At 35.6% G+C, this 72089-nt stretch overlaps 4 protein-coding genes across 5 annotated transcripts; 1 reads left to right on the forward strand and 3 right to left on the reverse strand.

The window, feature by feature from the left end:
• Nucleotides 1-10337: 10337 nt before the first annotated feature.
• Nucleotides 10338-24528, reverse strand: LOC109152166 (RNA cytidine acetyltransferase 1-like). Of its 2 annotated transcripts, XM_019299736.1 has the most exons (27): nt 24400-24528; nt 24032-24163; nt 23861-23952; nt 23537-23708; nt 23290-23412; nt 22098-22271; nt 21802-21912; nt 21523-21656; nt 19460-19553; nt 18050-18148; nt 17046-17182; nt 16762-16859; nt 16408-16531; nt 16240-16327; nt 16008-16107; nt 15852-15904; nt 14890-15066; nt 14747-14784; nt 13052-13145; nt 12571-12753; nt 12328-12436; nt 12166-12235; nt 11950-12085; nt 11470-11598; nt 11136-11261; nt 10794-10859; nt 10338-10694 (listed from the first exon to the last, which is right to left on the reverse strand). In XM_019299736.1, the coding sequence occupies exons 2-27, from the start codon at nt 24134-24136 to the stop codon at nt 10455-10457; spliced, it is 3072 nt and encodes a 1023-aa protein (XP_019155281.1). In that variant the 5' UTR covers nt 24137-24163; nt 24400-24528; the 3' UTR covers nt 10338-10454. The 2 variants fall into 2 exon arrangements, with proteins under 2 accessions (XP_019155281.1, XP_019155280.1); XM_019299735.1 differs by lacking the exons at nt 24032-24163; nt 24400-24528 and having other exon boundaries at nt 12571-12757; nt 13056-13145; nt 23861-23976.
• A 7879-nt stretch (nt 24529-32407) lies between these two features.
• On the forward strand, nt 32408-36664 carry LOC109152142. The gene is made up of 8 exons (XM_019299716.1): nt 32408-32589; nt 32690-33312; nt 33430-33615; nt 33701-33909; nt 34090-34304; nt 34409-34593; nt 35004-35436; nt 35755-36664. The coding sequence occupies exons 1-8, from the start codon at nt 32408-32410 to the stop codon at nt 36662-36664; spliced, it is 2943 nt and encodes a 980-aa protein (XP_019155261.1).
• A 3770-nt stretch (nt 36665-40434) lies between these two features.
• Nucleotides 40435-47911, reverse strand: LOC109152143. The gene is made up of 2 exons (XM_019299717.1): nt 47460-47911; nt 40435-40584 (listed from the first exon to the last, which is right to left on the reverse strand). The coding sequence occupies exons 1-2, from the start codon at nt 47886-47888 to the stop codon at nt 40435-40437; spliced, it is 579 nt and encodes a 192-aa protein (XP_019155262.1). The 5' UTR covers nt 47889-47911.
• A 14006-nt stretch (nt 47912-61917) lies between these two features.
• Nucleotides 61918-63270, reverse strand: LOC109152144. The gene is made up of 2 exons (XM_019299718.1): nt 62468-63270; nt 61918-62347 (listed from the first exon to the last, which is right to left on the reverse strand). Exons 1-2 carry the CDS (start codon nt 63268-63270, stop codon nt 61918-61920), a joined length of 1233 nt encoding a protein of 410 aa, XP_019155263.1.
• Nucleotides 63271-72089: the final 8819 nt, after the last annotated feature.

Below are 72089 nucleotides of genomic sequence, written 5' to 3' on the forward strand. Positions count from 1 at the left end.
CTCTAGGAATTCAAGTTGTAGCCTTGAGAAGAGGAGAAGTTTTTAGCATTTATTTATTATTATGCCCTTTCAAAAGTTAGCTTTCTCTATGCCTATATATATATGGAGAACCAAAAACTTGAAAAATCAAATAAAATATCATTTCATTTCTACCTGATAAAATGACTACCACCATCACTATAATCCCGACCGAGATCATCAGCCGCTCAAACCTACCTATCAAATTTACTGTAGAACAGACCACAATTATGCCATAACCATCCGTGACAACAAGGTGATTCTCGCCCCGTCGAATCCCTCCGACCCTTGTCAGCACTGGTACAAGGAACACAAGTTCGGAGCCCATGTTAAGGATGCAATAGGTTTACCCAGCTTTGCTCTGGTGAACAAAGCTACCGGGGAAGCCATCCAACACGGCGTCTTTGCCAGGGCTTATCAACTGGTACAGCTAGTGAAGTATGAACCTAATAATAATGATGGTGTTGATCATTCGATATTGTGGAGTGAAGCTTGTATCAAGGATGATAATGGTGAGTATAAAGCAATTAGGGTGGTGAACAACATTGGCGTGAACTTGGATGCATTTCGCGCTATGAAAGAACATGGGGGAGTCCAAGATGGTACTGTTATTGGTCTGTGGGAATGGAACCGAGGAGACAACCAACGTTGGAAGATCATACCCTATTGATCATTTAAATGGGCCTAGCTAGCTTGTTTTGTGATTTCTTTTTGGTGTTCTGTCTTACCATCATGACTTGCTACCCTAGTATTAAATAAAATATTCACTTTTCAAACAAAGAACAATGAGATAAAATGCCTACTTGAAGATCAATAATATTGTGTTTTTTTTTTTTTTTACCTTTGAAAAAATTCATGTCTCATTTTTTCTCTCTTTCCTATATATCTAATTATGTATGTATGTAGTTAGATTGACCATTTCGATGACTATTGGTACTAATTATATTCTGTGCAGTAATAATAAGAAAGTGAGAAGCAACTAAAATTAAAAAACTAATGCTGAGAGATCAGAGCAGATCCTTTTTAACTATTTGTGGTGTTTCTTATTCCATGTTTAAGGATTCAGAAAGAGTTCTTGCATGTTTCTTATTGATTGTTTTTCTGCTCCGGTCATTTGTTCATTTGTTGAGAAATAACTTGAGAAATGGCAAAGTTAGTAAAATGATAAGGGACTGTGATAATACTTTGACGTGGTAATTTGGAAGATGAGAGATTGGACGACCTAACTGACTTTATTGAGACCTTGGTCATTTGTTCTAGTGATATTATCCATCCCTTCCTGCCTTAGGGATAAGAATATAATACATTATTATTTCCAACCGGCCAATGGAGTTTATTATAGTGAGGACTAATGGTGTGTCGTCCTCGTTTGAAGAAACTAACAAGCATGAGAAATCATGGTCTTCTTCCGTTTTAATCCTTAAATTTTACTCTATCTTTTCATAATACAAAGTATTATTTTATTTAGTTTTCGTAAAATTCTTTTATTTCGTTTTGGTTTTTAATCTTCGGCAAGACACAAGGAAAAAATAAAGATCAAAGTCCCTTTTTCTTCATTTCATCTCTAGGGTACATACGCTACTATTTGCACTTCGGACGGATATATACCAATGTTTAATGGTTTTTTTACTAATTTATTTTTAATAATAATTATTACTGTACGTGATGATGAGTTATACGAATTAATATTCAATTTAGTCTTTGACTGTAGTGGTTTTTTCTGATTTAGCCGTTAAATTTTAACAAATTCTGTATTTTTGTGTTTTCAGAAATAAATGAAACTGAATAAGTTGTCTCGTATATATTGTATTTATATTATCAAATGAAACTGTAATTGAATTGAAATTATAATTTAGTTGTATTAAAATAAAATTGCAGTATATATAAAATTAAATTGAATAACATGTCTCACATATTGAGTGTATATTATCAAATGAAATTGTAGTATATTTGAGTGTACATTGAATAAATTTAGTTGTGTGGACCATGGTCCACAGTTAAATTTGTTGTAAATATAACCTTAGTTATCTTATATAACTTGAACCAAACACCTTCTAGTGGCGTATGGTTCACGGAATATTATATTACATTAGGAAATGTTGATTACTTCAGTATTCCGCAATCGAAATATATACAATTATAAAATATTTAATTTGCTACTAATTATAATTATTATCAAATTATAGGGATGTGATAATAAAAGCTTGATCTGACAATTAAAAATGTTTTATAAGATCAGAGATCTAAGCAGTATTTGATTGGGAGAATGGAAGAAGATCTAAACATTGGATTGGAAATGATTGCACATTAATATTAACGAAATGTTTTTATTTAATTAAATAAAAACAAAAACACAAATCAAAACATTACAAACAAACAACCAAATACAACAACAAATTATTGAAGTTTCATAGGATTGGGAAATCATCATATATATGACATAGGAAACAAGCACACACAATATATACTAGTATATTCTTCATCATCATCACCATGCAATGCATGCATGGATAGAAATGGTAGCTTAACCGTTGAAGTTGGGGGATATGAGGGATCAATAATATAGTCACCGCGGTAGGGAAAAGAAGAGGAAGTGGACCGGGAGAAAACTCCGGCATCGGAAAACCCTGCACCGTGTAGCTGTTAAACGGTACGTGGTGGGTGGCCGCGGGGCCGTACTCCTGTTGCTCACGGTAGCCGATTATGAAGTCGGTGAGCACCTTGGCATAGTTTCTCAGGCCGAGGGCGCACATCGCCTAGAGGAGATCGTCGGCGGTGACCGTCTTGCGCTTCTCTTGCCGGGAACGCTCGTTGGCCTTGGCGATGACGTAGTGGATGAACTCCGTCACGCATTTCTGGACTGTCTCCTTGGCTTCGTCGGCGATCCGCGGGTTTCCTGGGATAGCGCTGCGCATGATTTTGAGGATGTTCGACAAAGGGATGTCGTTTTGGGGCACGCGCCTCCGTTGCTGAGTGGGCACCGCCGTGTTGGCATTAGTTTCACCTGTGGGCATTATATTCAATAACGTTAGTTAAATTTAACAAAAACAAAATTTTGAACTATATATGTTAAATAATTATATTGCATGACGAAATGAAAATACTACTAGAGTTGCTCATTCTAGCTTGTGAAGTATAGATGTGTGCTAATTAGTAAGGAATTGAAACTAGTGGCATCTATATATATATATATATATATATATATATATATATATATATATATATATATATATATATGGAGGAGGAACACGTAGCTTGCACGGACTTAACTCAATGATTTAATAGGCAGTATTTAAAATAAGAGAGGAAGATCGCATTTTCCTTTACGCTCAATCACATGGAAATGGTTTGCTTACACATGGGTTCGTTGTGTATATACTTGACATTATATTATTCAGATTCAAGGGGTTGAAAAATAAATATGTGATGATAGGAAAGGTGTAAAGAAATGTATGAACTATCTAATATTCTATGTCTTTCATTACAGAAGATGTACACCCCTATATATACAAACTATAAGGTATAGAGAAAGGAAATAGAATCAATAAGAATAATAATAATGAAACCAAGATTACAAGAGAAAATATTTGCTAAAAAAAATATGTGATTTATGTGATTTCTTGTGATTTCTGTGATTTCTTTCCTTAACACCCCCCCCCCCCCCCCCCCCCCCTCAAGTTGGAGCATGTAACAGAGAGATGCCCAACTTGGGAATAAGAGACTCCATGCGTGTCTTGCCCAACGCCTTTGTATGAATATCAGTCAATTGTTGTGTCGTAGACACATGCTCTGTTTGTATCACACCTTGTAATAGCTCATCACGAACAAAGTGACAATCAACCTCGATGTGCTTTGTTCGTTCATGGAAGACTGGATTCGCTGCAATGTGAAGAGCAGCGGTACTGTCACAACGAATCTGCATAGGAGTCGTATGGTGTATCCCAAGAGAACGAAGAAGACCTTTTAACCACTTCAATTCACATGTCACTGCGGCCAAAGCTCGGTATTCAGCTTCGGCTGAGGAGCGTGCAACTGTGGTTTGTTTCTTTGTTTTCCAAGAGATGGGAGAGTCGCCTAGCTGAATGAACCATCCGGTCAACGATCGTCGAGTCAAAGGGCAAGCTGCCTAATCTGAATCGCACCAGCCAGTTAATTGCAGAGTATTTTTAGCGGATAAAAAAAATACCTTGACCGGGACTTCCTTTTAGATAGCGCACTACTCCATGCGCTGCTTTCCAATGATCATCATGGGGATCCTTCATGAATTGAGCCAGAGTATGGACAGCATAGGCTAACTCTGGCCGGGTGATTGACAAATAAACTAGACGCCCCACTAGGCGACGGTATGGTTCGGGATCATCGAGAAGCGGGGCTTCAGATAAAGCAAGACGATGATTGGGTTCCATAGGAGTACCCAGTGGTCGAGCACCTAGTATACCTGTCTCAGAAATGATATCAAGAGCGTATTTTCTTTGACACAAGAAAATACCAGAAGAATTCCGAGCTACCTCTATACCAAGAAAATATTTTAAAGTACCAAGATCCTTCATATGAGAACAAGAGCCCAAGTAGGATTTAAACTTGGCAATCATAACTGTGTTATCTCCCGAAATAACAAGATCATCAACATACACCAAAACATGTACCACACCATGATCACTGCACAACGAGAACAACGAATAATCAGATGTGGACTGTGTGAAACCATACCTTTTCAGAGCACCTGACAACTTTGCAAACCAGCACCGTGGGGCTTGTCTTAGCCCATAAAGAGACTTCTTGAGTTTGCACACCACGTTGGACTGTGACGGTGCAAACCCCGGTGGAAGCCTCATGTAAACTTCCTCATCTAAGTCGCCATGAAGGAACACATTATGCACGTCCATTTGATGTAGCTCCCATGAACGCGTTGCAGCCACAGCTAAAAGAGTGCGAACAGTTGTTAACTTTACTACCGGGGCAAAGGTCTCATTGTAGTCAAGACCCTCAACCTGATGATTGCCGAATATCACCAGTCGTGCCTTGTAGCACTCAATGCTCCCATCAGATTTTCTTTTTATTTTGTAGACTCACTTACTCCCAAGTGGCTTCTTGTGTCTGGGAGCAGGTACAAGTGTCCATGTGTCATTCTTCTCCAAAGCATCAATTTCCGCACGCATAGCCTTCCTCCATGGTTCACACTGAATTGCTTGACGAAAATTTCTGGGCTCTACTTCGGTATCAAGAGAAGCAAGATAACATTTATGAGTCAAGGAAAACTTGTCATACCCAATATAGGTAGTGATGGGATACTTGCACAACGTGCCAGGCGCTCCAATGACTGTGTATGTTACATAATCTGCAAGGCGAACACTAGGAGTGCGCGTTCGCCGTCCTCGACCCTGTGCATCGGGGTCAGCAACTTGATCAAGGCTCGAATCAACTAGGACAGGGAGTGGAACCTCCGAGACTGCCACCTCATCTCTGCCGGTAGTAGTACCGCCCACGGGCAGGTCGTTGGTCTGGGTGGCTGGTTCGGCGGGTGTCCTGGCACCGGGGACAGGCCGAACACTATCCACGCACTCCTCCTCCTCTTCGGGGATGAGGTTGTCCTGGCTAGGAGGTGGCGACTCCGAGTCTGCTTTTGTTTCCTGCGAAAAGGGGAACACATTCTCCGAGAAAATAACATCTCGTGAAACAATAATTTTCCCTGTGTCTGGACAATAAACACGCCACCCTTTCTGGCTAGGAGGATAGCCAAGAAATATTCCAGGAATACTCCGTTCAGCAAATTTGTCTCCATGTCGTTTCTGATTATGCACAAAACATCTACAACCAAAAACACGAATGTGAGATAAAGGTGGAGCTCGTCCATAAATTTTATCAAACGGAGCAACCCCCCCTAGCAAAGAAGGAGTCCAGTTGATGAGATATGCCGCAGTTTGAACACACTCGCCCCAGAACTTTATAGGTAGAGAAGCCTGAAATCGGAGTGCCCGCGCCACATTGAGGATGTGACGATGTTTTCGTTCAACCCTTCCATTTTGTTGAGGCGTGGAAACACAAGATGTTTCATATATGATGCCGTGCGTACGGAAGTATTCTTTCAACCCTTCAAATTCTGTCCCTTCAAACTCTGTCCCATTATCACTCCGAACACACTTGACATATTTCCAAATTGACGGGTCACCATAGCACAAAATTGTTGGAAAATGGGGACCACATCGCGTTTTGACTGCAACAAATATACCCAAACTCCGCGAGAATGATCATCGACGATTGTCAAAAAAAATGTAGACCCATTCAGACTTGGTGTTTTATACGGCCCCCATAAATCACAATGTACCATGTCAAAAATGTCACTAGAATTATGAATGCTAATAGGAAAGCTAGCACGTGATTGTTTAGCGCGTACACAAATCTCACAAAAATTATTAGCTAAACAACTGTTCTTAATAGAGCCTGCTAAAGGGACAAAAGACAAAACACGAGATGAGGGGTGTCCAAGACGTTTATGCCATAAATCAAAACTATGCTCCTTAACTGCATTAAACGCTTTTTCTTTTCCATCTTGTTTGAAGTAGTAAAGCCCTTCTCTATATTCACCCACACCAATCGTTGTCTTTAGGCCCTGTAATACACAGGATTTGTCTGTAAAACGTGCTTCACATTTTGAGTCCTTCGTCAGTTGGGAAACAGATATCAAATTGCAACTTAAAACAGGAACAAATAAAACATTCATCAAAATCAAATTGTCCGTCAAATAGACTGTTCCTGATTTCACTGATATAACCCGGCTTCCATCTGGCAAACCAATGGTACAAGGGTCTGTTGCTGAATATTACTCAATAAATCAATATTCCCTGTCATGTGATTTGATGCCCCTGTATCAATAATCCAGCGAGGTAAAGGAATACCTGACAACGATTCGTTCAAAGTTGACCCTGTTGGAGACAAAGACAAGGCATGACGAACTCCGTCCCTCTTGTCAGCGTCGACGACCTCCGTGTCTGTCATGGCGGCAGCGGCACACGGCAGGAACAATGCAAGGAGAGAGCGTCGGTCAAGAACCTGGGAATGATACCATGTAAAGAAATGTATGAACTATCTAATATTCTCTGTCTTTCATTACAAAAGATGTACACCCCTATATATACAAACTATAAGGTACAGAGAAAGGAAATAGAATCAATAAGAATAATAATAATGAAACCAAGATTACAAGAGAAAATATTTGCTAGAAGAAATATGTGATTTATGTGATTTCTTGTGATTTCTGTGATTTCTTTCCTTAACAAAAGGTATTAATAACGGGATAAATCCTTTATTTTTGTGAAAATTTGGATAAAGAAAAACAAAGAATATGTATATATTTACTTGTACAACGTCATATGAGATGCTCTGACACTAAAGTGGCTCGTACAAGTATTTGCAATTATACAACCTAACTTAAGACTGACATCACTTGACCACAATATATGACAAAAAACACCAATGGGGTCCAAAAAAGGCCTAGACAAAATGTTACTTGCAAAAGTGTTTTAAAAATTTATAAAAAAAAAAAAAAAAAAAAAAAAAAAAAAAAAAAAAAAAAACGAAGACAGTAAGAAAGGTGTTCATGCATATAGTTAATTAGCACCAACCAACTCATTCAAGTATTTGTTCTTCTACAACGTAAAGTTAAGGATGTCATTCAATCATTGTTAATTTTAATACAATCTTGGATCGTATGCACACTAGTTAATATAGTAAGCAAATTGAGACAATCTTGTATGAAGTGAAAATAAAATTTAATGCATATACTCCATTGACTTAAATTTCAAATTTCATCCAAACTATACTGGTGTGTTTGAATATAGTAAAAAATTTGATTAATTATTACATGTATAAATAAATGACTAATCATATATAGTGTGCCATGAATTATCATCTTAGTGTTTCGTGACATGTATCATGCGATTGTAAATTTAAACTGAAAAGTTGACATGAACCCATGTTATGTGGAGCTGAAATGCCAAATTTCCAACTAAGAGTGAGACATTTTTGGTGTTAGAGGTTACGAAGAAGTAGTTTTATCCTCGTTTGAATGAAACTAACAAGCATGAGAAATCATGATCTTCTTCCATTTTAGCCCTTAAATTATGCCCTACCTTTTTATTATAGTATTCCTTTATTTAGTTTTCGTAAGATTATATTCTACGTATTTGTATTTCGTTTTGGTTGATAATTTTCGGCAAGACACAAGGGAAAAAGAAAGATCAAAGTCCATTTTTCTTCATTTCATCTCTAGGGTACATACGGTACTATTTGCACTTCGGACAGATATATACCAATGTTTAAGGGTTTTTTTTCCCCTAATTTATTTTTAATAATGATTATTACTATTTGCACTTCGGACAGATATATGGAGGCAGTATAGATGAACAGATACTACAATGTAATAGAGTCAGTAGTTTTCAAAAAAAAATAATAATGATTATTACTATAATTGATGATGAGTTTTACAAATTAATATTCAATTTAGTCTTTTAGTAGTTTTTCTCGATTTAGTCTTAAACGTTCTTTTGTGCTTAATTAGGTCATGGACTCATGGGCTTTGATAGTTTTACCTAATTGAGTCATCGACTGTTAGAATCAATAACTAAATCGAGTAAAACCACTATAGTAATAGATCTCTAAATTAGGTTAAAACCAATATAGTCGATGACTAAATTAGGTAAAATCACTATAGTCGATGACTAAATTGGATAAAATAAAATACTATAGTCAATGAGTAAATTTGGTATCAATAGAGGGAAATTACTAAACTATCTTAATAGAGAATTTAATTAAGCAAAATCAGCAAAATTCATGATCCAATTAAACACAAAATGATGTTTACAACTAAATCGAGAAACACAAGTCATGGCTAAATTGGATATTAAGTATAAGTTATACATACTTTGTTGATCAGGAAACATGTGCCATTAAGTTAATTAGGTAGGTATAGATCGATTATTAAGGTAGAATGTCCCGTATGATAGAGAAGAAGAGTGTGGATATCTAAATGAATAATTAATTATTTATTTATTTTCTTTTTCTAGAGAAATAAATAATAAAAGAAAATGAATATAGATATTGTGTTTACTTGTACATTGAAAGTAAATACAATCAATAATTGATCAAAAGTCTCATGGGAAAAGCCTTAAGTTAACAACTACATACTGATATCACGAATAACTGTAATTTGTAAGATAATTCTACGCGAGTTGCTTCTATGGCACACTTGTAAAGAAGCGTTAACACTACTTCAACATGACTCGAATTCTGAGGGAGATAGTGGACTTTCAAATAACACCCTTTCTTGTTGGAGATATTATAACGACTTTCTAAATGAACTAGTATGAATCATTGAAAATTAACATGATGAGGTAGGTACGAGTGGGATTGAGTGCAATTATTGGCGTTTGATCCACAAAATATTATATTTCTGTGAATGTTAGATTACGTGTTAGATTTATGCTTTGGTTAAAATTAGGGTATGAAATAAAATACCAAACAAAAAAAAAAAAAACTCTATTATAATATTTAGAAGTTGATAATTTAACACTGAATATTTATATTATTATATCTTGTAACAATTATATCCAAATATTTAAAATTTTAAAATTTAATATCAAATCTTTGACAATTATGTTAAATTAAATTATAATGTTTGAATAAGAAAAAACATTGTTTCTTAATATTTAAAAATAGCTCAACTATATCTCAATCAATCAAATTTGAGACTATTTTTTAATGTAAAATTCTTAACAATAATGTATTAAAATATCCATTTCATTTTCATACATCTAAACATTCTTTCTAAATTAAACTCTCAAACAAAAGTTTTAATATTTTGAACGTTACAAGTTCCATTCAAATTGTTGTTATTATGACAAAAATTTTAACTCCGTAGATCGAATAGATCAGGTTTAACACAAATAAATATTGGTCCAAAGTTAATAAACACAATATAGGCTTTTTATGTTACCAACCAATGAACAAAATTGAAGCTGTGAAACAAGTGGGTGGTGTCAATGGCAACAAAGCTTGAAATCACTAGAAATAAAGTGAGGCAAGAATGGCATGTCTTTCAAATATATTGAGTTTAGCATAAGAAATAGTTGATTCACACTGATTTCACAATTCAATCATGAGAAGGCAAGCAAACTTGCAATGATTCGAAAATAATGTCTGTTTCCAATAAAGATTATCTTTGACAAGTAAACATCAGAAGGAGAAAGCATCTAACATTTTAGCCTTACAAGTTACAACATGATAATCATTATGGGAATAATCTACCAAGGGCACAAGGTTTATGCTTCAAAATGCTTTGTCACATACTCAAAATTGATAACCCGACTCATGATAAGGTTGGTCGGGTTGTTGTCACATTTCCATCAAATATATATATTGAAATTGTTCAACGTAACAGCTCAAGTCTTCCTTTTCTTGCTTGATTTCGATAGATAATTCTTGCTTCTCTTCTTCTCACCCTTCTGGCCTTTATCAACCTTGATTCTGTTGTTGGATTTCACGCTGATTACTCCACCGGGAAGTACCTTTCCTCCTCCATTTTGCAGGGCATTCTCAAAATCAGCTTCTCTATCCACGATGGCATATCCTTGAAGTAGATCTGGGTCTAATAGACCATCCATTTTGGCATTCATCTCCTCCTGGATAGATAGATAGATAGTGGATATCATCCAAAATAATTATATATCTCTTTCTAAACACACACACACGTGAAGTTCAGAGCATTATATTGTGCAAACCTGGACTTGTTTTGCCGCATTGTTAAGATCATCGTCCAATGATATAGCAAGAGGCTCCATCTTTATCTGTAAAGAATGCCACAATTTATTCCAAGTTGAATAACAAATGATAGAAGATAACGAAAAAAGAAGATATTTTGCTAAAATAAGATGCAGGCAGACAATTGCTTTTGCAACTTTTACATTATATAGGGTATCAACATTGCTTGCACATTAAACTGCTCAAATTAACTAACAAATAGTGAATTCAATCTGAAATGGTTTCATGGAACAAAACCAGTAGTAACTGGCAGGACTCAATGAAAAGAACGCCACAGACATGTGTCTTGTTTGTCCACTTACTTCTTCTAGTCGAGATACAGTTGAATCAATCTCTTTGGAGGCAAGGCCATACAAGTACTTGTACAACTTCTTCATTGTCTTTATAAATAAAGACAAAATCTGCTGTCTTTCCAGACGCATTTCTTTCTGAAAAGTAGTGAAAGGGAAATATTACCAAGAATGAGTAAAATGTGATTGATCTATCTCCATAAAAAATGAAGGCTTTTACATATTTGACAAACATCCACGTTTCACTATACAATACTAGAAAACTGACATTGGGGATACCAAATAACATCCATTAAACTAGCAGAAAAATAAATGAGAGAATATTGGTGATTATTTCACAGCAAACCTCAATCTGAGAAACATCTTTATCCTGCAAACCAATGCAAAGCAGAATAGAAGCCTGAGTAGCTAAAAGTGAAACTGGGAGCTTCTCTGAGAAATATAAGTGTGCAAGTATTGAGACACAATCCATAATCTGCAGAATGCATGACATTAGTGTATTTAATTTTTTTTGTTACAAAAGAAAACAAACCAGAAATGCTTCAATACATAAGTAAAAATATTTACACTGAACAAGTAAAAGTGAGAGAAACCATTCAATTGGGAGAAAAAAAAAAATGAAACCATTCCATGTTCTAGACCTTTAAAGTCATTCACTTATGACTTACAACTGCCCCTCCCCATCTGTCTTTTTTCAATACTGACAACTAACCTATGCTCCAAGTTCTTCACCCTCAGCAACTTCATGTATTCAAAAGCATTTCTATACTCCTTTTTAGTACATTAAATGTAACGAGATGGTTTAAAAACCAGTAAGATATCATACCGACTGAAAATCCACAAGATTGTTTGTGTACGCTTCAAGCCTCTTCATATCATGTGGAGAAAATATTCCATCAATGGATTCCAAAAATCCATCCGAAGAGTCAACCTCTTTAAAATTGATCTTCGGATCCAATACACTGCAAGAGAAGGGGCAGCCATAAGCATATACTTAAAGCAATGTCTACAAACTGTAAAGGCAAAAAATACATTTACAGACCTCATAGCAAGCTTGTACTCCATAGAACGGAAGCTTTTATCCAGTAGCCTTGCAAATCTCTTCCGAAAATCTGACAATGTTACCGAAAAATCACTTGGCATCAAAGAAAATAAAACTCAATCAAAATATAAAGTTTAGAAGCAAAATTTAAAATTCGACCACCTTGGTAAAAAGGACCAAAAAAGCCCAACTCATTGGATCCATTAACTTCAATATCCTCACTGTTCAAGGGCTTCAAGACCATGCATGTGTGCTCCCCAGTCACACTATTCTGATTCATGAATCATGATATAGTGTGTTAAACAGCTATCCTACCAGTAGATTTTAAAATGGCAACTAGATAGAAGTATAGAACATAAAATAAAATCTCAGAATCTAACATAAATCAGTAGTAAAAATCCTAACTGGGCTATGGCCAATGAAGAATGGGCGAAATTTATGTTTTCTTTCCCAGAAGCGGAAGAGGTCCAAGGTAAGTCCAAAGGAGACTCCAATGTAGTGGAGCTTCTCAGGCTTCCGTTCACGAAGTGGTACAAGTAAAGGTGGAAGGTCTGTCCTTGGTTTTATGTTTTCCTCCAGTAAAGAGACCTGTAATGGTGGCATCTTTTAGTTAATCAATAGCAAACAAACTAGAGTGAAAAAAATATTTAGACTGCACTGAAACAACATATTTCTAAAGTGCTTGTTTGGTCCAGCTGATTGCATCTTCAAAAAGCCTTTTTAATATTTTTAAACATTTGGCCCAGTTTCGACATATTTGGAACAGATAAACTGCAAAATAAGCCGGGCCAAACAATCACTAAAGGATTTCCCATACAGATAATTAGCACAGTGCAATAATGGAAAAAAAAAAAAAAAAAAAAAAAAAAAAAAAAAAAAAAAAAACCTTCTCTGCAGCATCAGTTACTTTGGCTGGTTGATCCTGCAATTCATCTTGAACATCTAGTTCAGACATCTGAGTCAATTGGCCCTCATAGTATCTGCAAGTAGTAGATTGGAAACACTAAATATTGAGAACCCATATAGCCTACTATATAGAATCTACGTGTCACAAGATAATGCTCATGGAAATTTTCCACACACCAACCAACCACATTCATTCACTGGAACCATTTATGCTTGAAATGGTACCAAGGAGGCAATGTAATGAAAATGTAATTGATTCAGATCTCTAGCATGCTGGGGAATTATAGCATGCTTGAACTTTCAATTCCAAAATTGTATTCCATTGTTGATGTTTGGTAAAATGTTAAGTAGGTGACTTGGTTTGGGAAAGCAATGTCAAGTGTTTAAAAGACACCAAACATTGTATTTGAGACTACATCTGAAGATCGCAGAGCGTGAGGGGAATGGGAGGTGCTAGAGCTTAAAAGGAAGATGGTGGTATTTAAAGATGAGAATAATACTGATACAAGGGAATGTATAACGACAAATCAATTTTGTGTATGTAGAACTTGAAGTGTACAAATAGCAAATGTAATCCACCGTTGAGAAGATAGGGAGTGGGGGATCAAATAATGAAATGTGGGGAAGAAAATAGAGAGATAGTAGAGTATGATGGCAGTATGTTGAGGATGAAGGAGAAAGGGAAGGCCATAAGTGGAGAGGGGATCAAGTGGAGTGACTGTAGACCTAAATGGAGAGGAGGTTGTTTGATCGAGAGACGATGGCGGATGGCAAAAGTTTCTTCCCAGGGGTGGGGGGTGGGTGTTAAGTGTTGCTTTGTGGCTTTTGATGAGGTCATTTTCCCTTTTTCATATTTAAATGGTGACTGATTTTTAGACTTTAAAGTTGGGGTAGTTGGGCTTTGTTACACATCATTCTCCAAATATCATATAGGAGACTATTAGTATGAGGACCAATTACCCCAACTGTAAAGTCTAAAAATAAGGCTCATTGAATTGCAAGAGCGATCTACCTTATAGAAGCATGTTGGAATATATATATATATATATATATATATATAGGGGTGGGTTCAAATGAGAACAACTCCCTCCTATAAAAAGGGAGGACTAATCACAACCACCCATCAGGGTTCATCAATGGTTAAGAGTTTTGGTCAAAAAAACACAGGATCAATTTTACAATTATTGTAAACTCCCAAGTCTCAAGTTTGCAAAATTTATAAAACTAACCCCACCCTTTTTACCCTTATTTTTTAGCAAACCTAAATCGTTTTCCTACCTGAATGGATGAATCAGATCAAATCCTCACTTTTTACCGGGGAGTATGTTCTCACCTAAACCCTCCCCTAAATATAAAAAAGATGCTAGCCCTACCAAACAAATACTTAGTGACTTTCTAAAGTCTAAACATATCCTTGGCACACCTTTACACACACACGAGCAAAATAGTTTTTTTTTACCAATTTGTGAGAAGCTTTTGATGCTCTTTCATTGTATTTAATTGATTCTAGACAAAAAAAAAAACTAACAGGAAAGCAATAGACAAATGATGCAAAAGAAACACAACAGCCATTTTCAAAAACAGCTACAAAATATGGCACTTTAAACAAATTGGAAGGAAAACAGAAGTAAAAGAAGTCAGCAAACCATCAAGAAAAAGTAATAATATGAATTACCTAGTTAAAAGTTTAACAGCTGCAGAACCATATCCAAGCTGCACAAGACCATATAAAACATGAAAGTCAAACAAGAGAAAACAGTATTTCAAAAAAAAAAAAAAAAAAAGTAACATTGATTAAAAATATAGCCCAACAGTTACCCCCATTGCAGTTGGATGCGCGGCAATGCGCACAATGCGGGCACCTGAAAGACTTGGGAAAACAGAATCATTAAACTGCTGACAAAATTTCCATGGTATCTGATCCCCAAATGGTTGGCGTCCAGCACTTAAACTTTTCATAGCAGATTCATGTGAAATCTGACCCTCAAGGGAAACCTAGAGATCAAGGAATATGCTATATTTCAGACCACTAGTTTTAAAACAGATTAACAGTAGAATGTACTTTCAACAGTTCAGACTAAACTGAAACAGTTGATGATTTGATATGATGAAGAATTAACCATTACAGTGAGGCTATTACAAGCACAAAATAGAAAGTTGTAAAAGATTCAAAACATATCACCCTTTTGCATGATAAGTAAATATAAAGTTGTATTATGGTCAGCAGGGTGATGCCACTGGTAATCTTCAAAGAACAAATCCTGACCCACAAGATGATCTAAATATCACTCGCTGCCTTCAAAAAGATGCATTATCCATTCAATTACCCGTGCAACATCCACAGAGATGGAACAAATTGTCAAGGAGGTGTGGCAAGATCCTTGACAAGATTTTGGTTTGGTCTTCCCCAGAGTGATGAAAACCATTGAACTCTTCGTGCCTCATTTTTTTAGATGGATGTAGCATATAGGGAAATATTCTTATGTAATCTATCTATCATTTTAAACAGACATTTGTATTTGAAATCATCTCAAATTTTAACTCAATAGGATTTAGCATTTTAGCCTACTCTGAATTAATTCAGCAGATGTTAGTCAGAGAGCTTCAATGTTGATTCTGTTAAGGAACACAAACACTGGATGAATTAGAGCAAATGAATGACTAATAGGATTTCTAAAATTATGAAAGCAAAGGTAATATCACCCATTGAGAACTATAGTAAATTTCTTTAGATATAAGAGTAGCTTTGGAGTTATTTGATCACACAACAAAGAACAAACCTGGATAACACACAGAATATCAGGGAGATGGTTTTTTGATTCATCGACAGGTCCTGTAAAAATTTTGATTTAGTTTCAGAACTAGCAGAATGTGATCAACAAGTACAACTGTATACAAACAAAACTTAATAGCATATCAAGGGTCTTCAGATAAACCTAGTAGCACAAACAAGTGGTGGGCTGGAGCATCAGCCATCAATTGCAAATCATTGGGAGAATTTTTGTAGTGAGAAGCAACGTAGAGAGCCATCATTCGCTGCACAAAGATTCATAAAGTACCAGTACACATTAACCAAAGCCATGTTTGATTGTTGGAGAATTTGATTTAAAAAGATACAATTAAGCTGAGAAGAATCTCATTTCCATTTGAGATGATGCATATGATTACCTGCAAAAATAACTCACTCTCCTTATGATAGGAGAAGAGTGTATCCCGATTTACATAGTACAAATCACATTCACCAGGAGGTGGTAGCCTGATAAAATACAAGACAAAAGATGAAGTAGAGAATAATGTAATTCCCATAAAGTTTGTAGTAGGTATAGAGTTAGTTACCTGCTAATACTTGGGGTGAAATTAGTGATATCCAGACAAAGCAAAGAATTAAGCCAGGATTCAATGGGATCGCCAGGAGCATATCTGATGGATTCATTCAATTCTATCTTCTTGAAAAGCCTACCTATATTTGGAACATTACACAAAATTGAACACATCTTTGAAATGACAGTACAGAGAAGCTTACACTATCCTTCCAAATCCAATTATTATTAGTATAGAGGCAAAAATGTAAAACAGAAATAACTTATGTACAAAATGAAGGAGAAAGCCCGAAATACAAAATATAAAATATCTAATTCGCAAAGACTCTACAGTTCATTAAGTTCTGAAAGAGAAGTGAAGTTGAAAGACCTGAAACGGAACTTTCTGCATTTTGTGACGGCATGCGATTTTGCTCCTCAAGTTGCTGCAGCAATTTCAGTGACAATGATCGTCCAGTTCCTTCATATCTTTTAGAGGAGAAAATAGAAAAAGAAGAAAAATGAGTAACCTTAGTGCACTAAAAACTAAAATCCATGCGGCAATCAGAACACCATAAACAACAAATATGAGCAGAATAAACAGGACTCTTGGGAAAATACACAGTTTCTGGGGAACATGGAACAATTGGATATTAGCCGAACAACTTCTCTTACCCGTTGACAGTTGAGGAAAGGAAGACAAGATAAGGACCAAGCAAAGACTTCACAACTGGCAATGGAATCGCTGCTGCTTCATCAACTACCAGCAATTCAACTTGTGAGAGTTTGGCATGTTCATGTGGCTGTATATACTGCAATTCCAAACAATGGTGGAGTAAATGAGTAAATGACGTGAGAAATGTACACAGTGAATCTTGAATATAGAAGGCAACTTGCGACTAAACGGAATTGTAAAACAGGTGAAACGATAGATGTGAAGAGAGACCCATATAGCAATGCAGAACAATAAGCGGTCCACACTGCCACCTGCAATATGTGGGCTTCACAGGCCAGCCATTCACAAGTTGCAGGGTAATATGAGGTACCAAACTAGAAAATCAAATTAAAATATTTAAAATGATGACATTTTTTTCAAAATTTTGAATCATCATTAAACCTATGCTAGTTTTTTGTTTAACGGATTATTTTAGTTCAGATGATGAAAACAATGAGCATGCATCCTGCAGTACTCTTCAAATATCAAGTGAAGCACAATGCAGCAGCATGCATGTCTTTAGAGCTATCACTACATCTCTACCAATCCTTGCCTCCAACAGAAGAAGTATCACAAGTTGCCAGATTTCTTTCACGTTAAGCCACCAGCTGCCAGAGCATTCGATCCCATACATAACCTCTAAATTCAACTTATGGAGAACAAATAATCCTAACTATCAATCTCAATGTGCAACAAGTAGCAGCAGCAATGGCAGTAGCAATAGTAGTACTGTAGTAGTAGAAGTAGTAATAATTAAAGCCACTCAAAATTCTACGAGAGATGTGAAGGTCAAGGTTGTAATCAAACCTTGAACTTAACCTCAGAAGGGGATGATAGAAAATGGGAGTACAAGACTACAAGTTCAAGAAAGAAAATGAAATGCCGAATTAATAGAGTTAGATAGGGCAGGAGGAGCAATTGCAGATCTACACAAGTCCTTGTAAAGCATAGCCATTTTGCTTACCTGAATCGTCTGTCTGTGGTGTTTGTAGATATTGATCCGTACAGTTGCTTTTTTGAATTCTGGATTTGTGCTTTTCACAACATCATAATCCAAGTGCTCCTGCAATGAAATTTGCAGTGACATATCCACTATTTTCTTTTTCTTCTATTAAAAGTAACAGACCCACAACATCATATCTGTTTAGTGAAGTTGTGCACATCACAATTTTAAGGAATTTAACACGAGCCCGACCTGGTGAGGTGGAGGCAAGTCAGGCAACAATTTTACAACTCACACAAAGTCTCAATACTTCTAGCCAAAATCTCTTGGTTAAATCCACATTGGCCTCTACTTTTGTTGCCTTCAAATCTTTTTAACAGCAGTTACAGACTTACAGCAGCTAGTTTAAGTATTCATATTTCCCAAAACCCCATCGATTTCCTAGGTTGATTACTGATTAAATTAGATGATAAGAAAGTATAATAGAAGTCAGAATGTCAGAAAGAATAGTGAAAGAAAGGGCAAGAGTAGAATATAGAAGCCAGAAAGGCATTCTTGCTAATTACTTTTAATTTAAAAGTTTAAATGATAATTATAATATTCATATGGGCAATACACAAACACATTAATAGACACACACATTTCATTTCTTTGCTTTTTTTTCCCTTGACTTGTTAAAAGGCAATTACAAATTTTGGTGTCTTTCAATTCTGTAATACTTTATTTAGATGGGTAAAAAAATTAGTAAAAATGTGGTACAGATTCTCTTTTATTTTCTTTTCTTTTAATGTGATTTTTATTGATATGAAGAAAAGGGACAAGGGCATAAAAATCTACTTTTGGAATGTTATCAGCTTTTCTACTACTTTCCCTTGTGATTGACATTGTTATCAACTTCTGTCTTTTTTCATCTTGTAGTTGACAGTGTTCATGGCTTTCATGTTGATCTTAGTTCTGTGTAGCAGGCCATATAGATTCAACATCATTATAATCCCAACAAAGAAGTGTAAAATCCCGTTGATCTTTCTATTAAGACTTCATACTACTAATATGCACCTTAATGTCATAAATTCATAATTATGTGTTAACTGTTAAGCTTTTCTCTTCTTAATGGTTCAATCTACTTTAGTTTTGTCCCAATTATGCTTTAAGTTGTTGAGCCTCAATTCTACAATGCCTCCAACTACAGTACTACACTCAATGTAATTAAGTGAATAAAAGATTTGCCAAAAAGTATAGCACTCAATGAAAACTAAAGGCTTTTTTCTTAGAAAACTCCAGCAAGATTTCTGATGTTTCAAATGCATAAAGTTACAGTTGAAATACACATGAAACAATCACAAACATCATAGTAAGAGGCATCTACTACATGAACCTCTGTAAATTCACAATAAGTGCATTACATTCACCAAAAGTATAAAGTATTCATACCTTGTATTCAAGCATGTCAAATCCCTTGCAAATAAACTCAAATAGAGTTTTCAAATTCTCCGGGCTTGGTGCAGTTACAAAAATATTAGAATACCTGAAAAATAATGTCCGTCATAAGGTCAAATGAGGATACATAAAGTGAAGAGAGGAACAGGAGAATTTGTGAGAAGACATGAAATCATATTTATATATGTTGAATAATAGGAAAGTTGTCTTAGTTTCCTATTCTTATTAGTAGTTTCCTATTCCTATTAGGACTAATTTAGTATCTAGTTTAGTATATATAGAGGTCCATAGAAGTATAGAATAGACATTAAGAGAGACAATCTATTGTAATCTTTCATTATAATATATTCTCTTTATTCTCTTGTTCTTTGGTTCTCACATATTTTGCTTCCGCCTAACTGGCGGGTGGTGGTTATTCTCCACCCGCCAGACCTATCAATCCCTCAATTTCAACATGGTATCAGAGCCTACTTTCCTAGGTTGTTTTTCTTCAAATATTAAAACCCTAATATAAACCCTAGCTTTCCGCCGCCGCTGCCGCCACCGGAGGGTAACCACTGCCGCCACTGTTTTCTCTCGTTCCGACGCACTTCTAGTTGTTGTTCAAAGCAACTAACACCACAGCCTTACTCGGAACCTTGTCGCGAGCCGTCGCTTGAAATCCGGTCGCCATTCACCGTCGCACGCGCCCACACGCGCCACCACCGTCGTCGGGAGTGCTTTCGCTTTTCCGGCCAGATCTCCTCTTCTCCAGTGATTTTGTGATCTCACCTCCTACACCAATGGATTCCTCTCCCTCTTGCGACCTTATCTGGAAAATTTCATCGCTTTCCTCCACCGCCGTCGTCCTCACGCGCCACCGCCGCCGTCACGCGCCGGCGACCTTCCTCACGCGCCGGCGCATGAGCCTGCCTCCGGCGAGATTTTCCAGCGAGATTTTTCAGATGGTTGTTTTGCCCTTCTTTCAACTTTTTGGTGAAATTTGAAGGCTTCTTTGGGTTTGTTGCCGAACATTTTCCCATGGTGTTTGTGTTTTGGTATAACCGTGTTTGTTTCTTTATCTCCGGTATGCCTTATCCCATGGATGGTCAGTTTCAGCACTACTATAAAGGCCTTTGATTATTTCCCATGTTTCAAGTAAGGGGGAGTGTGACTATCTACAATTGGTGTGCTATGATTTACTATTATTTGCTATTTTATCTACTATGGGCTCCCTTTGCTATTCTTTGCTCCCTTTCTGCCTCTACCGCTCTCTTGTGTTATCGGGAGGTTGTTCATGTTTAACTCTATCCTTGGTGTGTTCATCTTCATTCCCGAGGTTCATGTTCAATTCTGTCCTCGGTGTGTTCATTCCCAAGATCGTGTTTAGCTTCGTCCTTGGTGTCTTCGTCTTTATTCCCAAGGGTCCTTGGTGTCTTCGTCTTTATTCCCAAGGATTGTGTTCAGCTCCGTTCTTGGTGCCTTCGTCTTCATTCCCAAGGAAGGGTCAAACATAGTGCAATCTCTTTTGAAGTCATCCATCCTAGAGTGCTTATGTTGCTGTGATGGTGTTCGTGTTTTCCCTTGGTGCCTCCATTCCCAAGGATGTTCGTGACAAGCTTTGCCCCTGGTGCTTTCATTCCCAAGGGTTGTGTATTGCATTGTCCCTCCGAAGCCATCTCGCATTGTTATCCTCTAGTTGCATTTAATTTTCACTTGTAATTTTGAGTGAGGTAGAGTGTTTGTTTTAATCCAAGCTTGGAACTTCAGATGTTCCAGCTTGAGGGGGAGTGTTGAATAATAGGAAAGTTGTCTTAGTTTCCTATTCTTATTAGTAGCTTCCTATTCCTATTAGGACTAATTTAGTATCTAGTTTAGTATATATAGAGGTCCATAGAAGTATAGAATAGACATTAAGAGAGACAATCTATTGTAATCTTTCACTATAATATATTCTCTTTATTCTCTTGTTCTTTGGTTCTCACATATTTTGCTTCCGCCTAACTGGCGGGTGGTGGTTATTCTCCACCCGCCAGACCTATCAATCTCTCAATTTCAACAATATAAAATTAACTTACCCAGCAGCAATAGCTCCTGCAACTGCCAATCCAAGTGCAGCTGACTTACCACGGCCACGAGCAGCAAGCAAAGCAACTGTACTACGGAGTGTCTTATCCAAAATAGAATCGAGAAAATTTATGACAGCTTTTCCCTATTAGATTCTCAAAAGATAATGCCTTTTATCAGATATTTGTTAACTACAAGATCAACGAGGTTAAACTCCTTATTCAAAAAAAAAAAAAAAAAAAAAAAAAAAAAAAAAAAACGAGGTTAAACTCATAGAGCAAAAATATGACCTGGTCCAAAGTAACACACTTCCGGATCAGAGGACCAGCAGGGAAGTCATCATTCAATTGTTCTTTCAATTTTTTCAAATCACGCTCTGCTTCTGAAAGGCCCTCAGAGTCCTTTCATAACACAAAGGAAAGAATTTAATATGGAAACATCTAATTATGCAGTATACTGAGCTACAAAGTTTTTCTTTATTTACTCAAATGATGCCAATCATAGTTCCAAATGGTGGAAACACACATTAGAACAAATTTACTTGTACTATTTCAAGATTAGTAATAGTTCATGGGAAGAAGCTTACCTCTTGAACTGGGACTGGTTTAATTGACTTCATATGTGACGAGATTGGTAGAATGTTTAATTCATCATCCATGACGATACATGCTTTACACGATGCAAGTGAAAGTAAGAAGCGTTCATTGAAGCGCCCAGAAGTTTGAGAATGAGATTCTGTTCGAAATCTTTCATGAACATCCTACAAATCAACATCCATGAATTCCAAGAGCAATCACTTAAATATTGAAAGCAGCATGCACATAAACCAGCTATCAGAATGTCAGTGGTACTTTGATTAAATTTAGCAATGAAGCCTCAAGTAACTCCATAAACATTGGCTACCACATAAAGTTGCATCAAAACTTTTATTTACTTTGCTCTTTTTGATCTTCAGGTACTGTTCTCTCTAACAGCTTTCTCACTATTTTTTATAAGACTGCTGAAGATATTACTACAGATGCAATAGTTATGTTAATCATGTATAAACAGGCTTAAAACTTTCCTACTTGAAGTTCTGGTGGGAGAAACTACCAATGTTGCAAAAATCGCCCAAGGCACCCCTAGGCCGAGGGGGTTTCAGACAAGTGGCAGTGTATGTGGAGATAAGAGATTGAATTAAAATTATTAAATCAATTAATTATGATTTAATGGTTTATGAATTATTGAAGAATAATGCATTTGACCACTACTTTCACTGTTTTTATTTTAATTCCTAGGCGGCACCTAGTGCCTTCTACAACATTGGAAACCACAAGGGAATATGTTCTAATCTGGAAGAGCCAGTCATTCTAAGATAGACACATTAACGAAATATGTGCTAGGATAAAGGAATGTTTTAAAATGAAGTCATTCATAAAGATGCCAAGATAGAGCATATTATTGAAATTATGCTTCAGATTGTTAAGGGAATACAAAGTCACAACAAATCCAATTAGATAGTATACAATTGTAGAGGAATATAAGAAGCGCATAGTGGTCGTATAAGAGGTAAAAGAAGATATGATATAAAAGAAATTTAAAGATTTGATAATAGCCACTTGCCACCTATTAAAGGACATGTCAAAATGGAGGGCATTCAACATAAAAATTTAATTGGGTTGAAAAGCCAAAGAAAATAAACCAAGCTATCAAGATTCAACATAAGAAAACCATCAAGGAAAAAACATACGCCACATCCACTAAAGTAAATAAACTTGCAATTGATGGCCAATGCATACCATAACCATGGTGTACAGACTTGTCAATGAGGACAAGGATCGGAGCAGTAAAACAATCAAACCACCACCTTCAACTGTTTCTATAGTTCTTGCCAAAAGATTGGGTGTCAAAGCCTCAAAATCCTAGAGTAAGCCAACATGAAAGGTGAATATAGCAAAGGGGTTAAACACAGGATATTTCAAAATTTACAAAAGATGGAAAGATGTTTTGCATCACACAAATTTATGTAGCGGGCACAGAAAACACCTGTAATATGCACATGCCAAAAGTGTTTCCAAGAACTCTTTCCGAATCCTTATACAGGCAATAAGAGACACCACCAGTTTCAACAAATAGTTCAAAAGGATCTGCTCTCTCAGGATCAAGCAGCCCTCTCTGCATTAATTTTTTTAATTGCTTCTTCCTTTTCTTCTTATGGCTGCACAGAAAACAATTAGTACCAATAGTCATTAAATAGAAATGTTCAACAAATAGTTTAGGTCGAATTCAAGTTTATCCTTCCGTTCACAAAGTGGTAAATTTTAGAAGAAAAAAGTCAAGCAATTTCCGAAGTTGAGTTGAGTAAAGAACCTGCTAAGTTCAAGCTTGTCCTTGTAGCACCAAAGGACAGTGGGGCGCGACTTCACTACAGCTTTGCTTACCATGTAGTGCAGGTTCACAATCTGGTTTAAGAAAAAGAAATTATTATTTGAAAACTTTGTATTTGCATAAAGAATATAAGTGAAAGGAGAATGGGAGTGCCTGATCGCGAGACTTATCACCGATGATGACGAACATGGATCGATGACGGTTTTTGACGCCATTCTCGATGAGGGTTCTGATGCGCTCGTCCACCTTCTTCCTCATTGTCTCAGGGTTTTGCTTGTCTGGGGACTGGGATATATTAAGTGGTGATCAAACAGTAAACCGAAAAACCTATTAACATATTTTACCGTCATAACTCATAACTGACAGAAGCATATGCTATAACCGACTTATATCCAAAAATTTACATAAAATATTTCAAACGCAATGTACAAAAATTTATGTTGCTAGAAGTAAAGCAAGCTCTACAAGTGTTTACAAGTTATAAGTGCAGTTTTCGCAATTTAAAGCCCTGAACAACAAACCTGTCGTGGGAAGAGAGAGCGTGAGGCGGTGAGGGGCAGAGTCGCAGAGAGACCGGAGAACCGTCGTGCGTTACTTACTGCGCCGTCCGTGGGTTGTGGCTGTGGAATGTTCGAATGCAGAAGCCGAGGGAAATTCAGGGAACGAATGTATTTGGGGGACGTTTGGTTCACGGAATCTTGGATTACAAGGTAATAGGATTATACCTTTAATGTGAGGTTTTAGGAATGTAAGATTACGCTATGTGTTTGGTTTGGATTGTGTTACCTTATTTGTTAAGAGTTATATTTTAAGTTATATGGATTACTTTATTATAAGGTCCTCAATAATATACATACATACATATATATATATATATACTAGTTTTTTCGCGCATTGCGCGATTGGGATAATGCCCAATGTTTTTTTTTTAAATAAGTACTTTAAAGTATATTAAGGCAAGATTATATTGAAATTGTTCATGCATAGATAATTGAAGGTTGAATTTGCGTATTTAAATAGGTAATTCTTCTCCCAAAGGTTGAGTCCCCTACCCCAAGGGTCCCCTACACTCTGACCCGACAGAGCATTGTAGGAAGTTGTAAATCACGGTGACTCAATGGTTCAGCAAACAGGACCAAATGTCGGTGCGAACAAGGAATCTGCCAACTTTGGACATAATTCCCGCACTGCCGCCGCCGAGGTTCAAACCTTGGTCTCTTCTCCCAAATACTGCCCACTAAACCATTGAGCTAAGCCCGTGCGGGTTAAATAGGTAATTCTAAGTTTACAAATGCAAGATAATATAGTTAAGATTGATTATAATTGTCAATAAAATAATTGTATAGGTATGGTTGAAACCAAATACGGGACATAAGGGAGAACAAATAAAAATTAGGGCATAAAATATTAAATATACACTAATATTGTTTGAGGAGATTTCGACATTAGGATTTGTGGTTAAGTTCTATTAAGACTTTAATATTAGAATTAGATTAATGGTGTAATTATAATTCTATATTAGACGTTAATATTATAATTAGACTAACGGTGAATTAACGGTATTTAACGAAAAAGTTAAATGGATAATCATATAATTAAGGATAAATTAGAAAAATTTAAAAAAAAAAATTAAAACCTGAACAATTTGAACCATTCATTTGATTTAATAATTTGGCGGTCATTTTTTCTACCCAATGTTAATAATTAAATAAATTCGTTGGTCAAATCCGCTAATATAATCCGCGCGCTAACTGCTGATTGTCAAACAAGGACATTGCAAGGTAGTTCTCACTTCAATTTGTTGTGTGATTTGAATACTCTTTTTGTCACAAAATCTCTCAAGTAGTTAATATGGTTGGCTTTATTAATTATATATTTTTTTAATTTTTTCATGGTATTAATAAAATACTTGGTAAATAAATATATAGCATTATTTTGTAATATAACTTTGATATTTAATTAGAAAAATAGTGCAAAAAAAAGATAATAGACAATGTAGTGAATATAATCAATTGATGAATTTGAATGTAAAAATTTTTACATTTGAGAAAAATAAAGACAATATAACTAATGAAAATATTTCTCTTAATTAATTTATTGATAATGAATAATTTTTTTTCACTGAATTATGACATTGTAAGGACAATGTAGCGAATACAATCAATTAATAAATTTGAATATAAAGAATTTTTATATTGTAGAAAAATAAAGACAATATAACTAATACAATTATTTCTCTTATTTAATTTATTGATAATGAATAATTTTTTTTTTGAATAAAGGCATTGTGGACACATAATTCTAAATTAAAGAAATGCATATCTATAATTTTTTGTTGTAGCTACTAAATTATTATTTATATATAATTTAATAAGAGTAAAATAGAGTACTAATTATGCCAACTTTAATTTGATTGGGATGAGGTTCGATCCTAAGACCTTTTTTTTTTTTTTTTTTTTATTGAAATCAATGAGTAAGTTAACGGTGAACTAACGGCAATTCTTAAAATTTTAACGGAATTAGTAACGGTGTGTGGGTATTTTAGGAAATTTTAGTGTAAAATTTAAATCTTATCAATCTTTTAATCAATCTGAGTCATTCATTTGATTAAAATCTGTGACCGCCATTTTTTCTACCCATTATAGGCCTAACTCTCTTGGGCTCTTATTAGTATAGTATAGTAAGTATATATATATATATATATATATATATATATATATATATATATATATATATATATATATATATATATATATATATATATATATATATATATATATATATATATATATATATATATATATATATATATATATATATATATATAGGGTCCGGATCAGGTGAGGACCTAATCTTTGGTGAGGACCATCCATGTCATCTCAAAAACTCAAATCTGGATCATCCAAATAAAAAAACAAACGCACAAGATTAGTCCTCACGTCCTCACTTAATATTAGGTCCTCACCTGATCCGGATTCTATATATATATATATATATATATATATATATATATATATATATATATATATATATATATATATATATATATATAGAATCAAAAGACACTATTATCCCACTTTAACAAAAAAAGATCAATCCATGTCATCTCAAAAACTCAAATCTGGATCATCCAAATAAAAAAACAAACGCACAAGATTAGTCCTCACGTCCTCACTTAATATTAGGTCCTCACCTGATCCGGATTCTATATATATATATATATATATATATATATATATATATATATATATATATATATATATATATATATATATATATAGAATCCGGATCAGGTGAGGACCTAATATTAAGTGAGGACGTGAGGACTAATCTTGTGCGTTTGTTTTTTTATTTGGATGATCCAGATTTGAGTTTTTGAGATGACATGGATTGATCTTTTTTTGTTAAAGTGGGATAATAGTGTCTTTTTCTAATTTTTTTTAAGTGTGAACGCATGTATAATCCTTGGCCAAATTGGTTTCCTATTTTCTTGGATCATCACCGTTGTAATTTGGAGCCGCGATTTCTTCATCATTGATTTAGTGTTCGCCCATGCAAACTAATCAGTATTTTTTATTTTTTTTTCACTTGTTCTTTTGAGTATAATATTGTCTATTTTTGGATTGTCGTGTATATGTGTAAATGCCTGGGTAGTACGATTGTGCATTCGTGTGTGCTGATTGTGCAACCTAGTGTTGTAAGTTGTGCACTATAGGCTAGGGAGTTGTGCATTATAGCACATAGCTCAATGCATCGTAGAACATTGGATGTTCACTGTATGATTTTTTGGCGGGGTTTGAATGCACAACAATGAAGTTATTGATGCACAACACTCAGTATAGGAATACACAACACTCAGTATAGGAATGCACAACATTTTGTATAGGAATGCACATCTTTTAATAAGACTGATTTACCCTAAATTTATATTTTTTAATATTTTAAAGGGATTTGTTTTCTTAATCCGTGTGATTTGTTTCTTTTAATCTCAGTCATACATCATTCTGATTTAATGGTCTAGATTAGTCCTCACGTCCTCACCAAAGATTAGGTCCTCACCTGATCCCGACCCTATATATATATATATATATATATATATATATATATATATATATATATATATATATATATATATATATATATATATATATATATATATATATATATATATATATATATATATATATATATATTTATATTTATATTTATTTATTTATTTATTTATTTATTTATTTATTTATATGTGTGTATTTATTTATTTATATGTATGAATGTATATCAATACTTAAATATTAAAAAAAAATTAAATATGTAAATATACACACATGTATATTTGATTATATAAATATATATTTATTATTATTATTATTATATAAGGATAAGGATTAGTTAACAAGGACAAAGTTGAAATAATTCAAGGTAATCTAAGATTACCTAAAAAATGGGGGTAATCACATTACTTTGAAACATTACCACCAGATCAGCTTTTAGGTAATATAACATTACCAGGTAATCTCATCACTTGAACCAAACAAAGAATAAAACATGGATTAATATTTGATGCACCGCTAGTGTATAGATGCTATACACCGACGATAAAGGAGAAGATGCCACATCATTACAAATCAAAGTCAATATTAATCAGGTCCTTTTTTACAAAATATCTAAGACTTTATTTTATTAGGAAACTCTTTTATTTTTATTTAACAAAATATATCTACTTAATTTCTTAAATATATTTATTACTTAATTACTAGTATTTGCGCCCGTGCGTTGCACGGAATGAATTTGTTATAAAATTTTAAAAATATTTATATCAATATACAATTGTATAAATTATAAAATCGAATATTATATAATATAATTGAAGAATTGAGTTGCACCGATTATGTTTTCTGATGTTATCAATGCTTGAATTCGAATAAATAATTGCCCAATTAATAGCTAACGTGTAGATATACGCATTCGGTGTTGCAACTTTAGAGATTTTATATATCAGTGTTTATAATTTGTATTAATTGGGCTAATTAGCTCGTTGTCTAGCAACTCAGTTATATAAATTATTTATACGGAATATATATTTTCTATGTAGATCAGCTATATAGCAATTTTGTCATTTTTGTATATAAAAAAAACATAATATCAATGGCTTAAATTATACATTATTGAAAATCTCTTTATAGCTAGACGACATTGGTAGTAGTAACGGAATTTTATCCATCATCGTCTAAAGTTAAAACTATCAGACTATCAGGATGGGTGACTCGGAAAAAAGTAACATACAATTAACCGTGATTAAAGACTGATTTTTTCAGTAATAACTCAAATATTATATAGTGCAATTAAAGATATGGTTTCGCCCGTGAATTTGTTGTAATATATTAAGAATATCTGGATTGATATATAATTATTTAAATTAGAACATTAAATATTATATAGTGCAATTGAAGATATAGTTTGGATCGTTTATATGTTTTGATGTTATCGTTGCTTGAATTTAAACAAATAATTGCTCAAATTAATAGCTAATGTGTAGATATACGCATGCAGTGTTGTAACTTTGAAGCTTTTATTTATCATTGTTTAGTATTTTTATAAATTAGGCAAACGTGCCCATTCTTTAGCAACTCAGTTATAGGAATGAATTGCTATCCTAATTCATTTGTATGAAAAATATTTTTTTTTTGTCTAAATTGCTTTAAAATTTTTTTATTTTTTTTGTGTGTAGATATATAGCAATTTTGTCATTAATAAAAAACATAATATCACCAATTGTATTTACACATTATTAAAACCTCATATTGTAGAAGACATTGGTAGTAGCAACATAATTTTGTCCGTCATCGTCTATAGCTAACATCTTCAGTCCATTAGAATGGGTGACTCGGGTGAAAATATATCATCGTAAAATATCAGTCAATTAGTAATATCATATTCATTTTCAACCAATTATTCTTTTTATTTTCCGTCAATTAATCAATTAGAATATCATATGCAATGGTATTTTTACCTAATTTCAGTTATATTTTTAATTGGTGATGTAGAATATTATTATTGAAATATTTCCGTTCCATTTTTTTTTTTGAAAGGATTTCCGTTCCATTTTTAATTTACCTTTACTATTGTTTAAAATATGCCTTTACTATTGATGATGTAGAATATTATTATTAAAATATTATCTTTTCATTTTTAATTTACTTTTACTTGATGATGTAGAATATTATTATTGAAATATTTTCGTTCTATTTTTAATTTCCGTTCTTTTGTTTTAAATTTTGAAAGATTTATTATGATATAATTGGTTCACATATTTCAATTATTTATTTTTTCTTTAATTATTATAAACAGAAATGATATTGTACTAATTAATTTATGATATTTATCCAATTGTATTTTTTAAAAATATAAGATTTACACATGTTATGAGGGGTTAAAAAAATATTTTAAAATGATTTTTTATTAGTATGAATTTTTATTTTAAAATATTTTATAGCAATCCAAACACTCCATTAGCCTCTCATAAAAAACTGATAAAAGAAAAGACATTTCATTAAGGAAATTAAAATTAATTAAAGTAAATCAAATCATGCTATATTTATTTGTAACTGTATATTAATTTCATTTTTGAAATCATTGGTTCACATATATGAATTTTTTTTAATTATTATAATTTATAAACAGAAATGATATTCTACTAATTAATTTATAATATTTATCAAATTGTAATTTTAAAAAATATAAGATTTACACATGTTATTGGGGGGGGGGGGGGGGGGAGGGGATAAAAAATATTTTAATTTTTTTATTAGTAAGTATTCAAAAAATAATAATAATTTCCAGCAACTCAAATACTCCCTTAGTCTCCCACAAAAAACTGATAAAGAAAAGTCGTATCATTAAGGGAATTAAAACTAATTAAAGTAAATCTAATTATGCTATATTTATTTGTAACTGTATATTAGTTTCATTTTGAAATCATTGGTTCATATATTTGAAATTATTTTTTTTTCTTTAATGGTTATAATTATAAATGATATTGTACTAATTAATTTATGATATTTATGAAATTGTATTTTTTTTTTAAATGTAGTGTTTTACCCGTGTGTTGCACGGAATTTTTTTTTTTTTTTTGTTTTTATGAATTTAAAATTAAAATAAAAAATAAAAAAAATGTTAAAATGTACAATATAATAATATAGTTGGACTTTTATATATTTGGTCAAGTATCTATTTTCATAACATACAAAATTTAAATTTAAATTTTGTATGGTTAATATAATCTCTAATCATGTACATATTTAGATAAATTTATAGAAAAAATTAATATAATTAAGTTGATTTATTCGAAATTGTATTATATATATATATATTATTAATTCTAAAAATATGAATAATAATAACTAAGAGAATTGTACTTAGAAATCAATAAAAATGTAAATTCTAAATTTTGTATGAACAAATATAAACTCTAATCGGACACATATCCTTATATGATTGTATAATACATTGTATATACACATAATATTTATTAATATGTATATAGGAAAATTATAATATAATTTCATTAATTTTAATTTATATTGATAGATTTATACTTAAAAAATTATATTTAGAAATTTAAAAAGTGTATGTATGTATATTTAAAAAAATTATAAATATTCATGTTTTGTTAATTTTATAATTTCATTTCTTTAATTATATTTCATATTTTATTAATTATAATTTAATGAAATTGTCACAAATATTTCTACGGAAGAAATCTTATATTTCTCAAATTTCTTAATTATATTTATAATTATCAAATATTGTGGCAATTACAATAATAATTTCATTAATTATATTAATTATAACATTTTTTCTCTTCCAATATTTAAATACATTACCATAATAATTACACAAAAGAAGGAAAGAAAAATTATGAGAATAATTACCTTTAATAAATTAGGAAATTATATTAAAAATAATCTATATATATTAAGGTAAGTATATTTATTTTGTGCCCAATAATATTATACATTAAGTATACAAATATATATGTATATAAATTACCATAATAATTACCCCGAAAAAGATGACAACACATAATTATTAGGCAATAATATTAATAATTAATTATTAAGGCAAATATAATTGATTTTGTACTAATAATATTATACATCTATACACTTTTAATTCTATATTGATAAGCATAATCTGTGTATATACTTTAAGAAAATATTCATTATTAAAAAGAAAATATAATTTAAAAAGTAAATTATTAATTAGATTACCTAATATAATTGTCCTACTAATTAATTCCATGCTACTATGTATAATAATGCAATCTTTTGGGGAATCGAACGGTCAGCTGCATCAAGGCCAAACGCTGCCCCAAAGTACTCCAGTTGCTGTGTGAATGGAAAAATAAAGTTACCATTGATGAACAAGCCACCTAATAAGTTACATGATTTGTTTTTTGTACCAAGCGAGAAAAATAAATGTTTTCTACAAAATATACGGTCCTATAATAACATGTTTTGTTTCACATCTATGGGTGGTAAAGTTGATAGATCAATTAATAATGGTACTTCACCACCAATATTCCGTATAAATGGTCAAAACTTCCATCGCATTGGAAGTCTTTTACCTACAGATGGAGTTCAACCGAAGTTTGCGCAACTTTATATTCATGACACAGCAAATGAAATAGAAAATCGTATGCAATGTGTTAGGTATATACTTATTTCAAGTAATAGATCTTGATTCACAACCCAAACTATTTAAGATTTCTCTAACAATAGTTTTTATTGTTGAACGTTATAATGTTTGTAGAGGCGATAGCAACCAAGTGGGTCTACATGAAGAAGTTGTTCATGACATTAAAGAGGTGTTAGATAACAATAATGTGTTCGTGAAATCATTCCGTATGGCCAAGAAGTTTCTTGATTGTAATCCCTCAGCTGAGATTAAAATGAGACTAATAGGTAGGAGGGCTACAGATGCACGAACTTATACATTACCAACTGCATCTGAGGTTGCCGCTCTGATCGTAGGAGATTTAGAGCCAACGATGGGTGAGCGGGACATTTTAGTAGAATGTAAGACTGGAGGTTTGAAAAGAATTAGTGAATTAAACCCAGCATATTTGCCATTGCAATACCCAATTTTATTCCCTTATGGTGAGGATGGATTTAAGGAGGACATTCGATTTTCAACAACACTGACTAAACAAAATTGGTCAAGAAAAAGTGTGTCTCAAAGGGAGTATTTTGCATTCCGTGTTCATGAAAGGTTAACTGAGATATCAACTTTACTATACGCTAGGAGGTTATTTCAACAATTCTTAGTGGATGCGTATACAATAGTTGAATCTGCTAGGTTGTGTTATATAAGGGCAAATCAAAAAGGTTTGAGATGTGACGCATACAAAGGTCTCTCAGATGCCTTGACTAGAGGTGAGGTTCAACCCAGCAGTCAAGGCAAAAGAATAATATTACCATCAAGTTTTACCGGCGGTGCAAGGTACATGATACAAAACTATCAAGATGCTATGGTTATTTGTCGGTTTATAGGTTATCCAAACCTATTCATTACATTTACATGCAATCCTAAATGGCCTGAGATTCAACGATTTTTGGAGAAAAGGAACTTGAAGGCAGAAGATAGGCCAGACATAGTTTGTCGTGTGTTCAAGATGAAATTGGATGCAATGATCAAAGACATTAAAAAAGGAAAATTATTTGGCCGTGTCAAAGCTGGTATTAATTCTTTAACATTTTTATATTTTTTTTGGAGATATAATACAATTTAAAAAAACATTTTAATCATTCTTTTTGTTTGCAGTTATTTACACAATAGAATTTCAAAAGAGGGGTTTACCACATGCGCACATATTGTTATTCTTGGAAAAGCATGATGATTTCTCTAGCCCAACATTCATGGATTCGATTATTTCTGCTGAGATTCCGGATAAGCGTACTTCCTATTTTATACGGCAGTTGAGGAATTCATGGTTCATGGACCTTGCGGTCATGCTAAAAGGAATTCACCATGTATGGTAAATGACAAGTGTTCAAAACATTTCCCTAAGAGATTCATTGATGCATCCCAATTTGATCAAGATGGTTACCCATTGTACCGTAGACGAAATGACAGCAGGGTGGTAAAAAAGAGCGGTATAGAGCTGGATAACAGTTAATATTGTACCTCATAATCGATACTTACTATTGAAGTACAAGGCTCACATTAATGTTGAATGGTGCAACCAATCACAGTCAATCAAGTATTTGTTCAAGTACGTTAACAAAGGTAATGACCGTGTCACTGCTGAGTTTTATAAGACCACGACTGATGATATTGGTAATGAAGTTGTAGATGAAATCAACATGTACTACGATTGCCGATACATTTCTGCGTGTGAAGCAATGTGGCGCTTATTTAGTTCGAGGTGCAATATAGAACCCCTCCGGTTGAGAGGCTAAGCTTTCACCTCCCGGATTGCCAATCTGTTGTTTTCCAAGACGATGATAGCATTGATCGCGTTTTGAATAGGGAATCAGTTGCAGAAAGTATGTTCAATGGATGGTTCATAGCAAATCAGAAGTATGCAGAAGCGAGGCAGTTAAGTTACATCGAGATGCCTACAAAATTTGTTTGGAAAAAGGACAGTCATGAATGGCATCCAAGAAAGAAGGGCTTTTCCATTGGCCGGATATTCTATGTTCCACCAGCCTCAGGTGAATTATATTATTTAAGGTGCTTATTGAACATCGTGTGTGGTCCTTCCAGTTTTAAAGATATTAGGACACACAATGGAGTTGAGTATAGTACATTTAGGGATGCATGTTATGCCCACGGTCTGTTGGACGATGATAAAGAGTACATTGATGCTATTGTAGAAGCAAGTTTTTGGTCCACTGCTCACTTATTAAGGAAGTTGTTTGTAGTGCTATTAACATCGAGCTCCATGATTAGACCAGAATATGTTTGGAATTAGGTGTGGCAACATCTGTGTGAGGATGCTCAACATTGTCAAAGAAGAATATTACAACAACCAGGTTTGAACTATTATACATATACACTTATTCAATTAGTATAAATATTGTTGATTTCTCAAGTCTGACTTTTCTTTTTTAAATTACAACAGACTTGTGTTTAACTGACGATGAGAAGAAAAACTATGGGCTACTTGAGTTGGACAAATTGTTGGAACAACAGAATAGATCTTTAAAGGATTACCACCCCATGCCTATTCCAGAGATGACTAACTCTAGGTTGGTCCAGAATAGATTGTTGTTTGAAGAGTTATCATATGATCATGAGTTTCTACAACAAGAAGCTCTTGAGTTGTGTGAAAAATTGACAGAAGAGCAGAGAATTATTTATGATACTGTTTTAGACGATATTTCAAGTAAACGGGGTGGTTTGTTTTTTGTATATGGGTATGGTGGCACTGGTAAAACATTCATGTGGCGAGCATTATCTTCTGAACTACGGTCTAAAGGCCAGCTTGTTTTAAATATGGCATCAAGTGGTATAGCTTCGTTGTTGTTGCCTGGTGGACAAACTGCACACTCAAGGTTCGCAATACCAATATCAATAAATGAAGACTCGACATGTAACATTAAACAAGGTAGCCAGTAAGCTGATTTATTGATACAAACAAGTTTAATAATTTGGGATGAAGCCCCGATGATGCACAAGTATTGCTTTGAAGCACTAGATCGGACCATGAGGGATTTGTTACGGTTTGTAGACCTTAACAGTTCCAACAAGACTTTTGGTGGTAAAACAGTAGTACTAGGTGGGGATTTCCGTCAAATTTTACCCGTAGTCCCTAAAGGTACTAGACAAGACATAGTTTCTGCATTTATCAATTCTTCATATTTGTGGAACAGTTGCAGGATAATGAGGCTCACAAAGAACTTGCGCTTGAATGCTATGCAAGACCCTGTAGAACAACAAGCTACGCAAGAATTTGCAAATTGGATAGCTTCAATTGGTGATGGTAAGATTGGTGGACCTAATGATGGGTATGCAGAAGTAGAAATACCCAGTACTATGTTACTACCGTCCAATGGTGACCATATTGAAACAATTGTTAGAAGTACATTTCCTATTTTTGCAAATGGTAATTCTAATGCAAGTTATCTGCAAGGGCGTGCTATTTTGGCACCTACCCTAGAGGTAGTAAACTCAGTGAATGAGTATATGAGTGAGTTGCATACGGCTGAAAGTAGAACATATTTTAGTTGCGACACAATATGCAAAGCTGATGCAGATGCTGGAATACTTGGTGATGTGCACACACCTGAATTTTTGAATGGCATTAGAGCTTCAGGTATTCCAAACCATGCACTAACCCTAAAGATTGGTTCACCAGTCATGTTGTTAAGAAATATTGATCACTCAGTTGGTTTGTGTAATGGTACGCGATTGGTAATCACCAAGTTAGCAGACCGTGTAATTGAAGCTGAATTAATGGATGGTGCTAACAAAGGAACAAAAGTACTGATACCCAGAATGTCAATGTCACCGTCTGATACCAGGCTGCCATTCAAGTTTCAACGAAGACAATTCCCGTTGATGTTATCATATGCAATGACTATTAACAAAAGTCAAGGTCAAACATTGTCACATGTTGGATTGTTACTTAAAAAACCAGTTTTTGTGCATGGTCAATTATACGTGGCTGCATCTCGAGTTAACAACCCAAGAGGTCTAAAAATATTGATTGCCAACGAGTCAAAAACAGGTGCTACATCAACAACCAATGTGGTCTATCATGAAATCTTCAATAATTTGTAATTGTATACCATCAACACTTATTTTGTTATATTGTGTGTAAACGTATTTACATTATTGTTTCGATTTTGTAATTCCAAAATGTTAATTTAATAATTTATTCTATTTTGTAATAACTTGATAAATATCCATATCGTGCATCGCACGGGTACTTTACTAGTAGGTGATTATTGCATAAGGGGGAAGAACTCTAACCTAGGGTTCATTTGTTTGTGAAGAATTTATGTTGAATCTTGTTAATATTTGGTACGTAACTCTTATTAACTTGCTTTTGGATAGTTCTTCTCAACAATGAGAGTTGGGTGAAGATAGGAAAGAATTAGGGACCTAAATGCTTATGTACTTTAAGAGCTAGGAATTGATACACCACGGGAGTGGGGCAATCATTGTTCTTTAGCTCATGAAAATGGCTTTAAGCCTAGGATTTTTATGTGCATTGCCTCTATGTTCCTTTGGTTGATGTTCTCCCCTAATCCCTAAGTTGTTAAACCATCTAGAGGGCAACATCCCCTAATTTGAGCCCATCTCTTTTTATTGTGTTTACTTGTGTTTAAATTCGTGTTATCTTAATTTAGACTTTTAGCCTCTAATTGTTGACATTTACTCAACCATGAATATGAATTTTTTTTGGATTCTTGTGGGTTCCAATACTTTGGTGCCTAGAATTTTAGTTGTCGCTCAAGTACGTGTCATAATCCCAATCCCTAGCGGAACGACAATTTTACACTCGTATACTGACCACCTCTTTCCCGTACATCAGTTAGATTACCTTAGAGAATATTAAATTGGTGTGAATGTTATATTACGTTTTAGATTTCTGTTTTGGTTAAAACTTAGGTATGAAATATAAACCTGTTTTGGTTGAAGAGTTATGCTTTATGTAATTATATATATATATATATATATATATATATATATATATATATATATATATATATATATATATATGTTGTTATTTTTACTTTAATACTCTTAACATCTTTTTGTGTATTTCAATAAATTTCATAAATAAAATAAACAAATACTAAAATGATAAAATATAAAAGTAAATGAATTAAAAAATAATTAATTAAGATATTGCACTTGAGAAATGGCAAAATAGTGAAAAGACAAGGGATTGTTAGAACACTGATGGGAAATGTATTTCACATTCTCTTTAAATTTCTAAAAATATTATGTGGATGTTAATTTACATTCCCTTGAAAAATTACATAATATGAACCATACATGACAATCTTCTATTACCTAGTAAATAATAACCTTTCTACCCTATATAACTTGAACCAAACACCTTTTAGGGAATGTTTGGTTCACATAATGTTATATCACTTTAAAAAGGAATATTAGATTGTTGAGATTGTTAGATTTGTGTTTGGTTTAAAACTGAAATATGTATTATAAATTTGTTTGGTTGAAAGAGTTTTTTTTTTTTTTTTTTTTAGTTGAATATCGTTAACCTATTTTTATGCATGTATTTGAATAAATTTTAAAATAAATAGATAAATAAAGGGCAAAATATAGAAGTAAATAATTTAAAATTAATTAACTAAGAGCTTGAACAATAATTAACTAAAGTAAGGGATCAAAATAACAAAATTAGTAATAAGACAAAGGAGTATGAGAATATCTAAGAAAGGATCACATTCCCTTGCAGTAGCCAAAATCTTATGTGGATGTTATGTTACATTGATAGAGGAAATTGCATAACGTGAACCAAACATAAGAATCTTATATTCTCCAAATATAAAATTGGTTTTCTTATATAAATTGAACCAACGCCTTAAGGTTTGCAAGAAGTGAAGGTTGTATTCTGTGAAAAGTGAAGACCTGCTATTAAGTCAAGAAGATGATGGAGATTGAGTTGATGAAATAAATCTATGATCATCTAGCGGGATTGGGTTTCACTTTTGAGTGGCCTCGCAGACGTAGGAAAAGTTTTCTCCGAATTGCGTAAACATATCTGGTTTTTCGTTAATCATTTCTGTATGTTTCTCTGTGTGATACATCATAACTCAGATAATCAAATTTAATTAGAATTGAATAGGACCAGTTAGGTATCTCTTGCATTCAAGACTCACGAATTTTATAAAAACATTTATACTTGACCAAATTGCCCAAACCGAGGTCATAAGTCATAACATGAGTGCGTGCCAACCAAATGTGTCCTAATGTGTTGGATCCTTAACTTTCGAACAATTAATTATTTTTCATTTCTTGAAACCTTAAGGCGTTTGGTTCAAGTTATATACGATAACCAATGTAATATTGGCCGGGGGAATATAAGATTATTATTTTTGGTTTGAGTTATGTAATTTTTTCTGGAAATATAACATAACCTCCACATAAGGTTTTGGCTATTGCAAGAAAATGTGGGATATGCCCCCTTTCTTAGGTATTTTCACATTTCATTGTCTTATTACTAATTTTGTTATTTTAATCAATTGCCTTAGTTAATTATTGTTCAATCTCTTAGTTAATTAATTTTAAATCATTTACTTCTATATTATACTATTGCTTTATTTATTTATTTTAAAATTTTAAATTTATTCAAATACATAAAAATAGGTTTGCGGTATTCAACTAAATATAATAATAATAAAAATAACACTTCAACCAAACAAATTTATAATACATACCTCAGTTTTAAACCAAACACATGTATCTTCTAATTGTAATGATTTGGGCTGACGTGTAGAAGGAGTTCATTAGAGTCTTATACACATATGACAAAGGCTTCGAAGGGGTTGGCCTTCTTCTCAAACAAATATCCCCGGAGTGGTATATATATATAATAGTGTAACCCAAATCCATGGCATACTTAAACTCCTCAGTCCTCACTATAATAAACTCCACCGAATTGGCCTGTCGGAAATAATATCGTATTACTATACTATTCTTATTCCTATAAGGCAAGAAGGGGCAGATAATATTACTGGGACAAATGACCTAGGCCTCAATAAAGCCAATTAGGTCGTCTAATCTCTCACCTTCCAAATTGCCACGTCAAAGTATTCTCACAATCCCTTGTCTTTTTTACTAATTTTGTCATTTAATTTCTCAAGTTGAATCTCTTAATTAATTATTTTTAATTCATTTACTTTTATATTTTATCATTGTATTGTTTATTAATTTTATTTTTGAAATTAATTAAAGTACATAAAAATATGTTAAAGAGAATTCAAGTAAAAATAAAAATAGCAATTATAACATAAAACATAACTCTTTAACCAAAACGTGTTTATATTTCATAACTCAATTTTAATCAAAACAAAAAACCTAATAACACCTGTAATATGCCTAAAGTGTTTCCAACAACTCTTTCTGAATCCCGGCCTTAAACATGCAATAAGAAACACCACCGGTTTCAACAAATAGTTCAAAAGGATCTCTCAGGATCAAGCTAATTAAGCAGCCCTCTCCTCATTAGTTTTTAAATTTTAGTTGGTTCTTCAATTTCTTCTTATTAGTACCAATAGTCATTAAATAGAAATGGTCAATCTAACTCACATACATACATAATTAGATATATAGGAAAGAGAGAAAATATGAGACATGAATTTTTTCAAAGGTAAAAAAACACAATATTATATTGATCTTCAAGTAGCATTTTATCTCATTGTTTTTTTTTTTTTTTTTTTTTTTTGAAAACTTATCTCATTGTTCTTTGTTTGAAAAGTGAATATTTTATTTAATACTAGGGTAGCAAGTCATGATGGTAAGACAGAACACCAAAAAGAAATCACAAAACAAGCTAGCTAGGCCCATTTAAATGATCAATAGGGTATGATCTTCCAACGTTGGTTGTCTCCTCGGTTCCATTCCCACAGACCAATAACAGTACCATCTTGGACTCCCCCATGTTCTTTCATAGCGCGAAATGCATCCAAGTTCACGCCAATGTTGTTCACCACCCTAATTGCTTTATACTGTAACGTTTATCCGTTACTATTATTATAACATTAGGATAAGTTATGATAATATTCAGTATTTGATATGTGGTGCAACACTAATAACCTAATAACTAGACTACCATTATGATTAGGAGTCTGGTTAGGCTTTAGGAGACCTAAAGACAATCAACCACAATGATGGCCAGTGGTTATATAAGGTCACTAGTCCTCTCACTGCTCACATTACATACCTCATACACCATCTAGAGAGAGCTGAGTAAAGTGAGAGACAAAATACTCGTTATCTCTGCAGCAGTCCGGATCGCTCAACCGTAACAGAGACTATGGCTGGAGGTTAGTCGATCCTATAATCACATATTATATGATGCATGTGATATTTTAGTCTAACAGTTGGTATCAGTCGCCATAAATAATCTCTGCCTAGTTTTTTTTTCAATTGCTTAAATATTTGCATATTTTATATACTTTGTTATATAATTGAGATTATGTGAATATTCTTTAGTATGCAATTATATTGTCTGGGCTGCTGGAAATTAAGTTTTTATTCCGCATTAAGAAACAAAAAAAAAAAAAAAAAAATTGGATATTTTTTCTGCTTCGCGACATGGCTACGGCGGATTCGTCCGGCCACTTCATACATTGCTGGTCTCCTGTCTGCGCTGCTGTAGTCTACACGAAGAAGATGATGAATGATGTCTAAGTTATTGGGCCAGGTTTGGCCCAATTGGGCCAAACCTGGGCTCATAATTAAAAAAAAATTATTATTATTATTGTTTTTTTTTGGGCCTGTTATGGTTTTGGGTCAAACCTGAATTGATATTTGGACTACATCAATTCATTCAGTTTAATATCTTCATCATATTTGGACTTCTTCTAACTAAATTATCCAATTGAATTTTTTTTTATTAAGTCCATTATTAAATTATTATTCAACTTTGAATAATTATTCAGTTTTAATTTTTCAGTTGAATTTTAATTTAATAATGTTTTTCAGTTTAAATTGTATTAAGTGTTGCAATTTAATTGTGGAGTATTTGTGAGTAATATGCATAATCTGAGCATGCTATTTATCTTTTTATTGCAATAATTATTTGACTGTTATAATTATGCCTGTAGAAAAGCATGTTCATTAAGAAAAATTTAGAGCCTTTTAGGTCTGAATTATATGTTATGCCTGAATTAGTGCCTTTTATGTGAATTAGTGCCTTTCAGGTTAGATTATGCATATTATTACTCAACCTTCAGTTATTACTCCACTCGTGTTTTATAAAGTTCCTAAAGAACATTAAGTACATAAACAATTCGTAGTTTTACCCTATTCAAAGCCTTATCCATAGGTGAAACTACTCTTTAGATCTCTCAAACGATTTTACTTCAAAAATGAGAACACATGAATTAGGGAAGTTTCTTGGGGAGGAATACTAGTTCTATGGCCCTGGCTTAAAAGCCTTGTTGCTACTAGTCCCCTTGCGACGCTACTCTGTCTAAGGAGTTGGTATTTAACCGAGCTTCGTCTCGACCAACTTTCCTGGGAGTATACCTAAGGATTGTCTATCATATTTTGGTTTAATCTGTTTGATTATTAGGTTTTCTTGCTAATGTGATTATGTTCTTTGGTTAATTAAAGAGTAGCCACAACATCTTTAATTTTTCCAAAATTACATATTAAGTTTTACTCACATAAAGTTAATGCAAGAATATTGTAATTCACTCTGCGTGATATGGCAAAATTTAGCCCACAGGCAATTTTGTTATATTTGTAGGGTGAATTAGGATGAAATACCATACTATGATCATAATTTGCCCACAGGGATTATGTATCGGCATATAGTTTTGGTAGTTTTGTCATTAAGGGTGGAAAAATTAAAATCGCACCCATTTCGTTTCCACCATTCAGTTTTGGTAAATTCATTATGCGTAAAAATTTAGCCCACAGGCAATTTTTATGGCATCCGAATTTATCTTTTGCATAATTTTACATTGGTAATATTGTGTACTTCAGTATCTCTCTCTAATTTTGTGCCTCGAAAATATTCTAACCAAGCTTTCAATTTTTCTTTTACAGTCACTCTTCCAATCACTCAATCAATAACAATTGATATTCCTATCCTTAATTATGACAATCACAAAGAGTGGAAAGACGCTGTTTTATTGAATTTAGGAATATTAGGGTTTGATTATGCTCTTCGCATTAAGAAGCCTGCTGAGCTTACTGCGGAAAGCACTGAGGAACAAAAAACGCTATACGAGCGATGGGCAACAGCCAATCGCTTAGGCATATTCCTCATTAAGTCTAAAATTGCCAGAGAGATTCGTGGTCCCGTCGATGATATTGAGGACATTGAGCCATTACTCAAGGCCATTGATGATCAATTTGTTGACGCGAACAAATCTCTGGCAAGTACCCTGATAATGCAGTTTATCAATATGCGTCTTTCCACTGTCAAGGGAACGCGGAAACACATCATGGAACTCAGGGACATTGCGGCACAATTGAAGAAGTTGAAAATTATTCTTCCAGATGCCTTTGTGGTGCACTTTGCACTAAATACCCTATCTCAGGACTATAATGCATTTAAAATTTCCTATAATACACATAAGGATGAATGGTCTATCAATCAATTGATTACCATGTGTACTCAAGAGGAAACACGGCTTTTAACTGAGCTTGGGGAAAGTGCTTTAATGGCCACAACAAGGCCTAAAAGAATGTCTGGAAAGCCTAAGGGACTTACCATAGCTGCTAAGGGGAAACTAACCCCGAAAGCAGACATTAAGAAGATACAAAAGTGTTTCTTTTGCAAAAAGAAGGGACACATGAAGAAAGATTGTATCAAGTTTCAGAAATGGATGTCCCAAAAAGGTAACATTTCATCTTCTTTCGTTTGTTTCGAATCTAACATGTCAGAAGTTAATACTAATTCCTGGTGGGTTGACTCTGGTTCAACAATCCACATTGCAAACTCTTTGCAGGATATGACAAAACTGAGACAGCCAAAGGGAACTGAGTGTAGCATCTTCTCTGGAAACAAGATTGCGTCACCAGTAGAAGCTGTCGGAGTTTGCAATTTAGTTTTGGACAATGGCTTTGTATTGACATTAGAAAAGACTTTTTATGTTCCTAGTTTTTCTAGGAACTTAGTTTCAGTATCTAGACTTGTACCCTTCGGATATTCTTTTGAGTTTAATACCAATAATATCAAGTTATTTCGTTATTCTACTTGTGTTGGTACTGGTACATTGTCTAATGGTCTTTTCCGTCTTAAATTAAAGAATGATTCAGTTTACAATTCTTTACATGTTCAAAACGGCACCAAACGGTGTAGTATTAACGACAATTCCTCAATGTTGTGGCATCGGAGATTAGGTCATATCTCCCTTGAGCGTATTAAAAGGTTGGTAAAGGATGGAGTACTTTCTACTCTAGACTATACTGACTTTGAGACTTGCGTTGACTGCATTAAGGGTAAGCAGACAAACAAGTCAAAGAAAGGTGCCAATAGAAGTTCAACGTTGTTGGAAATTATTCATACTGACATATGTTGTCCTGATATGACAATACCTGGTCAGAAATATTTCATCACCTTTATTGATGACTTCTCAAGATTTTCCTATGTGTATTTACTTCATCATAAACATGAAGCATTGGATGCCTTTAAATCATTTAAAGCTGAAGTTGAAAACCAATGTAACAGGAAAATACACATAGTTAGGTCTGATAGGGGTGGTGAATACTATGGTAGATATACTGAGAATGGACAAGCACCTGGTCCCTTTGCTAAGTTTCTTCAAGAGCATGGGATTGTTGCCCAATACACCATGCCTGGTTCTCCGGACCAAAATGGTGTAGCTGAAAGAAGAAACCGGACCCTTCTGGATATGGTGCGGAGTATGCTTAGCAACTCTAAGCTTCCTAAGTCGTTGTGGGATGAAGCGCTTAAGACGGCAACGTATATATTAAACCGTGTTCCAACCAAGGTTGTCCCTAAGACACCGTTTGAGTTATTCAAAGGTTGGAAACCGAGTTTGCAACATATGCGTGTTTGGGGATGTCCGTCTGAGGTGAGGATATATAACCCACACGAGAAGAAACTTGATCCAAGGACGATTAGTGCTTTCTTTATTGGATATGCACAATCTTCTAAAGGTTATAGGTTCTATTGTCCATCTCATACTACTAGGATAGTGGAATCAAGGAATGCTAAATTTCTTGAAGATGACTTGATTAGTGGGAGTGATCGGTTTAAGGACTTAGTTCCTTCCTTCGATCATATTGACTCTCAACCTTCTACGTCATCTGGTGGGGTTGTACTTATCCGTAGTGCTCCTTTAGTTATGTCTGCAGATATACCACCTACCGTTGAGATTCCACAAACTGTTGAGGATCAGCCTTTGGAAGAACCAGTTCAGGACTTGCAGCAACCGCCTGAACTAGATTTCGAACCAATGGTTGAACCAACTCAGGATATACAGCAAGATTCTGAGCCGATGCAGACTGAACCGATTCAAGAACTGCCACCAGTTCCTGAAGAGGTAGTTGCCCCGCAGCCTGTACAAGGTGATGAGGGTCCAACCTTAAGACGGTCTACTCGGATAAGGCGATCAGCAGTTCCTAGTTATTATGTTTCGTATCTACAAGAATCTGACATAGGGGCTGAAAATGATCCTGAAACATTCTCTCAAGCCACAAATTGTGCACAGTCTGACTTATGGTTAGAAGCCATGAAAAATGAAATGAATTCCATGAAGGACAATGGAGTTTGGGATCTCGTTGAGTTGCCTAATGGGGCCAAGGCCATTGGTTGTAAATGGGTTTTTAAGACTAAAAGAAACTCATTAGGCAACATTGAGAGATACAAGGCCCGGCTTGTTGCCAAGGGATTTACTCAAAAAGAAGGAATCGATTACAAGGAGACATTTTCTCCTGTATCAAAGAAAGATTCACTTCGGGTCATTCTGGCATTAGTTGCACATTTTAATCTTGAGTTGCAACAAATGGATGTGAAAACCGCTTTCCTAAATGGTGATCTAGAAGAGGAGGTTTATATGAAACAACCTGAAGGTTTCTCTTCTAGGGGTGGTGAGCATTTAGTATGTAAGCTTAAGAAATTCATATACGGTTTAAAACAAGCCTCCCGTCAATGGTATATCAAATTCGATGGGGTAATTTCTTCATTTGGTTTTGTTGAAAATCCCTCGGATAACTGTATATACCAGAAGGTGAGTGGGAGTAAAATTTGCTTTCTTGTTTTATATGTGGATGACATCTTACTTGCCACCAATGATAAGGGGATGCTTCGTGATGTGAAACAATTTCTTTCTAAAAACTTTGATATGAAGGATATGGGTGATGCCTCTTATGTTATTGGCATTAAAATTCAGAGAGATAGGTACCGGGGTATACTGGGTTTATCTCAAGAAACCTATATAAACAAAGTTTTAGAGAGATTTCATATGCAAAATTGTTCACCGAACGCTGCTCCCATATCTAAGGGGGATAGATTCAGTTTGGACCAATGTCCGAAAAATGATTTGGAGAAGGAATCCATGGAGAACATCCCTTATGCTGCAGCAGTTGGATGTCTTGGATATATTCAAGTCTGTACGAGGCCGGATATTGCTTTTGCGGTTGGAATGCTAGGGCGTTACCAACACAATCCGGGGTTGGACCATTGGAGAGCTGTAAAGAAGGTTCTAAGGTATCTCAAAGGAACCAAAGGTTACAAGCTTGGGTTTAGGCAGACGGACAATTTAGATCTTGTCGGCTATTCAGACGCGGACTTTGCTGGCTGTGTTGATTCTCGAAAATCAACTTCAGGGTGCGTCTTCATTATGGCCGGTGGGGCTATCTCATGGAGAAGTGTTAAACAGTCCTTAATAGCTACTTCTACCATGGAAGCCGAGTTCGTTTCCTGTTTCGAGGCTACTTCACAGGGTGTTTGGCTAAAGAATTTTATCTCTGGGCTTAGAATTATGGATTCTATATCTAAGCCATTGAAAGTCTACTGTGACAACTCAGCTGCAGTCTTCCTAGCTAAGAACGACAAAAGTGGAAGTCGAACTAAGCACATCGACATCAAGTTCTTAGCAATTAGGGAGCGTGTCAAAAATAAAGTTGTATTCATTGAACACATTCATACTGAGTTGATGTTAGCAGATCCCTTGACTAAAGGCATGCCACCATTTAAGTTCAAGGATCTGATTCAGAAAATGGGACTTTCGCCCAATTTGTAATTTGTATATATACATTCAGTTTTAATAAAATTCTTTAGCATTCAGACATTTTCTCAATTAAGTGTGTACACCTTCATTTACTTTATATTGATGAGAAAATGTACTTCAGGGACTTGGAATAAACATAGGGTTTATTTCGTTGGGTTTTGTTTCCTAATTAAGTGCCCAATGGCAGTTTGCATTTGATCATAATGGATACTACTCGTGCTAATGAGAACATATCATTATGGTTGGTGTTTTTCTGTTATTGAGTGGTAGTGCTTGCACCAAGTGGGAGAATGTAACGTTTATCCGTTACTATTATTATAACATTAGGATAAGTTATGATAATATTCAGTATTTGATATGTGGTGCAACACTAATAACCTAATAACTAGACTACCATTATGATTAGGAGTCTGGTTAGGGTTTAGGAGACCTAAAGATAATCAACCACAATGATGGCCAGTGGTTATATAAGGTCACTAGTCCTCTCACTGCTCACATTACATACCTCATACACCATCTAGAGAGAGCTGAGTAAAGTGAGAGACAAAATACTCGTTATCTCTGCAGCAGTCCGGATCGCTCAACCGTAACAGAGACTATGGCTGGAGGTTAGTCGATCCTATAATCACATATTATATGATGCATGTGATATTTTAGTCTAACATATACTCCCCATTATCATCCTTGATACAAGCTTCACTCCACAATATCGAATGATCAACATCATTAGGCTCATACTTCACTACCCGTACCGGTTGATAAGCGCCGGCAAAGACGTCGTGTTGGATGGCTTCCCCGGTGGCTTTGTTCACCAGAGCAAAGCTGGGTAAGCCTATTGCATCCTTAACATGGGCTCCAAACTTTTGTTCCTTGTACCAGTGCTGACGAGGGTCGGAGGGATTGGATGGGGCGAGAATGACCTTGCTGTTACGGATAGCGAGCGCGTATTTGTGGTCTGCTCGGCAGTAAACCTGATAGGTAGGCTTCGGCTGATGATCTTGGTCATGATGATAGCATTGGTGGTACTGGTAATTGCATTCATCTGTATTCATGGTGGTGTTGATCTCGGAATGATCAATTGGGACTAGAGTCATTTTGGAGGTGTATGCTATTGATGTCTAAGTTTCAAAACTTGCTTATTTTCGTCCATATTACACCCACATACATAGCCATAAAGAAAGCTTTTGAAAGGACATAATAAATGCTAAAAACTACCTTTCTTCTCAAGGCTACAACTTCTAAGAGTAGAGTAAATATCGCTGCTTATTTCCAAGACAGAGGTTACTTCGTTGTCACTATTGAAAAAGAGTTAATTCCAGCAATGGTCCTTCGACTATTGCGATATTTCAAAATTGGTACTCGTTTTTTAATTTGAACGAAATAAACCTTGACTATCATATTTGCTCCAGCAATGATCCTTCCGTTAACCGTCAGTTTGATTGGCGTTAAGTCGAGGGCTACTCAAGTCATTTCCTTTATGGCTTTCTTCTTCCTCATGAGTATCTAGACCATCAGTACACCCAAAACTCCATTGTTTTCTTCTTGTAGGGTGCACAACAATGATTCCAGCCTCTTGAAGGCAAATGGAACGTCAACTAGGACTTTCAGAAAACGCTCAGCATACCCAAGTCGAGAATGCTCTCCATTATAGAGCCTCAGCTTCAGCTCTTCCTCAGATGTTGGTGCCATCTTCAGCAAAGTTTGAAGCAATTCTGATGGAAACTCATTTCCTTATTAAAAAAAAAAAAAGGGCAGCCATTTATTTAATGAGGTGAAGTTAGCAAATAATACTCGATTCCAAATTTCAAGAATCCTTTTTTTAAAGATGGTAGATAGCTGATAATCAAAGTTCAAACAACATACAAATGCTTAAATCTTTCATTGAAAGGCACAGAGCCAGTGGTAGCATGAACCTTTTCCCCAATGATATTAATTATTCTCTCTCCATTTTTTTTCCCGCAATACATTAAAAGATGAAACAACTTCTATTTTCATGCAGCATTTATCTCATAATAAGGGAAACATAATCACCTTCTTAAGAGCATAGCAAACTTCTTTTGTTGTCACATTTAAAGCTTTAAGAAAAATTGCTAAGTTCTGTGCCTTCTTTTGATCAATAATTTGAATATAGTGGTTAGAAGCATCTTGCAATGGAGTGTTGTTTTTATCAGCATCTTCATTAAATTAAACCTGTTCAAAAAAATAATAATAATAAAAGAAGAAGAAAAGATAGCAACATCACTTTGTGTATTGGGCATGTTAATAATATACAAAAAACTTAAGCATCAATATAATAATGAAATAAAATTTTAAAAGGCCTTGCTGGAAGGATCCTGATTTTATCTGATGCCAAACCATTGAGTGATCAGGGTTGGCTAGGACATTGTCCCAGAAGAAAGGCTTCAACTTTGTTTTTGGACCATCGGCTGCTCCCTCTCCAGTAGCACTTGTTGATGAATGACTTTGTCGAACAGGTGGTGGCTGAGGTGGCTTCAAGCCCATAGGAGCTGGTGGGGGTGGTGGACGTGAACCAACCTAGCTAGAAGGTATAGGAGGTGGCCCAGGTGGAGAAGGACGTGGACCGCCAGTGGTAGGCCTTAGTGGTTCGTGGAGGCTATCTCGTTGTTGTGTTGATACGAAGGGGCACTGTGCTATATTGAGCTTTGTGGCTGGAGGTTCTGTTAGGATCGATACGGTTCACAACACCAAAATACCAGCGGCAATTCGGACCGGGAATAATGAGAATATTTCTAGTGTAAGATTTAAAATAAATCATACACAAAATAAAGGCAATTTGAAGAAGGATTTTCTGTATTGGCAAAAGGATATTACAAATAGGAATTACAAATATAACTCTCTATTCTACTCTCTATACTTTGCTATGCTAATGGGAGAATTCCTGATGGAATGGGATGAGATTGGATGAAGAGGAGTTGCCTATTTATAGCAAATCCTCTCCTGCAACTTCATCTTGCTCTTTCTCCTAAAATGAGCATCTTGCTCTTTCTCCTGCTCTTCCGAATTGAGCATCTTGCTCTTCAGAGATGAGCATCGTGCTCTTCAGAGATGAGCATCGTGCTCTTAAGAGATGAGCACCGTGCTCTTAAGAGATGAACACCTTGCTCTTCAGAGATGAGCATTTTGCTCTTCAGAACAAGTGTTCTTGCTCTTCAGACCAAGTGTTTGCTCCTGCTCCTAACCTCATCAAACAAAAGGTTCTGCCCATTTCCACATTTGACTTTAGTATTTACAAATCTCCCACTTAAAGTCACAATGTGGACCTTCATCCTTTCTGCCAATTCCGTGCTGCTTGCATACTTGTTAGGCCAATTGAGGATCTACACCATACGAATTTATCGTTGGTAACCGGCTTTGTTAACATATCTGCCAGGTTATCTTTAGTATGGATTTTCTGTATATCCACACTCCCTTCTTCCACCTTTTCACGAACAAAGTGAAATTGGACCCGTATGTGTTTCGTCTTGGAATGAAATGCTGGATTCTTTGTCAAGTACAAAGCGCTCTGACTATCACAAAATAAAGTCATTTTCTCTACTTTGTGCCCGAGCTCCTCCAATAACATTTGCAACCATATTGCCTCTTTACTAGCTTGAGTAGCAGCTATATATTCTGCTTCCGTCGTCGACGTTGCTACAACAGACTGCAACTTCGAGACCCAGCTTACTGCTCCGCCAGCAAGAGTAAACACATAACCCGTGGTGGATTTGCTACAATCAAGATTACCTGCATAATCTGAATCAACATAGCCTCTAATAATGAAGTCTGATCCTCCATAACACAATGCAATATCTGAGGTACCCTTGATATATCTAAGGATCCTCTTCACAGCACTCCAATGCTCTCTACCAGGATTTGCCATGTATCGACTGACCGCTCCCACTGCTTGTGCAATGTCTGGTCTAGTGCAGATCATAGCAAACATTAAAGCGCCCACTGCTGATGCATACGGTACTCGAGACATCTCCATCCTCTCTGCTTCGTTGCTAGGACTCATACTTGAGGATAACTTGAAATTAATAGAAAGAGGGGTAGAAATTGGCTTACAATCTTGCATGTTGAAGCGCCGCACGATTTTCTTCAGATAATTCTGTTGAGAAAGCCAAATCTTCCTATTATTTCTGTCTCGGTGAATTTGCATCCCTAGAATCTTGTTTGCTGGTCCCAAGTCCTTCATTTCAAATTCCCTAGCCAGTTGAGCCTTCATCTCCGTGATACGATCATTGTTGGGGCCTACTACCAACATGTCGTCAACATACAACAACAAGATGATAAACTGATTATCATCAAATCTCTTGCAATATGCGCAAGGATCGGAATTAAACCTGTTGTATCCAAGGCTCAGAATGAATGAATCAAATCTCTTATACCAACATCTCGGCGCCTGTTTGAGACCGTATAGAGATTTGGTCAACCTGCAAACCAAGTTCCCTTCTTCTTCAAAACCTTCTGGTTGGAGCATATAAATCTCTTCTTCAAGTTCTCCATGTAGAAACGCAGTTTTCACATCCAATTGCTCAAGATACAAGTCAAACACAGCACACATCGCTAGGACTGCTCGAATCGTTGTAAGTCGTACAACAGGAGAAAATATCTCGTTGAAATCAACTCCTTCCTTCTAAGCAAATCCTTTCACAACTAATCGAGCACGATACCGTTCCACTTGGTTGTTGCTATCTCGTTTGATCTTATAGACCCATTTGTTTCCAATAGCCTTCCTTCCTCGTGGTAACGGGACAAGTTCCCATGTTTTATTCTTATGGAGAGCTTCGATTTCTTCTTGCATTGCTGTCATCCACAGAGATGCATCTGGGCCTTTTATAGCCTCATGGTAAGTTAATGGCTCACCATCTTCTGTCAGTAGACAGTATGCAACATTTCCCTCCATTGAATAATCTGAGTGCCAAGCTGGTTCTCTCCTCTCCCGAGTTGATCGTCGAACTTCTGAAGTTGAAGACTCAGCTTGATCTTGATCATCATGCTCTATTGTTGTTTCAGGGGAAACTGGAATTTCTTCTTCCTTCCTTCCCTCAACTTGTACTGTAGTTGTCACTGGTTTCTCCTTCCCAGTGCTTTCACCTTCTTGTACCTTCCCTTCTACAAATAGAACATCCCTGCTGATGATAACCTTGTGGGCAGTGGGATCCCACAGGCGATACCCCTTCACTCCATCAGCATACCCCAAGAAAACACATTTCCTTGATTTTGGATCAAGTTTTGATGTTTCTTGGGCGTTGTATATCACATATGCCGGACTCCCAAATGTATGTAAGTGAGAATAACTAGATGGCTTACCCGTCCACATTTCCATTGGCGTTTTCAGATCAATTGCGGTTGATGGAGATCGATTGATCACATAACAGGCGGTCTTGACTGCTTCAGCCCAAAATGAATTTGCCAAATTTGCAGTCCTCAACATTGCTCTTGTTCTTTCCAACAAGGTTCTGTTCATCCGCTCTGCCACTCCATTTTGTTGTGGAGTATACGCCACCGTGAACTGCCGTTTGATACCTTCTTGTAGACAGAATTTATCAAACTCATCACTTGTATATTCCCCTCCATTATCCGACCTCAAACACTTGATCCGTTTCTCGGATTCAAGTTCCACACGCGCTTTGAAGAATTTGAAAACTTCAAATACATCCGCCTTCTGCTTGATTGGATACACCCAACATCTCCTCGAATAATCGTCTATGAAGGATACAAAATACTTTGCACCTCCCAGGGATATAACCGGTGATTGCCAAACATCGGAGTGGATTAGCTCCAAGATAGCCTTGCTCCTTGCTTTAGAGCTCTCGAACTTCAATCTATGCTGCTTACTTGTAACACAATGCTCACAAAAAGGTAATGAAACCCTTTTTAACCCCGGAAGAAGATGTTGATCAGCAAGAATCTTTAGACCTCGTTCCGACATGTGGCCAAGTTTTTGATGCCACATCATCGTTGATTCCTCTATAAGATTGTCTAATGCAACAGCTGCTTCTACTTGTAGTTGTGTTTCTCCTTTAAGCATGTATAGATTGGCCGCTATCTTTTCAGCTTTCATCACAACAAGCGCGCCCTTGATTACTTTGATGATCCCATCCTGAATGTGAATTTTACATTCACGGCTATCTAATTGTCCTAAAGACAATAGATTTTTCTTTAGGCCTTTCACGTGTCGTACCTCTTGGATAGTGCGAACCGTACCATCAAACATTTTTAGTTTGATAGTACCAATGCCAACAATCTCTAAGGCATGATCATCTCCCATGAAGACTGATCCTCCAGAGACAGGTTCATATTCATGAAACCATTCTCTTCGTGAAGTCATATGCCATATTGCTCCGGAGTCCATGAGCCAAACATCAGCTAGACTTTTCCTGCCTTCAACAATTGTTGCTGCTTCACCAATTAAAACATCGCCTCCATCCGATGTACTCACAACACATCCCTGAGCATTTGATGTCTCGGGATTTTTGCCTTTGGTCCCATCCTTCTTGAGCTGCCAACACTCGCTCTTGAAGTGCCCCTTTTTGCCACAGTGAAAACACTTGACATTCTTCTTACCCCTTGACTTTGATCTACCTCGGTTCTGACTCCCACTGGAGCCAGGCTCCGTTGATCTTCCTCTTGTCATTGTCAACGCCTGAGACTGTTGTGAGGTTCCAACTTTATCTTCTTTGTTTTTGCACCGACTTTCTTCTTGAAGAACCGCAGCTGCAATGTCATCGAAGACAAGTACCTCCTTGTTGTTGACTAGATTGATAATGAGTTGATCGTATGAATCCGGTAGACTTTGGAGTAAAATTTCAGGACGTTCATTCACATCTATTTTATAACTCAACACCGAGAGTTGTGAAAATAGAGTGTTAAGAGTGTTGATGTGCTCAGTTACTGAGGATGTCTCCATCATCCTGAGAGTGTATAGCTTCCTCTTCAAGAAGATCTTGTTGTGCAGTGATTTGGCCTCATACAAATTTACGAGAGTATCCCATATCTCTTTTGCCGTACCTTTTTCCACCACACTTGACAAAACTTCATCAGCAAGTGCTAAGTGCAGATTGGCAATAGCGTTGCTATCCATTTCTGTCCACTTGGCATCGTCAGTGAAATCGGCTGGCCTTTCTTCAATTGCTGCAACGCAGTTATCTTTCCTGAGAACTGCTTTCATTCTCATTTTCCACAACGAGAAACTGTTCCCATTGAACTTTTCAATCTCATACTTTGCCGTCATTGTAAGTGGTGTTCTTGATCCTGAACAATATATCTAAATAGTATCGTATAATAGAAAACTACCGGTCCTGTGAACAGTACACCAGGAAAATATTTTTGGAGAAGAGAGGTGAGTCATAATGGACTGCTTAAATACCAAGTCTTAACCAGATCTTTTCCTAGACATGTACAATCACTTTACCAGTATGAGTTCTAACATAACCGATACAGTACAGATATATCTATGAACCAACCTGGGGCTCTGATACCACTTGTTAGGATCGATACGGTTCACAACACCAAAATACCAGCGGCAATTCGGACCGGGAATAATGAGAATATTTCTAGTGTAAGATTTAAAATAAATCATACACAAAATAAAGGCAATTTGAAGAAGGATTTTCTGTATTGGCAAAAGGATATTACAAATAGGAATTACAAATATAACTCTCTATTCTACTCTCTATATTTTGCTATGCGAATGGGAGAATTCCTGATGGAATGGGATGAGATTGGATGAAGAGGAGTTGCCTATTTATAGCAAATCCTCTCCTGCAACTTCATCTTGCTCTTTCTCCTAAAATGAGCATCTTGCTCTTTCTCCTGCTCTTCCGCATTGAGCATCTTGCTCTTCAGAGATGAGCATCGTGCTCTTAAGAGATGAGCACCGTGCTCTTAAGAGATGAACACCTTGCTCTTCAGAGATGAGCATCTTGCTCTTCAGAACAAGTGTTCATGCTCTTCAGACCAAGTGTTTGCTCATGCTCCTAACCTCATCAGACAAAAGGTTCTGCCCATTTCCACATTTGACTTTAGTATTTACAGGTTCATGGAGGTGATTCAAAGGGTAGCGCTGTGCTGATACGTAATGCAACAAGAAGAAATGGCCCTTGTACCCCTCAACTTAACGCCAACCAAACTGATGCTTAACAGAGAAGAACTATTGCTGGAACAAATCTAATAATCAAAAGTTTATTTCGTTCAAATTAAAAGACGAGGACTAATTTTGGAAAATTACAATAGTCAGAGGACCATTGTTGGAATTAATTCTATTGAAAAATAAGACAGATGGGGTGGAGCAGTTGTAAGTAAGTGAATGACTTTAAAGTTGTAGCCTTGCAGAACATAGAATTATTTGAATTTTTTTCTCCCAATTGAACGGTTTATCTCATTTTTACTTCTTCAGTGTAAATATTTTATGTATTAAAGCATTTAAGATTTGTTTTCTTTTATAACAAAAAATTAAATACACAAATAATGTCATGCATTCGATCTGCAGATTATGGATTGTGTCACAATACTTAATTGCACACTTATATTTCGAAGAGAAGCTCCCAGTTTCACTTTCATATGCTCAGGCTTTTGTTCTCTTGATTGTGAGCGGTCAGCTAGTTGAACAATATATATATATATATATATATATATATATATATATATATATATATATATAGGGAAGGGTTCAGGTGCGGGTAAAGCTTCCCGTGCGGTTGTGCGGTTAGATCTGAGCCGTTGATCAAATTTAGATCAACAGCTCAAATCAATGAAAATTAAAAAAAAAAAAAAAAACGCGTTCGGGAAGAAAGAAGCATAAGCTAAAAATGGCACACCTTAAGTGATAGAAACACGCACCTTAAGTATTAGATCTTAAGCACAAACTCACGCACATTAAGTACAAAACTCACACACATTAAGCACCAACATCACGCACATCAAGCACAAAACCCACGCACTTTAAATATTAACTCACAGACTTTAAGTTTCAACAACTACTGACATTAAACACAAACTCACGCACATTAAGTACAAAACCCATGCACATTAAGCACAACCTCACGCACATTAAGCACAAACCACACGCACTTTAAGTATTAACTCACAGACCTTAAGTTTCAACAACTATGGACATTAATCACTAACCTCACACTGTCACACACATTAAGCACAAACCCTAAGCACATTAAGCACAAACTCCACTCACATTAAGAACAAATCTCACGCACTTAAGCACAAAAGTCCACACTTTAAGTTTTAACAACTACTCACGTTAAGCACAACCCCACGCACATTAAGCACAAAACTCACGCACCTTACGCACAAACCTCACGCATCTTATATACAAAATTCACGCACATTAATCATAGATCCGCTCACCTTAATTTTTACCTAGATGCAAAAATTACAAAATTGCCACCGCGTTTTTTTTTTTTTATAAATTTTGACAATCTTGGACGTTGATTTAAGCGAGATAAATGGCTCAAATTAAACCACACAACCGCACCTGTACACCCTAACCGCACCAGAACTTAATTATATATATATATATATATATATATATATATATATATATATATATATATATATATATTTATTTATTTATTTATTTATTTATTTGTATTTTTTTATTTGATGGAAAGGTGAACCGACCAACCTTATCATGAGTTGGGTTATCAATTTTGAGTATGTGAGACGACAAAGCATTTTGAAGCATAATGATTAGGCCAATTAGGGAGGTTTAGATTAGGAGAAGTTTTACATAATGATTATCATTGTAAGGTTAAAATATTAAATGCTTTCACATTCTAATGTTTAGTTAGCTTGCATGTCATAGATAATCTTTATTAGAAACGTTGAGTTTGGTTCAAACATTGTTTTTGAATCATTACAAGTTTGCTTGTCTTCTCATGATTGAATTGTGAAATCATAGTGTGAATTCGTTATTTCCTATTCTAAACTCAATATATTTGAAATAGCAAGCGAGCTCTTTCACATATGTCATTGTTGGCTCACTTTATTTCTAGTGATTTAAAGGTTTGTGCCGTTGGCACCACTTGAGATCTTTAATCTAACATTCACAGTAATTTAATATTCTTTAAGATAATCTAACACCACCGGTTTCAACAAATAGTTCAAAAGGATCTCTCAGGATCAAGCTAATTAATTAAGCAGCACTGGCCTCTCCGCATTAGTTTTTTTAATTTTAGTTGCTTCTTCATTTTCTTCTTATTAGTGCCAATAGTCATTAAATAGAAATGCTCAATCTAACTCACATACATACATAATTAGATATATAGGAAAGAGAGAAAATATGAGACATGAATTTTTTCAAAGGTAAAAAAACACAATATTATATTGATCTTCAAGTAGGCATTTCATCTCATTGTTCTTCATTTGAAAAGTGAATATTTTATTTAATTACGTAGTGAATGACTTTAATTTAAACTTGTAGAACATGGAATTATTTTAATTTTCTTTTCTCCCAATTCAACGGTTTATCTCACTTTTACTTGTTCAGTGTAAATATTTTTATTCATGTATTGACGCTAATTTTAAATTTACAAAAACATTTGTAATTGACTAAATTGCTCAAACCGAGGTCATAAGTCATAACATATATACATGAGCCCAACCAAATGTGTCCTAATGTGCTCGATCCTTCACTTTCAAACATTTAAATACGCACCACCATTTTTACATCACTTTGCAACAGAGAAATTAACAGATAAATATCCATAGCATTTAACAGATTAATATTGTAAATATATCAAAATATTTAAAAATTTAAAATTTAATATCAAACCTTTGACAATTATATTAAATTAAATTAAATTATAATGTTTGATTAAGAAAACCAAACATTGTTTCTTAATATTTTACAATCACTCAAATGGACTATACATCATTCAATCAAATTTTCAATTCTATTTTTTAATGTAAAATTCTTTTTTAAGCTCAAGATTTCCTTCCTGACTCCCATCATCTTCGTCAACTTCTTTCTTTAATTCACCATTAGCTAAAAGCCATTTTGCACCAACCATTGTCAGTTTCGATTCGGTAGCCCTGAGTTCCGGACCATACTTGAAATTCTCCGGCGGAATTTGTCCGATGAGGCACATTCGCACAATAGAAACAGAATGCATGCAGTCTTTTTGTATTTGAAATTGACCAAGACCCAAGTCTTATCTCTCATGTTAAAATTTCAACTTATGCTTAATAGGTTTCTTGATCTAGAATAACCCGAATTCTGTAGAAAGATTTCCGAGATGCATTGAAATTTCTTGAATCAGATTTCACAAAAGAACCCAGAAAATTGCCAATATGTTCCATAACCTTGCCTGAAGCATAGCCATAGGGGATATTGAAGACCTGAACCCACATCTCAATCATTCAATGGAGTCTAGAGGGACGTCTGCCGGTAATTTTCCGGCCTCCAAAGACTTTAAGATCAAAGATTGGTTGTTAAAGGACCACGAGCCTTCTTCAATGACCCTCTTTGCTTCGACTTCAGTGGAAATTCGAAAAGAAATCAATTAGAATGAAGCTAAAAAATACATACCCCTAGCACTGGACACAACACCGCTGCAAGCACATTCCGCATTACTTTGAAGTTGATTGGGTGTTTGATCAAGCGCGGGAGAGAGAGAGTTAGTGAATGAAAGAACAAAGAGTAGTATGTGTTGGAACTGAAACTATTTTCATTACTCAATGAGAATATAAAGGTGATGAAGGGAAAGATGTGGCAGCAAAAACGGTTATAACAAATTAATGTAGGAAATGACAATAACACCCCTAAACTATCTTCCTCTTCATCTTTTGTGTCAACTTTATTCTCCAATAGCCCCCGTAAGCTGGAGCATGCAAATCTTGGATGCCCAACTTATAAATAAAATACTGGAACTGAGAGACCGAGAGAAGCTTGGTGAACCCGTCAGCCACTTGATTTGAGGAGGAAACATATAGAAGTTTAATCAAACAATGGATTAGCTTTTCTTGGATAATATGCAGTCAATGTCAATATGTTTGGTACGTTCGTGGAATACATGGTTCTCAGCAATGGTTACTGCGGACTTGTTATCACAGAACACAGTTCCCGATCTGGTTGTCTCAACCTGTAAGTCTTGGAGTAAATATGTAAGCCATTGAACCTCACAAACAGTTATAGCCAACACACGATATTCGGCCTCAGAAGACTATCTAGACACAGTGGCCTGCTTTTTAGACCTCCATGAAATCAATGCAGGTCCTAGACACACACAATAACTGGTGATGGATTTGCGGGTCTCAAAGCATGTAGTCCAGTTTGAATATGATAATAATTTGAGTTGCATATCCATGTTGGTGGGATAGAAAAGGACTTGACCGGGTGAACTTTTGATATACCTCAACACACGATGTGCAACAGATAGATGTTTGTTTGTGGGAGCATCGACAAACTGACTTAGTTGTTGAATGGCATAAGCAATGTCAGGTCTTGTAGTTGTGAGATATAGTAATCTGCCTACCAACCTCTTGTAACTGCTGGCATCGTCAAGGGGTTTACAATCATCATGAGTCAATTTTAAACCTTGCACCATTGGCGTATTTGAAGGTTTACACCCAAGAAATCCGGCTTCCTCCAGTATATCCAAGGCATATTTACGTTGGCATATATTCAAACCTTTTGCTGACGCTTTTGCTTCAATTCCTAGGAAGTAGCCTAAAGATTATAGATCTTTGATTTTGAAGGCACTGTCCATAAGTAATTTTAGCTCTTGAATTAAGTCCATTCTAGCGCTGGCAACTAGTATGTCATCGACATATACAAGCAAAGCAATGAGGTTGGTGTTGGTTCCTCTAGTGAACAAATAAGGACCAGGCTTTGATTTTTTGAAGCCAATGTGAAGCAATGAAGCACTTCATTTTGCATTCCATTGTTAGCTTGCTTGTTTGAGACCATACAAAGATCTCAATAATCTGCAAACTTGGTTTGGTTTTTCACTCTGAAATTCGGGTAGAAATACCATGTACACTTCCTCATTTAGGTCCCCGTGTAAGAACGCATTTTTTATATCCATTTGGTGAATGTGCCAAGCTCTAAAAACAACCACACCAAAGAACGTACGAATAGTGGTTATCCTTGTCACCGGAGAAAATGCTCAAGGTAGTCTATTCCGAGTTGTTGTGTGTAACCCTTCGCTACAAGCCTTGCCTTGTGTCTTTCCAAAGTTCCATATGCTTTTATCTTAACTTTGTAGATCCATTTGCACCCTATAGGGGTTTTACCAGGAGGGAGCTTGGTTAGTTCCCAAGTTTGATTCTTCTGGAAGGCATCAATTTCTGCATCCATGACCTTTTTCTAGCAGTCATATATAATGGCTTGGTTGTATGTTCTTGGTTCATTGATGGAAGTAACTTCCATAGAAAATTTTTTACGTGGGATCTCAAGACCATCATAGGACACTACCTTTAAGAGAGAGTGAGGTGAGGTTCTATTTTTCACAGTTGCGTCACAGTAGTAGTCCTGCAACCTGCTCGGTTTTTGCGTTCTCTGTTTGACCTTCGAGGTTGTATAGGAGGATCAAACTGAGGGATACTTATGTTGCCTTCATCAGTGCTGCCAACTTCATTATGCATAGAGTTTGGTAACGGAGAATCATTAGTATTTGTACGTCCAGTAATTGAAGGACTGCTAGTAGCAGAGGCTTAATAGTTGTATGGGATGGACTGCCAACATTCAAAGGCGTAGTGGGTGTCTAGAGTGGACTGCTAATAAACCCCTCAAAGCTAAAATCTTCACAGTTAGATGTAGGAATGTGTTGGGAAAAATCCCACTTTCTGTGACAATGAAAATCACAGACCCAACACGGTGTACAAATACGAGACAATACACAATAGCCCAAAATAAATGTCAACACAAGAGACACACGATTTACGTAGAAAATCCCAAATCTGGGAAAAACCACGAGACAACCACAACCAAATATTCCACTATAACAAATCTTGGGTACAAAGTTTCAGGCTACCACATGAGCCAAAAATCCAAAAATCATCAAATACAACAACTCTAGGCCAAAGACTTCTATTATGTTCCACGTGCCTAAAATGAATACTAACTCGTACTTAAAATATTCAACCACCATAAGCAAGGTGAAAAGAATACAATTATTACGAGAATACCCAAAAAGATGCCTAGAACAAACAAGCTGACCTCTTAAAAAGATTTGATGAAGATACCACCCAAGAACATGGCAAACCCACCACAAAAACTAGGCAAAATAATCTTCACTACTACCTGCGTACGCCGAAGAAAAATGGTGGAGAAAGAGCAATTGTTTCACCCATGCTTACTGCCTCTCTACCGTGGGCCTCGGTGGCCAAGTCATTCCATCCATCTCTAATGCATATATATAATTGTAGATGTACTAAGAAAGGAAAATTATTTCCTTTCCACAACTTTATCAAATCAAGAAATATGGAATGTTCCACCTTTCACAATTTAGCAAAGATGCTGCCACCATAATCTCTAATCACAATTTGGCAAACAAAATTTCCAAATTTCTAATGCTTGCTGCCGTCCTCACCTAATCTCCATAAACATTCCCTAATTATATATTATACATAATAATAATAATAATAATAATAATAATAATAATAATAATAATAATAATAATAATAATAATAATAATTAGGGCTCAAGATGAGAGGATGTCTAACAAAGAATAGTGGATACAAAAAGGCTTGGTCTAAACATGGGCTATTTACCACATAGGAGGGAAGTTCAACCCAACAGAATGATAGTCAAGGAAGGACCAAGAAGTGGATGAACAAGCTCAGTTGTATGATGTTCCTTCTCATAGAACACTACGTCTTGTGAGATAAACATTAATTTATCATGCACATCATACAACAAATAACCCTTTGACATTTGTAGGTACTCCAATAAACTCTAAGGCTATTAAGGTTTGGATCCTTCCCATATAACCTTTGATAAGGACTCAACCACTTGGTGACCGGTGATGGGAGACGATTGATGAGAAATGCAGCATGCAATACACACCGACCCCAGAATTCCAGTGAGAGATTGGCCTGAAAACGTAGAGCTCTGGCTGCGTTTAACACATGTTGGTGTTTGCGTTCAACCACTGCGTTTTGCTATGGTGTGTTCACACAAGACTTTTGATGGACTATACCATTTTCAGCAAAAAATTCTACCATGTTGAATTCCAAACCATTATCACTGCTGATAGTCTTAATAGGCAATCCAAATTGAGTGTGAACAAACTTTAAAAACTGCCTGATCAGAACTTGAGTTTCAAATGTGTTTCTCATTAAGTGAAGCCATATATATCTTGAGTGATCATCCACTATAGTCAGAAAGTAGCGTTCCCCTCCAAAAGATTGAACTAAGAATGGACCCCAAATATCAACATGTACTGCTTGTTGTTTTCCTTTAGATTTATAACCTGGCACCCAGTCGGGTGGATAACCATGCTTTTTGTAGTATTTCTCTACAGTATGTCCAGTCATGCCACAAAATGTGCATTTTGTAGCTTTGTTTCCACCATTGGCGTTGAAGTTCTTCCTGCTATTGTAATAGTTAACAGCAGCAACCTTATCATTTGTAGTGGTTTAACTAGTTTGGATGGCATTAGCATGGTTGAACTCTATTCCGTTCAGATTCAGATACACAATATTCAGTTGCCTTTCAAATTTCTCAGCCATGACAAAAACTTTATGCATGTTTGGTAATGGATCGAGAACTAACACACCTGATTTCAGAGAGTTATATTCTTCATTTAATCCTTGAAGGAATCTTATTATTTGATCTATCTCACGTTCACTTCTGATTTTGTCAAGAAGATTGCATGAGCATCGAGGATCGCATCTACAAATCAGCATGGGCCTCAGCTCGTTCATATGCTCCCAGAGTGTCCGGCACTTTGTGTAGTAGTCATACACCGATAGGTTTCCCTGTTTCAACGCATATATTTCACTTTGTAAGGAGGAGATCCGATGTGGATCACACTGCGAAAACCTCTTTTTCAAATCGTTCCACACTTCCTTGGCTTTATTCATATACATTATACTCTGCGCAATGGAAGGATGGGAATATTTGAATATCCACGAACAGATCATAAGATTGCATCGCCTCCACGCAGCATATTGAGCTTGTGTTCTATCTGGTGAGGTGACACTTCCGTCCACAACACTCCATTTGTTTTTCACTTCCAAGGAAACACGCATCGAGATGCTCCATGTTCCATAGTTGGCGTTGCCTGTTAGTGGAGGACTAACAAGGATGGTGTTAGGATTTTCATTGCTATTAAGGAAGAGAGGATTCTCTATGTCTTCCGAGTTGCTACTCCTCTGCAGAGTTAAATTCCTCTGCAGATTGATCATTGGCGATGTCTGAACAGGTGAGTGATTGACAGGCGCTGTCGGATGTGTTCTCTGACTCGATTCGCTGGTGCCAGACACCACGACGGCATAGTTATACCTCGTCATGGCTCTGATACCATGATGAAGCGCGACAGAGAGAGTTAGTGAAGGAAAGAACAAAGAATATGCATTCGAACTGAAACTATTCTCATTACTCAAAACTAAAGGATACAATGAGAATATAAAGGTGATGAAGGGAAAGATGTGGTGGCAAAAACAGTTATAACAAACTAATGAAGGAAAGGACAATAACACCCCTAAACTATCTTCCTCCTTCATCTTCTGCATCAACTTTATTCTCTAATAGCGTTCGGACAGGAATCGACCGACAATGACCCCCACTGTTTCATTTTTTTCATTGGATTGGAAGTCGGGAGTGGCAAGAACGCCGTTTTCTTCATCTTCTTCTATGGCCGATTTTTCAACTCTGTTGTGTTCTGGTGTCACCATTGCTCCATTCTTCACGATGACTAGGTTGAGAAAACAAGGAAAGAAAAACTAGAGAGTAAAAAAGTATGAAAGGTCCTACAAAACAGGTGAGGTGCTAAAATCAATTGAATGCAAAAAAATCAATGCCTCACTTGAAATAAAAGTAACAAAGTAGTCAAAACTTATAAGGGTAAATTGGGAAAAGTAGAATGATGGTGATGTTCAATATAATTTTGAAAAGAAGACAAAATTTTGGGACGAATTAAAAAGGAAAGTAAGACAGTAAAATGAGACAGAAGCAGGGAGTAGTACATTTAGCACCAGGCTAGTATAGTGAAGTATGCTATATATTGAGTTGAATTGATTAGTGTCAATTCATTTTTCTGCACTATATGATACAAACTAATACAGATTAAATCCTTTTTAACTATTCTTTAACGAAATTAATTAAATAATTAATCTGGAATTAAAGGACGTAACACGGGGTGTTACAGGTAAGGTGTGTGAGTTTTGTATATAAAGTGCATGAGTCTTGTGCTTAAGGTGCGTGAGCTTTGTGCTTAAGGTGCATGGGTTTTGTGTTTAATGTGAGTAGTGTTGAAACTTAAGTTGCGTGAGTTTTGTGCTTAAGGTGCATGAGTTTTTTGCTTAAGGTGCGTGGGTTTGTGCTTAATGTGAGTAGTTGCTGAAACTTATATGCGTGAGTTTTCTTCTTAATGTGTGTTGTTTTCCTCCTTAAGGTGCGTGATTTGTATGCTTAAGGTGCGTCAGTTGTGTGAAACTTAAAGTGAACCATTTTTAAAACCTTAGGTGTGTGGTTTGTGTTCTTAAGGTGCTTTGTTATGTGTTTAAGGTGTGTGATTTGTGTATTTAAAGTGTGTGATTTGTGTTCATAAGGTGTTTTGTTTATGTGCGTAATGTGCGTGAGTTGTGTACTTAAGGTGCATCATGTTAATGCTTAAGGTGTTCTTAAAGGTGTCACGCTTATATGAATCAAGTGGGAGATTGTTAGAAATGATTATTTCCTAACATTGATTTATATAATAAAGGTTGTAATTCCATAAGGACTCACTGTGATAATTAGTGATGTGTAAAGGCAGAATTACTGGGTGAAGTTCCATCCCTCTCATTCTGTTAAAATTTAAGTTTATAAGAGTTAAAAGATGTATAATGGAAACGGTTATAGGTTTCCTAAAAGGAGGTTTCACATTCCTAAAAGGAAGTTTCTCATTCCTCTTGAAAGATGGTTTCTCATCACATCTATAAATACCTTGGAAACTCTAGGGATCAAAGAAGTTTTCTAGTTTCTAAATTTCCAGTCTCCAATATCATCAGGAGGTTATTAAGGTATACATATTTTCTTGATTTATTCATCTACAGATTACTGCTCCAATGGATTCAAGTAAATTTTACCCTTATTAATGTTTTAATTAAAAATCCATGATCATGAACATTGTTTAGTTGATTGATTTGATTTACATGCGATTCATTGTAAATTGTGCTTCCGCATTCAAATTATAGCGCATAAAGGTTTTATTAACATGGATATGATCTGATTAGGTAAGAAACACGAATCTAGTAGCGGGAAGGAGCTAGACTGGGCAAGAAGGTTGAAAATTTTGAAGGGAGCTGAGTAGCGAGGTTCAAGGTATATCTGTACAATGTACTTCCCAGCATGAGCGTACCAAACGGCCACCTCAAATCCTTCAACATTCTCCTGGATCCCTCGTACGAGCCCGTAATCAACGACTACGAGCGGTTGTCAATCATGAAACAAGAGCACGTGGAGGAGCACATGATCGCGTACAAGTCACTGGATTACAAGCGGGGTGGTCGGGTGAGCAAGAAAAGGGAGGTGTGAGCGCCGGGTGTGTTGATCCTAAAGATCTTGATAGAAAAATCCTTGCGACCGTGGACACGGTGACGTGGGTGCAGTCCATCGTGCCCACGGTGAAGGCTTTGGACCTGGAGATGAGAGGGGTGAATATGAGCCTAGAAGGGGAAGTGGTGAAGCTGTTGAAAAAGTACACAATATAATATTCATCATCATCACCATGCAATGCATGCATGGATGGAAATGGCATCTTAACCGTCAAAGTTGGTGGGGTATGAGGGATTAATAAAATAGCCACCGCCGTAGGGAGAAAAGGAGGAAGCAAATCCGTCGGCGTAGTTCATTAGTCCAGGAGAAAACTCTGGCACTAGAAAACCCTGCTGCACCGCATAGTTGTTAAACGATATGTGGTCGATAGGTGGCAACGGCGGTAGGGGATGGGTGGTCGCGCGGCCATACTCCTGCTGCTCACGGTAGCCGATTACGAAGTCGGTGAGAACCTCGGCGTAGTTTCCCAAGCCAAGGGCGCGCATCGCCTAGATGACCGTCTTGCGATGCTCTTGCTGGGAACGCTCGTTAGCCTTGGCGGTGACGTAGTGGATGAACTCCGTCACGCATTTCTGGACCGCATGTTTCCAGTTGGGATAGCACTGCGCATGATTTTGAGGATGTTCGACAAAGGCATGTCGTTTTACGGCGCACGCCTCCATTGCTAAGTGGGCGTTGCCGTGTTGTCGTTCATGTTGGCATTGTTTTCACCTGCGGGCATTATATTCAATAACATTAAATTTAACAAAAGCAAGATTATAAACTATAAATGTTGAATAATTATATTGCATAACGAAATGAAAATCCTACTGGAGTTGCTCATTCTAGCTTGTGAAGTATAGCTAGTAAGGAGATTATAGTGAAATGAATATAGATGTATGTTATTGAAACTTAGTGACATCCATATATATAGATAGGGAGGAGGATCATGCACGCAGCCCGCACAAACGTAGCTCACACGGAGTTAACTCAGTGATTCAGTGGGCAGTATTTGAATAATGAAGGGCGAAGGATCACATTTTCCTTTACGCTCAATCACATGGAAATCATTTGCTTACACATGGGTTCGTTAGGTATATACTTAGCATTATATTATTCAGATTCAAGGGGTTGAAAAATAAATATGTGATGATAGAAGCGGTATTAAGAAGATAAATCCTTTAATTTTTATAAAAAAAAAATCAGATAAAGAAAAACAAAGAATATGAGCTCCTTTATTTGTACAATGCCATATGAGCTCTTCTGACTCTCAGAGTTACTGATTTACGACTAAACTTGGCATAATCAACTCAGAAGACCCATTTGGCATTAAGTCTTACTTGTACATTTATAAAAATAGAAAACAAGCATCTAGACTAGTTATGTTGATGCACACAAATCTATGACTTACCTCATTTAGTAATTTCTAGGACAAAAGGAGTATCATACCTTTAAGTTTGAAGTTCAAACTTATATAAAATAGAAAACAAAGAATCCAAAGAATGAATAATCAAAAAATTGGTGTCATTCATTTCAAAAAAAAAATAAAAAAAAATAAAAAAAATAAAAAAATGAAAAATGAAAACTTGAAATAAACGCGATTAAAAAGGTAAATGAATATATGGAAAACAACACCATTAGGGTCCAAAAAAGGCATACACAAAATGTTACTAGCAAAAAGTGTCCCCAAAAAAAAAATGATAAGAAAGTTGTTCATACATAGTTTATTGGTACTAACCAATACAACTCGTACAAGTATTTGTAGTTATACAACCTAAAGTAAAACTAATATCACTTGACCATAATATATGGCAAAAAAACACGAATGTGGTCTAAAAAGGGCCAAGACAAAATGTTGCTAGCAAAAGTGTTTAAAAAAAAAAAAAAAAAAAAAAGGTGCTCATGCATAGTTAATTATCACCAACCAATTCATTTAAGTATTTGTTCTTGTTAATAGTATTTGTTGGTCCCGGTAGGGTCGAAAGAAAGTTTAGAGAGGGGGGGGGGGGGTGAATAGACTATAATCGATTTTTCAAAGTTACTCCTTTCGGAGTGATGCACAACGGAATAAGGTTTCGTCTTTTAGTTTTACTTTGCACACTTTCGTTAGAAGTTATTACTGTTTGGTCGACTGCAGAGGGTTGTTGATGTAGGTCTCAATGAGAGTCTTGGTTGAAGAAGCATCAGGTTGAGTAACTGGAGGTGGGGCTTCATTCTGAGCAGGAGCTGGAGGAGAGTTTTTAGCAGTGGGAAGATCCAATTGAGCGTTTGAACTCTCTCCATGGCATGGATTACCTTGTGCATATCTGATTCGTCTTAGCTTTTCTCGCTCACGTCTAGCAACATCCTTAGTGTTGGACATTCTTGAAGACACAAATTTCTTCCCTTTATCCATTTTCTTGGAGACTTGGATGTGTTTGAAACCTTGTTGAAGCAAACCCTTTATATAGAGGAACTGAGGTCACGGGTTATGATATCTCCAAGGTGTGACATATCAGAGTGACATGTCACTGAAACTCTTTTCCAGTTCGAATCTTAGAAGCATTCAAAAACGTCATTGATTGTAGAGAGAATACTCATTATTTCCAAGGCAAAGATTGCTTCTTTCTGGAGTATTCCTAACGCACGCTGCATAGATCGAATATTGATGATGCGTCACAAGCTGAATAAAAAACGATTCATTTTCTTTGATGATTTGATACGAAACAAATAAAGTTTCGTACACACATTGGTAATTATAGAGATGAATCAAAGAAACATTATTTCATATTAAGGAACTTAGGGGGGCTAGGACAAATATTTTGTCATACAGAAACATCCTTAACATAGATACGAAAGGAAGGCTACTTCTTCTCTTTTCCTTTCGAGCTCTTGCTTGTCTCCCCCATTGGTCGGGAGATATTTGGCCATCTCTCGGATGAGCCATTTTGAATTTTCTGTCCTATTGGAGCCGGAAGAAGAAATGGGTCCATCTTCAGTATCATCGCTGAGTTCTGGTTCACCATCATAGGTGCTCAGAAATGTGAGATAATCTCTGTCAAAGTTTGGGTTTTTCCAATATTCCTCATATTGGAAAGCTCTTCTTGCTGGTACAGGAGGCGGTGCTTCTTGGTGATCCACGACCGGAGAAGCGTATTCAGGATCATCTGCCAAGAATCCTTCATGGTGTTGAAATGGCTCACTGTCAGAGGAGACTTCCAGGGGAGCTCTCATGCTATTCCTGGGATAGAGATCGCCTTGTTCTTCTCGAATCTTTCGTGCAACTTCCTTTTGCCTTTTGACAGCATCTCGGGTAACCGGTTTGCGAGGAGGCATGGTGATTCCTTTCTTTTGAAACCCTTGAAGTGAGAAGAGTGATTTTCATGCTTGGCGAGTTGAGCTTTTATAGCCAGATATTCGAGAATCACGGGTCTCATTTTTTGTTGGAACAATTGAATGACCATTCAATGAATTAGTGGTTTTCCAATGCGCATTGATTTCATCCTTGACTTCATAACGCATGTTTCCAATATTCTCTGAGTCCTTACGTGTCACGAATTCATTTGACTATATAGTGTATGACTTGACCTTGTTGGTCCCATAGAGAATCTTTCGGTCTGGTCAATCAATAAGCCGAAACCAGTGAGTATATATGAAAGATCATTACGAATCAAATAAAGTTTCGCAATGATGAAGAGATAAACTGCAAATAGATTCATATTATTTATCATTTGAAAATGGACACTTATTACACTTAGACATAATAATAAGAACTTGTGTCCATTTAGGCCATAAGGAAGAAACTCAGTTCTTTTCTTCCTTTTTGGAGCTTGGTCCATCCACAGAGTATGTTGTCTCTTCATCAGAGTCTTCCTCAGCTAAAGCTTCTCTAGCTTCCTTTTTCCAGGTGTTGAGAGAGATGAGAAGGACTTTGCATTAGATTGGATTGACACGAAGGATGTATACAAGGTCCTAAGATGAATGCACAAAATATGAGAGACGTTGTGTCACTTTCAGGTAGTGGGAAGTGAGTCATAGGAAGATTGTCGATGAAGTCTAAGATATCTTTGTCAAAATCTGGATCATCAAGGTCCTTCTTGAGATCTCTTCGATCCTGCTTCGAGAACATTGCAAGTGTCCTTCTGATCTTCTCTGGCTGCTGAGCCCTTTCTTCCTCATCTTTACCCTCTTCTGCATGTGGCATCTTAGATTTTCCTTTCTTTTGGTTATCCATCCTTTGAGTATGATGATAGGCGTAAGAGGCTATTCGTCCTTAAATAGCCATTTCAATTGATCACAGGTCATGTACTTGAGAAGTCAATTTGTTGGAGTCAGTTATGATAACTTCTATGACCATAAAATTCCTCAATGCATTTAATTTCCGTTTCGGAATTTTAAACGCACTTTTTCATCAATGTTGCCCTTAATTCAATATGTCATTATGACTCTTGACCATACGGATGTTTGTAGTAGTTGTGAGAATCTTTCGTTGGTCAAGATTTATATTATGACATAGATGAAAGCAGTGTAAGATCACGAGATTAAGATAAAGACAAACTGAAAGAGCGGGAATTCATTAGGTTTGCAGGAAAGTAAATGATAACATGCCACAAGAATTTTCAAGAGATTAGTCTTTCTTTTTCTTGCTACTGGCAGTGGACCTTAGAGAGGTAGGCAGAGCAGGTGGAGTGCCAGATGGTTAATAGTCGAAACTATCGCTTCTTTCGAGTACGCACTTCACGTCCTTGTATTCGTCTAACTCACTGATAGTGAGGGAGGACACACGAGACTCCAATTCAGTTGGTGGTCGAATTTGAACATGCGAAAGATCCATCAGGCTTTGTGATCTTTCGTGAATAGGGTATCATCGGAAACGTAGCAGGAGATCCGACGTCAGATTTGCTACCCGCCTTTTTGAGCAGCATGATTCTCTCATTTGCAAACTTTCGAGTATGTTCAAGATATTACTCTTGTTTGGCTCGTGAATCTGCTAGAATTTTGTTTATTTCTTTCTTTTGTTCAGCCATCTCAGATGGAGAGAATGTGATCTCCACTCTATCGGAGTGCTCTCTTATTTTGACGACTTTCTCATTTGTTAGCTTTCATGCTTCTTCCAGGTATTGCTCCCTACGAGCAGCATATCTTTCTGATGCCTCGTCCATCTTTTCCTTTCATTTTCCTTGACTCATACCTGCAATTAAAGACACTAAAACAAACTAGAATTCTATAAGAGATTAGTATGAGCTTCTCATTTGAGGAAAGAGGCCTTTTATAGTGGAGAAAAGACGTTATTTTGCGTGAAGATCTCTCCAAGATATTTTCACCCTTCTTTCAAGATATTCTCCTTTTCTGCATGTATTCTCTTCAAGATTTTCTTTTGGAATCTTTCAGGAATCTTCTGCGAATATTTCAGTTCATAAGATAGGATAGACGTTACGGATTTAATCTTTCTACTAAGACATTTCGGTCATCCCAAGTTCATGTCGTAGAGATGAGAATATGTTCTCATTTAATGGCTTTGTGAGAATATCTGCCAATTGATCATCAGTGTTGATGTATTCAAGCAGAATATCCTTTTTCTCAACGTGATCTCGAATGAAATGATATTTGATATCAATATGCTTAGTTCGAGAATGTAGCACTGGATTGTGTGTTATAGCAATAGCACTTGTATTATCAGAGTTAATTCGTACTTCTCGTGCTATAACCCCATAATCTTTGAGTTGTTGCATCATCCATAGTATTTGTGCACAACAACTTCCAGCTGTTATGTATCCAGCCTCAGCAATGCTGGTGGCAATTGAGTTTTGTTTCTTACTAAACCATGACACGAGTCTTCCCCCTAGGAACTGGCAAGTTCCAGAGGTACTCTTTCGGTCAATTCTACACCCAGTAAAGTCTACATCTGAATATCCAACTAGATCGAAAGAACCTTCTCTTGGGTACCAAAGACCGACACTTTGGGTTCCCTTAAGATATCTTAAAATCCTTTTAGCCGCACTTAAGTGACTTTCTTTTGGTTTGGCTTGAAACCTTGCACATACCCCAACAGTGAAAGAAATGCCAGGTCTACTCGCTGTAAGGTATAAGAGATATCCAATAATCCCTCTATATTTTGTTTGGTCCACATCTTTTCCCTCAATGTCGATTTCCATACGTAAAGATGTGTTCGTTGGAATTTTAACAGATGTTTTTCCATCAATTCCAAACTTTCGAATTAAATCTTTCATGTATTTTGCCTGATTGATGAAAATTCCATCAGGACATTGTTTAACTTGTAACCCGAGAAAGTAGTTTAGTTCTCCCATCATGCTCATTTCAAATTTTCCTTCCATGAGCTTTGAGAACTTATCACATAGTTCCGGATTTGTGCATCCGAAGATGATATCGTCAACATATATCTGCACAAGTAGGATATGATCACCATCCTTGATACGAAATAGAGTTTTGTCAACCACTCATTTCGTGAAGCCACAACTGATAAGAAAGTGCGATAATGTATCATACCAAGCATGTGGTGCTTGTTTTAAGCCATATAAGGCTTTCTTTAAGTGATAGACTTTGTCACTATCAATATCAGTTATGAACCCTGGAAGTTGTTCCACATAGACTTCTT

This window comes from Ipomoea nil, unplaced genomic scaffold (genome assembly GCF_001879475.1).
Source record: "Ipomoea nil cultivar Tokyo-kokei standard unplaced genomic scaffold, Asagao_1.1 scaffold2387, whole genome shotgun sequence".
Taxonomy (NCBI): domain Eukaryota; kingdom Viridiplantae; phylum Streptophyta; class Magnoliopsida; order Solanales; family Convolvulaceae; genus Ipomoea; species Ipomoea nil.

Excerpts from the sequence above, each read along its gene's own strand:
- LOC109152166 (XM_019299736.1), bottom strand. The coding sequence starts at position 24,136 with ATGAGGAAGAAGGTGGACGAGCGCATCAGAACCCTCATCGAGAATGGC. Across the intron at positions 12,437-12,570 it reads TCTTCATTGGCCATAGCCCA|AATAGTGTGACTGGGGAGCA; the intron begins GTTAGGATTTTT and ends TTCATGAATCAG. Across the intron at positions 10,860-11,135 it reads CTGTATCTCGACTAGAAGAA|ATAAAGATGGAGCCTCTTGC; the intron begins GTAAGTGGACAA and ends CATTCTTTACAG.
- LOC109152142 (XM_019299716.1), top strand. The coding sequence starts at position 32,408 with ATGGGTGGTAAAGTTGATAGATCAATTAATAATGGTACTTCACCACCA. Across the intron at positions 33,313-33,429 it reads CTCAGATGCCTTGACTAGAG|GTTATCCAAACCTATTCATT; the intron begins GTGAGGTTCAAC and ends GTCGGTTTATAG. Across the intron at positions 34,594-35,003 it reads CTATGTTCCACCAGCCTCAG|ACTTGTGTTTAACTGACGAT; the intron begins GTGAATTATATT and ends AAATTACAACAG.
- LOC109152143 (XM_019299717.1), bottom strand. The coding sequence starts at position 47,888 with ATGACTCTAGTCCCAATTGATCATTCCGAGATCAACACCACCATGAAT. Across the intron at positions 40,585-47,459 it reads AGGATGATAATGGGGAGTAT|AAAGCAATTAGGGTGGTGAA; the intron begins ATGTTAGACTAA and ends ACGTTACAGTAT.
- LOC109152144 (XM_019299718.1), bottom strand. The coding sequence starts at position 63,270 with ATGACGAGGTATAACTATGCCGTCGTGGTGTCTGGCACCAGCGAATCG. Across the intron at positions 62,348-62,467 it reads ATGGCTGAGAAATTTGAAAG|GAAGAACTTCAACGCCAATG; the intron begins GCAACTGAATAT and ends TTACAATAGCAG.